Below are 60948 nucleotides of genomic sequence, written 5' to 3' on the forward strand. Positions count from 1 at the left end.
GAATAAATGGATAAAGATTAAGCAAATATATGGCAATGCATGGTTAGGAATATAAAAATTTGCTATTGAAATTTTATTGACTAATATGAACACATTTTGTAAAATAAATGCACATTATTAATAGTATTCATGTTGTGTTCCCTCGTTGTCCATTATACGGAGTATAATTGTTTTATCTAATTAAATTCGTACTAGTGTACTCCGGATTAAATAATTATTGTGTAAGACGCTCTCATACCCACTAAACTAAAAGAATAAGAGTTGCTCTCAATTTTCCTGCTCAATTAATTGACAAATGTAATGGGTCCACATAAAAATTATGACTTTTAATTTATTCAATAAAGATTACATCCACCGAACCGAATAAAATATTACGGAGTACAGTCAAATCAAATGCCATTTTTTTTAAAGTTAACTAATCCTTATTAATACAGGTTGTTCTTAATAAAAGGGTAAGGAGTAAGAATCAATAATTCTAATTTTTCCTATTAAAAATAAAAGAAAAAAGAATATATGGTAAATAGTACTTTTAATTGTTTGTAAATCGTCTTTCTAGATGTATATATACTGTTTTTAAAAATATTAGATTATGTTATTTTATAATAGTCAGCTATTATTATTTTTAATAATAAAAATAGATTCACACAAAAATAACTTAATCTTCATCTTTTTTTTTTATAACTTTACTAACATTATAATCACTACATTACAACATACTATTATAACTACAACTCATGTAAATTTTGTTAATTTTTACAAGCTCAATTAATTTAACCCTTACAAATGCCGTGCTTTAGCACGTGATTTCAACTAGGCATATAATAAAAAGAGATAACTTATTTAATTTAGCAGCATTAAATGGATAATTTTCCTTATTTACTATTGCACCACAAATAGGATTATACAACCAGTTGTACTATAAGCATTGTACAACCAAGGTATAAGAATCCGAGATTATATGTATTTTTTTTGAGCTATTTCAAAGTTCATGTTTCTAATGTGTAAATGAATGAACTCAATACTTTCTAATAAAGCTCATATTCTTTAACATAAAGGTCGGATACTTTATCACAAAGCTCAGATTTTACACCGTACAACCTATACAACTAGTTGTATAGTCCATGAATTGCTATTGCACCAACGCATGATTCCTTTTGCTTGATTAATCAACAACTACTACAATACATTGAGTTACTTGTTTGACACGAAATCGTTAAAAAACAACTACGTACTACTTTATTTAGACATCAATAAATAGCAACTCAATCTATATATAACTGGCTACATAAATAAATAATCACAAATTCATAAGTATCAATAAATTTATACTCCGTAATTGTTTTTAGTGTAAACTGAGGTATCCACCGTGGACAACATACCTTAAGTAATACTACGAGTGCACGTTGAAAGTATGAAACGATCTATGTCATTATGCGTCGTCGTTTTGGTGCTCAATGCATTAATTATATGTCAATCGAATACGACGATGATTATTGCTTATAGTGATGAAGCAATACGAATTCATGGAGGAAATTTTGCAGAAAGAATCATGAGGACGAAACCTCGCCCTTCAGGTCCATCATCTCCTATGCCTAATGTTGCCGCTCATCATTCCTCCGCTTCACGAGTCTTGCCATCGCCACCATCATCGTAGCTTATGGATGTAGCAGTTATATAATGAGGCCATTATTTAATTAATGGCTAGTGTTTAAAATAATTAGTTGTTATTCATTTTATTTTCGTATGTTTGTTAAAAGTTACTTTGATTTTACGTACATATTTTAAACCAGTAATTACGAGTATATATTACTTATTTGTAATTTAGACGAAGTATCAAAGGATCTTAATTTGTACTCTGTGAATGACAAAATAAAATCGGTCATTCAACTTTTTACGATCTACAAGGTAACCTTGAACTCGACTACTCGAGTTATTCCAAGTGTCGGAATTATTCTCACATCAACTACTCGTGTATATAGTAATTCAAACCTAGTTTTTTTTTTTTTTTTTTTTTTTTTTTTTTTTTTCATGTGTCATAGTTTCATAATCTTTGGTACATACGTACGTGCATTCCTTACGTTATCATTTAAATTTAATTTAGTTATTCATAGAATTTATTAGCAAATGAGCATATTATTATTATTATTATTATTATTATTATTATTATTATTATTATTATTATTATTATTATTATTATTATTATTATTATTATTAGGGTAATTTGATAACTTATACCTTGAATAACTCACTTTTTCAAATCTTATACCTAAGATAATTTTCTTTAAAATATTATACCTAATATAACATTTTCTTCCAAACTTGATACCAAATCTTAAAAAAATCCCTAAATTAACGATTTTGCCCTTACTAATTTGATGGTTTTTAGTAGTGGTAATCGTGGATGTGTGTTAATAGGTGAGGCAAATGATGACAATCTTTAATTAGTAAGGATAAGATTGTCAATTCAAGCTTTTTTTTCAGATTTGGTATTAAGTTTGGAAAAAAATGTTATTTTAGGTATAAGATTTTAAAGAAAGTTATCTTAGGTATAAGATTTGAAAAAGTGACTTATTCAAGGTATAAGTTATCAAATTACCCTTATTATTATTATTATTATTATTATTATTATTATTATTATTATTATTATTATAGTATAATAAGTTATTCGATTCGTCTATAGTAAAGATACAACCATCGAGTTTCATAATCGATATTAGTGGAAAAATAGTTACAAAACTAATTCGTTTGAAGCGATTCTAGCTATATGAATGGTATTCGAAAAGTTTGAAATAATCATAATAGCAATAACTATTGAAATTGAAGTCAGTGACAAGTACGAGCTAGTAGATGATAAGAAGTCATTCTCGCATGTATTATACGAAGAATAAGGCAAAACCCGTTCCCACTACTTTGCAACTAATAAACGTCGTCACCTGAAAACTTTTCTAAATGCTTGTTTCGGATGTCTTAGTGACGGAACCATGATTTAAGGTTAAGATACAGACCAGGGGCGTCTTAAAGCAAATGGAGGCCCGGTGCATCACAAAACTATGAGGCCCCAAATATAAACATACAAGTGCTTATATGTCGAAGTTTGTATTGAATTTCATTAATAAGCTTTATAAATTCAGTGGCCAAAACCGGAGGCCCGGTTCCGTCGCCCGTGGTTTCCCGTGGCCTTAGACACCCCTGATACAGACTATTAAATACGAACGAATAGCGATTATTGCCAAAATTGTCATCCATAATTCTACATTAACTATTTTAGGTGATGTTTAATTACCCTTTAAAAAAAATACTGTAATTCATCATATGGTTTACAAAAATATTGAATTGTTTATTTGTAGATTTGTAGTTACATACCGAGAAACTCGGATGCCTCCAAAATGTCGGAAGTCGTTTACCTAGACCCCTATGCAAGTGATGATTTCTATACACATATTAAAATCCTTTAAGAGTGATGATGAATGATATTGATCACATAAGTTTGAATAAAATAGTCAAAGTCGAAAGACTTTTTTTGGTTGAATTGAACAAAGGTAGAATGAATAATCTTGTACTCGTAGTCTCGTAGATTGATATTCAAGAAATTAATACGTAAAGAGTTGAAATAATCGTAGCTATATATAGGCTATAGCTACCACTGAAATAGACATGCATGCGAAGAAAAGTTGTACGTACATGCATTGTAAGGAAAACCTTGTTTCCACTACTCTTTCTAAAAGGGGATCGAGTTTCTCTAAAGACGGTCTTAACTTACAAGAAAAATGTCACTAATATAATAATAAAAAAGTCATCATTTTATAATAAATTATACTCCACAGCTAAATTTGTTATTTTCTAATAATAAACTGATTATTGTGAATTTTTATGAAAAAATGTTTACATTTTATATATCCATTTTAATTTCAGACATATACCCCCGGTCTCAAAGGCTTAAAAAAAATGGTTCCATACTTGAAAAGTCTAATATAGAGCAAATGTCCCCCAAAAACCTATTTAAATGCTTCACGTGTCCATATATTTCCTACATCATTTTTCATCTATTTTCATATTCAACACAAATTTTCGAGTAATAAATTATAAAAATCATGAAATTATTACTACCCGTTCAATTGTTGTTCCTCGTGTTAGTTTTACATGGTGTGTTGTGTGAGGTTTCTACGTCGAGATATGTACCAAAACAGTCACAAATATTCGAAAGTAATACTCCCTCTATCCTGGTCATTTGTTGTCCTTTGGTTTTGGCACAAAGACCAAGAAAAGAGGAGAGAACCAATTACTAAATGACATGTTGACCAAATTGTGTGTGAATGACCAAATTGTTCATCAAATGCATTCCTAAAATAGAAAGGACAACAAATGACTAAGACACCCCAAAATAAAAAAGGACAACAAATAACTGGGATCAAGTACGTCGTGTTAATTTTAGAAGTCTTGAAGGAAAGCCAGTTGATAAGAGATTTCAACCGCAGAAACCACCTCCACCACCAATTCGCAGTGCAACACACAAATAGTTTACGGTTTCTCCGCCGCCACCACGACCATAATACCATCTTTGAGCTACGGCTATTATTTTGTATCGGTTATATAGTAAGAATAAATGGATAAGCTTAAGCAAATTATCCATCTATACATAAATGTACATTTTTTGGATAAATTGCTTATTATTTTGACGGAGTAATACGAGAGCTTATCCAAAAAATTTTGACGGCTATTAATTAGTGATGGAAGAACTACGTAGATATGAATGGTATTCAAAAAAGTTTGAAATAAATGATAAGAAGTCATCTTTGAATGCATATATTGTACGAAGAATAAGACACAACCCGTTCGAGTGTTTCCACTATTTACAACGAATAAACGTCACCACACCAAAAAAAAAAAAAAAAAAAAAAAAACGAATAAAGGTCTCCGGAAAAACTAATGTAAATTCTTCTTTTATTTTGGTGTTTATATACTCATACTATACGTAATCGTACTAAAATACGGAATATCAATTATTTATCATATTATTGTGTGAAACAGATATCACTAACATGTACTCCGTAAATGATCTGACTCTATGTACTAAAAGGTACTCCGTAGTAGTTCTAAAAATATTAGTACTCTGTAGTATGTTTTATAAAATTCTTGTGTAAGGTCGCCTTTGTGTAAAGTCACCTCAGACAAGAATATGCGATAATTTTATTATAATTAAGTTCAAATCATGAGACTTTCTTATTTTAGCAGTCGGAGTTTGATAACATCTTACGGAGTAGCATCTTACTCTTAATTTACTCCGAAAAGTCACAATTAAAGCGAAATGATTGTGAATTTTCAAAGTGTAAAATATTTAAATCCTAAACATAGTAAATCTTAAAATTAAATTCACTTTGAACATTTATATGTGTCAGTAAAAAAAATATATCTATGCAGGATTAATGAATTATCATATAAATTTGAATTCATCAACGGTCAAACGACTTTTTCTTGTTGACCAAGTAACATTTAAGAAAGTTGAAATAATCGTAGCTACCATTGAAATACGGAGTAGCCATGCATGCATAACGAAGAAAAGTTTTACGTTTCATGAATTGCATGAAGAATAAAAGCAAACCTTGTTTCCACTATGATTTCTATGTGCATGAAAAGTCCAAAACACAACAAATGCCTCACAAAAATCTATTTAAATGCTTCTCGTGTCCATATATTTCCCACATTATCATATCTAGTCTTTTTTTTTTCCATAATCAACACAAATTCGCGAGTAACAAATAAAAAAAAAATTATGAAATTATTGCGACCCGTCCAATTGTTGTTACTCGTGTTAGTTTTACTTGGTGTGTTGTGTGAGGTTTCTACGTCGAGACATGTACCAAAACAGTCACAAATATTTGAAAGAAGTCTTGAAGGAAAGCCAATTGAAAGAAGATTTCAACCGCGGAAACCACCTCCATCACCGATTCGTAGTAAGGGACATATATGGATTAGGGCTTCTCCACCGCCACCACTTAAATACCATGTTTGAGTTATAAGCCATCTTATTTTACATGTACTTCTCCCGACTCAAGAGATTGTTTACATTTAATTAAAATACTCCTCACAAAATAATAAAAGTGTAAACATATCCTGTTGAGTCGGAAGAAGTATTATAATATAGTAAGAATAAATGGATAATATTAAGCAAAATATCCATACATAAATGATAAATGGCAATGGTTATGAGCTTGTGCATACCACAAGCTTCACCACCATGAGGTATATTGAATCATGTAGTGTTTGAGCTAATACGGTGTATTCATTATATTTCCATACGTTTGTTCTAAATTAGTTTGATTTTACGTACATATTTTAAATAAACATATGAAAATGATCAAAAGAATGAAGTGATCGAGTATATATGTAGTATCCGTATCTAATATACGTATTTAAATGCTTGTTTGGTGTTGAATTGTTGAAATGTGGAGTAATTTTTGTGATTTACTTGTTATTGTCGTTTGTTCAAAGACACGAATTATAGAGTAGACGATCTTAAACCATGAGACGGTCCATTTTTATAATAAATTATTCCTTTATTGCAAATAATATAAATGAGTTGTCTTTTTACATTATGAGAATTTCCTTCTCATAAAGTAAGACCGTTTTACGCAATAATTACTGATTCAGACAAGTTAAAACGATAAATACTCGTACATATATAGTAAGAAGTCATCCTCGCACAGTCGCATATGCATGCATTGAGACGAAGAGAGTAAATATTTAAATCTTTATTAGCTTGTAATTGTCACTATAAATAATTGACTACACGGTATTATTTAAAAAAGTCGAATTATTAACTTACACAATGATCGTATAAATTTGAATAAAAAGGTCAAAGTCAAAAGACTTTTTTTGGTTGACCAACGGTAGATTGATATTTAAGAAATTAATTAAAGTTGAAATAATCGTAGCTATAGCTACCACTGATATAAACGTGCATGCTTTAACGAAGAAAACTTGTACGTCCATGCATTGTAACGCAAACCCTGTTTCCACTACTCTTTTTAAAAGAAAATCGAATCTCTCTAAAGATGGTCTTAACTTACAAGAAAAATGTCACCAATGTTTTAATAAAAAATCATCATTTAAGATAAATTATAACTAAAATTATCACACTCTAACAATAAACTAATTGTAAATTTTCATGAAAGATGTTCAAATTTATTCGTTTTAATTTTAGACGGGTATCAGTTGTCTGAAACGAGAAGTTGTTTTAAAAGAATAGTTCCATACTTGAAAAGTCCTAGATAGAACAAATAAATATCTCTCAAAAACGACCTATATAAATGCTTCTCGTGTCCATATATTTCCTACATCATTTTTAGTCTATTTATTTTCACATTCAACACAAATTCTCGAGTAATAACAACTTAAAAAGAACCATGAAATTATTACCATCCGTCCAATTGTTGTTACTCGTGTTAGTTTTACTTGGTGTTTTGTGTGACGTTTCTACGTCGAGACATGTACCAAAACAGTCAAAAATATTCGAAAGTAATACTAATCATCAAGTTCATCGTGCTAATTTTAGAAGTATTGAAGAAAAGCCAGTTGATAAAAGACTTCACCCGGTGAAACCACCTCCATCGCCGGTTCGCAGTTCAACACGGACACAGCCGTTTAAGGCTTTTCCACCACCACCACCACCACCACCACCTCAATACCATTTATGAGCTATGGCCATCTTATTTTATACTTCGTATGTATTATATAGTAAGAATAAATAATGGATAAGATTAAGCAAATTATTCTAATGAAGAACTTTACTACGTACCATGACGTATAATGGCTAGTGCAATTTTTAAGCTCATAAGTTGTACGAGTATTTATTTTATTTTCATACGTTTGTTCAAAATTAGTTTGATTTTACGTACATATTTTAAATAAATGTATGGAAATTAAATGATATAATGAATGAAGTGAGTGTATATGCATGTTTCTACTATACGTATTAAAATGCTTGGTTATTAAAATTAACTACGGAATAATTTTTATCAGTGTTATTTATTCCGACGAACATGTTCATCTTTTTTTGACATTTTTTAGAGTGTTAGAAACTTTTCAAGATCTACAAAACAACCTTGAACTAGAGCTCAATATTGTATGAACGATCGTAAAATTATGAACTATCAAGCTCAAGCAATTTGTTGCGGATCTTGAAATAAATATTGGGGGTGGAGCCGATTAATTAATCATCTATTCCCTGAAATATACGGAGTATATAAACTTAAATGATCAAGGGGGGTTGGGCCCCTCCTAACATAACTAAGGTCCTCCACTGTAAGCAACTCACATCGAATCGTATATCCCTAGGCCTAATAATCCATATACCTATACGTTGTAAATTTGTAATTTAAATATGATGTGGTAGTTATTCCTAGCTAGAATTACAAACAATTTTTTTTTTTTTTTTTTTTTTGAAAAATACTAAACAAGTTTTTTGGTTAGTAGTCTCTCATACAACCATCGAGTTCCATAATCCATATACCTATACAAATAGAAAAGCTGTCACTCGTACAAAATAACCCCGTTTTACAATATGCTTGTGTAAGGTCGTCTTACAGACAGGTTTACACACACGCTCTTCAATACATTCGATATATGCTTGCGTAAGGTTGTTTTACACACACTCTTCAAAAAGATACATAAAAATTAAACGTAGTACGAAAACATAGAACTCAATTACTCAATTCCTCCCAGTCAATTGTTTACGAAATTAAAACATCTAAATTCCTACGAGTAAAATTCTACGAAATTGCAAAACGCATCGATTTTTCTCTTTCTTTGATTATTTCTTTTAAAATTTTCAAACTACCCGTTAACGAATTCATACTATATACGGAGTACTATATATTACTCAATATTGCATCTTGCAATTTAGGTAGCACATAAACGAATACGGACACAGACACAAACATGAAAAACACTTAGAAAAATGTAGGGCGCGTGACACATTTTTTGAATTTAATAAATTATACTCCGTATTTTATATAGTTATAAAAGTATACAACTTTATTTTTAAAAAATTACTTATATTCCAATTATGTAGAATAGCTCGCTAATTAATTAAAACATAAAAGTTAGATTTAAAAAAAAGCTCATATTTTAATATATACAAAAAATATGTCATTTATGCAAGAGAATAAGCAATGTTTAGGAACTTATAAATTTGTTTTTGAAATTTTATTCACTAATCTTTACATATTTAAAAAATAAATTATAAATGCTTAGTTATTTGATATTTTTACTTACACTAATAGACTGATATGTACAGTAGTTTGTACGTGAAGCCTTTTTTCCCCTCGTTGCCATTGTTTTACGTAAGTACATATTAATATCGTGTATTTTGGATCGGTCATATGCGTGAAGTGAACTAGTGTTTATTACCTGACGATTCTAGGATTTGGTCATAAGAGATGCAGTTTTAGCAAATTCTTTATTTTTTCAATATTGCATATATGATGATTAATAAGTTAAACTCCCTCGCTATTATCACCTCCTCGATTGTCGATATTAGGCAATTTACTTTTATAATAACCTAGGTTTGAAATCTGTCAATATCAAAATCGCTCTTATAAGTCCCTTAAACACTAAAAACGAATAGTACTCCGTATTACTATTGCACCAACTCCAAACTCCAATTGTCTCATTATTCAACAACTACTACAATATAAACTTGCCTTACTTGTCTAACACGAAATCACTAAAATCAACCATTATTACTTTTCTTCGACATTACGTAATTAATAATACTCTCTCGATAAATTCTCTATATATTAAGCATGCATCTAAACGAGTTTATAATTTTATTTCTTATTCCATAACCTTGTAATAACATATAATTTTTCCATCATCGACAACAGTTTAAAGTATGAAACGAGGCGTGTCATCATTAGGCCTCGTTGTTTTAGTGCTTAATGCAATAATTATTTGTCAATCGAAAACGACCATGATTGTTGCTTATGGTGATGAAGCGAAACGAATTCATGGAGGAGGAGATTTTATAGAAAGATTCTTGAGAAGAAGACCGCGCCGTTCAGGTCCATCAACTCCTATGCCCAATACTGCCTCTCATCATTCCCCTTTACAAACCTCGCCGCCATCTCCACCATCGTCGTATCATGTACCACATGCTTCACCACCATGACTCGATTGACCGCCTTGGTAGGTGGTAGACCGTAATTGTATTCATTTTATTTTCATACGTTTGTTTAAAATAATTAATTACTTTTTTTTTCACGTACATATTTGTCTTTATTGAAATTAAATCCATATATAATACGGAGTTAGTGAGACGATTTTTTTATTTTCGTAGTCTTTATTACGTTGTTATATAAACTAGTTTAGACCCCGTGAAATATATGCACGGAATTTATAAAATTTTAATTTTTAGTATACTCCGTATTATATATGGATTTTAAATTGATAATTCATTTATTTTTTATGTTTCTCATCACTTTATTTTAATTTGAGCAATAAAAATTAAAATTGTAATAAGTTATGAAATGAATATTTTAATAAAAGTTTTCTTTTTATCGAGAAATTAATGATATTATTTTTAAAATATTTTTACTATTAACATTTTTTTGTGCAACTTCTTATCATTAATTAAAAGTCAATGAATTTTAATGTACAATTATTTAAAAAAAAAGTATAATTTTTTTTATCATATAATAATGGAGATAAATTTATGTATAATGTGAAATAATATAGAATATTTTAAATAATAAATTTGTTAAAAGATTGTGTCATTAAAAGATTGCGAGATAATATATGCTAAAAATACTACACTTTATTTTAGGAAATATTATTTAGGCGGGAAAAAGAAGAGTTTCGCCTATTCATTTAGTAAATAGGGGATATATGAAATAATTATTCGTTCGTAGAGTAATTATTTAAATGAGCATATGATTATAGATTATAGTACTCCGTAATATAGTATAATTTTTTTTTTCATTTAGTCTCTTGTACGGAGTAAATTGCAAGAATACAACCATCGAGTTTCTTAATCCATAATAGTGGAAAAATAGTTACAAAATGTACAAATATTTTTGCATTTTGAAATGATTTTAGCAATATTAATGGTATTCAAAAGTTTGAAATGATCGTAGCTATCATTGAAATTGATGTATGTGACGAACAATTACGATTATTTACAAAGTAACCATAAGTACGAGTAGATGATAAGAAATTATCCTCGCATGAAGCTACTTACTATGTAAGTGAAATACCTAAATAATTATTTTAATTCTGGTAAATTTCGGAATTAAATTCAAACATACATTATAAGTATGTGTCACTAAATAATCATTCTTAGAATAATTGCATTTTAAGTATTCATTTTACCCGCACAAATTCTCATTTAAAACAAGTACAATTCGTATTAAATTTAAAATGGATAGTATCTGTCTTGAATTTGTGATTTACTGCATACAAATATGAATGCATCGTCAAAAGGTCAAAAGACTTTTTAATGTGTTGACCGACGATAGAATAATCGTTGATACGACATTTAAGAAAGTTGAAATAATATCGTAGATGGCTATCACAGAAATAGACATGCATACATTTACCAACCGACGCGTTGATGTATCACTGAAATAATACAGACAATATTTTCTTTCCACTAGGGTTTCTTTTTTTCTTTTTTAAAGAGGTTTCCCACTATTTGAAATTCTAAAATACAATACATACGGGGTACATCTCAATAATCTATTTATACTAGGTAGTATCCCGCGCTCCGCGCGGCCTGTTTTAATATTTTATGATTATAATTTAAGAAAAATTATATAATTCATATATAACCTTCAATATTTTCTCTTATAAATATTTTTTTCTCAAATTTAATATTTTTAGGTTTAACTTCAATGTTTCAAAATAAAATACATAAGAGTTTTAATTAAAACTAATAAGTGATAATTAATTATGCATGATCGACGTTTTATAAATAAATTTGTGACTGGTGAAATATCGTACTAACCAAAATAAAATTTATTCGAGTAATACAACAATCAACAATAAGTTCTCAAATTATATCATTTCACGATACTTTATGTGTCACATCAATTAATATTTATTCAAAATGATGTGAACATAGTTTTATGTAATTTTAAAATTCTTATGTATAACATGTGACATTTATCTATCAAACATATAGAGTTCAAACTCAACTTACTTAAATGTTTTGATTGTGTCTTGCATGTGATATGTGTCAAACATATCTATGAGAAATTCGCACCTTTTATTTTTTTAAACAATTATATATAATGATGTTTAAGAGTTTATTACCTGTAAATATAATAGGTTGAACCTTCTCAAATATTATTTTTTGATGTTTAACTTCAAAGTATTTAAAAGATAACATATAAAATATTTAACTAAAAGTAATACGGAGTATTTGGTTAGTCAGAATCAATATTTTATATTTGACTTATACATATTTAATTAAAGATATTAAAGAAAAGTGTAACGTTTTTTTTACTTTTTCATGTCGTTTATAATACTATATTACTTAATAATCATTACTTTCGTTTTGATTATTCTAATGCACTCGCGATCACTATGTACCTATCAAAATCTCATGTATTCAATTTGTCCAATATAATTTTTTTCATTCCCAGACTATAAAAACTTATCTCTTAGTAGTTTTTTAAAGAGGTGTTTTTAATATATACAATGAGTCTTCCAAATATATTTTTCTTAATGGATTTAATAGCCTAAGTTTTATAACTTTCTCAAAATGTTTTTTTACGTAAATGTATAACATTGTGAGACACTCACTTTAATCATCTCTACATATCAAAATAAATATCTCAACAAATATAATGAAAATTATACTCAATTGAAAGCATTTTTAACAACGAACGTAATTATTTACACATTAATTAGAATTTGTATCAAAATAACTTTTTAGTAAATTTAGAATCAAATCACCGTAATTATTTAATATAATTTTATAATAAAATTTATTAAACTATAATTAATATTTTGCTGAGATTTATACAACATTTATTATGTTTGTATTTAATTCAAATTTTGTAATTAATACGTGTATTTAAAATTTGAGGTTGACACACGCGCAAGATCCACAACATTTCAACCCAGTTTTATATATATATATATATATATATATATATGGTTTTCGTGTCCATATATTTCCTACATCAATCAATCATTTTCAGTCTTTTTCGCAATCAACACAAATAATTTGTGAATAACAAAAACACCATGAAATTATTATTACCCGTCCAATTGTTGGTACTCGTGTTAGTTTTACTTGGTGTGTTGTGTGACGTTTCTACGTCTAGACATGTACCAAAACAATCACAATTATTCGAAAGTAATATTGATCAAGTACATCGTGTTAATTTTAGAAGTATTAAAGAAAAGCCAATTCTAAGAAGAAATCAAGCGCCGGATCCACCTCCATCACCGAGTCATAGTGCATCACATACAGAGTCTCTTCCACCATCGCCGCCACCACCAGCACCAACACCACAACCTCAATAACATCTTTGAGCTACGACAATATTGTTTTGCACGGGGTATATATTAAGAATAAATAGCCAAGATTAAGCAAAATATCTTGCTACTCCGTATTTTATTGACTAATAATAATCTCTATGTACACATTTATAAACTAAATGCTCATATTAATACTATACAGTGTTTGTGTTCCCTCGTGTCCATTTTTTACGTAAATTCGTAGTCCCTCTGCTTTTTTATGTGTAAATTTTCGCAGTTTTTTATACTCTTTACTTTCACAAAAACCATATCTGTCAGTATTATCGTATATAAAATTTTCTATAAATAAATGGTACTCCCTCCTATTCTACATAACTTTCCCTATTTCCCTTTTCATCTATTCACAATATCTTCCCTCTTTCCTTATTTAGTAAAGTTTTATACTTATTTTAATCAACTCACCCCACAACAATACCCCACAATACACATACTTTATCTTATTTTAATCACCTTACCCCACAACAATACTTATTTTAATCACCTCACCCCACAATAATACCCCACAATACCTTCCCTCTTTCCAATTATCTCACCCCACCACAATACTTTAACTTATTTAATTCAAACACCCTTAATTTTCGTGTCATCCATGAATAGAGAAGGTTATCGGGAATAGGAGGGAGTATATTTTTATAATTTTTGAATAAATATATTTTTATAAATATTATAGTCAAATGCTTATCTCGAGAAAAGCAAAACGGTAGGTAAAAAAATCTAAGGACTTGTTTGGTTGAAATAAGGGAACTAAAGTTCCCGGGAACTTCAAGTTCACATGAATTTCCAATTCATGTGAATTCCCAAAAAGTGTTTGGTTTGCATGTGGGAAGTTAATTCATGTGGGAAGTTCCAATGACCAAGGGAGGGCTTGGTGAGTGACTTCCCACATAATGGGGGAAGTAGATTCATGTGGGAAGTTCTACTTCCCATGATTTTGGCAACCAAACAACATCATGGTTTTACACTTCCTAGGAAGTTTAAAATCTCATGATTTTAATGGGCAACCAAACAAGCCCTAAAAGAATACTAATAAATCAGGATTCGGGAGTTTATCTTGTAATGGCAGAGCCAAGATTTCCAGTTAAGGGAGGCGAAAAATCTTAGCAAGAACAAACGGATAATTTCATAAGACAAATTTGAAAAACGCTCGAAAATTTAACTAAAAATTTCGGGATTTTTCAACTTAATAAGCAGGGGCGAGCGCCCTTAATTATCTACTACGCTAAAATTGAAATTGTCTGTATATTTTGAACCGTCAATCCAACTCTAATTCCGACTAAATTAAATAATGAAACGATAAACATGATATTTATACATCCTTACTGTTCCGGGTGTAATTCCAGAGCAGATATTTGTTACCACTCGTAGCTTGTAGAATGACGTCTTTGCTTGAATCCTCCTTTGATCTCTCCTGAAACGATGAACAAACTGAGGGCTCGGCTTTTGCCGAGCGTACTCACTCCGACGCTCAAGTCAGTAAACTTAAAGGGCTAAGTATGTATTACTTGACTAAACGTGTATTGTAGAGAGATAAGGAAGATATTACCAGATGAATAGTGGTTATTAGGTTAAATTTTGTGGATCCTTTCCTCAATGAAGGTTGAGGAGTATTTATAGACTTTCACCTTTTGTCACGTAGTGGCCAAGTGGCTAGCAGGTGGAAAGACCGTTCTACCCTCGGCCGATGGACCTATGGCAGGCTGGCCGAGGGGTCTTGGATATGAGTACGCGGATATGTGTCCCGGCTGGCTAGTTGTCTGGCCGAGACCCAGGTGACAGGCCGATGGATTGCATCGGCTAGACTGTCTAAGTCGTTGACTTTGCTCAATATGTTGACTTGGTCAGCGGTGCAGAATATGCCCCATCAATTTGCCCCCAGCGTAGTCTATGCCGTGGTATGGGCTCCGATGTATGTTGAGCGTATATTCTGCGTAAGTATTTTTGCAAAATTTCTGGCATCGGCTTCTTCTGATGCATCGGCGTGGTTCTTGTTAGGCCGTACCATATCCCCCCTCCACATGGATGCGTAAAGGGCATCCGATGTGGAAAAGAATATGACGCTGGCCGAGACCGGGTGAGAGTGTCGGTTGTTTTTGATTGCCCCCGGCCGGTGCTTCCTAGCTTGGTTGATCATGTGGCCGGCGGAGAGCAGGTACCTAGGAATTTGTTGAGGGAGATGAACAGGCGAAGAGATGTGAATGGGTGTATTGAATACGCTTGGTCACTGTTGCATTGATTGACATTTAACTGTTGCAACGATTGACATTCCGTGGTTGCATGTCTGACACGTGTCTGTTCGTTGATTGGTTGACGCTTCATGGGCTGTGCCCTGATTGGTCCTTCTTCATGGGATTTTCCCTATAAATAGGGCAGTTATTCCGTGATTTTGGCCACCAAATTCATTTTCTCAAATTTTCTCCAAAATCTTCATCTTTCTAAACTTTCAAGGGCTTCCTTTTCTTCCAATCTTCAGAGTCTTTGATCCGGCGAGTGTTTTTCTTCGAGGTAAACAAATAAATTCTTTTTTTATCTTGCTAGTAATTTGTTGTGAACACGTCTTCTGCTGATGCTGGACCTAGTAAACCTGCGTCGGGGGGCCCTAGGTCTCCTTCTCCTGAAGTTGATCCTCAAATTCTGGAGGAATGGGAGGATGATGATTCCTTTGGTGATTTGGGTGATGACTTCGGTGATGATGCGGAAAGGTTTCGTCCTAATGAGGGGAGACAGTACGTCATGGATCACGGCGACGCCTGTAAGGTCCGTCTTGACCGCACTTGGACTCATAAGCTCGCCAGTTGTTCCGGCGAGACATTTTTCGAGGGCCATTTTTTCTTCGGTAGGGGATACAAAATTGTTATCCCTGAGGAGGGTCAGGCCGTCTGTTTCCCTCCACCGGGCTACACCGGCGTATACATGCGGCATTTGGAGTATGGGCTCCGGTTTCCGCTGAATAGGTACGTTATGGCCATCATTAGAGCCATGAACGTTGCCGTTGCCCAACTGCACCCGTTGGCTATGAGGACCATAATCGGCTTCGTCTGGCTTTGTCTCTTCAAGGGAGAGGCCTCAACGGTGAATTTATTCCGCCGGCTTCACCATCTCAAACCATTCTCTGGCCGCGTCGGATGATACAGTGTGCAAATGGAGCAGGGTTATGTCTCTGTTGACAAACTTTCTTCTTGCAAGGACTGGCAAGGTCGGTGGGTGTACGTTAAGGTCTTGGGATGACTATCCGCCGCCCGCTCCTTCCAAAGACCAAGTTAATTTGCGGTGCGAGACTAAGGCGGAGCACGACGGATGGGTCACCGGAAGAAGCTCAAGATGGATGCCAGCAAAGTCCCTCTTAAGGAGGATGAGAGGTCAGCAATGAGGCTCTTTGAGGTGGACAAGAGTGGGGGTGCCGAAAAGATGGATTCCCCCGACGCAGATCATTCTTCAGGATGAGCCGCTCTGCCATGTCGGCCTCATACCGGCCCTAGCCCGGGGTGAGTGGGGTCGGTGTGAGGCCCATCACCGCTCTCAATGTTCTTGTTTCTCGAACTTCGATTTATTTCCTCTACTTAACTCTTGCTTTGTTTCTTTCGGCAGAGACCACTTTGGACCGGACACTCGAGGATATCCTCCGGAGAATGGGGCTGCACAAAGATAAAACCGTTGCTAACTTGCATCCCAAGGCTCTAGCTCATGACCGCAGGACGTCGCCGAATGATCTTATGGAACAACGGCTGAAGGGTTTGAGCATGGAGGAGGCCCAGGCGAAGGTTGTTAGCGGCGTAGTGCGTCGGACGCGGAAAACGAAGTCTTCGGCGGTGACGGCGTCGACACCGGTTCCACCTCCCATCCCCCCTAAGAAAAAGACGGTGGAGATTGTTGATATTCCTGATGAGGGGGACTCTGACAAGGAAGAACCTCCCCTCGTCCGTAAGAGGAAAGAGACAGCCTCTACCGCTGGCAGGGAAGTGCCTCCTCCGGCCAAGAAGGCCAAGCATGGTACCCATCTATCCTGTGGCTCAAATTTAGGCGGGTCATTAGGTGCTCCTGATGACAGGCTTTCTGATATGTCGATACATGTTGATACTAATGCCTTTATTAAATTTTTGTAGACCAGCCGCTGTCGGCTTTCGCTCTTATTGGGCAGCAAGTGGAGGCTGGTGATCAAGGCGTCGCCGTTAACTCTTCATCCCAGAAGGCTTCCCTCTCCCGGTGCAGTCGGTAATCAAAGTGTCACCTTGTCCCTTCATCCCGAAGGCTTCCGTCTCCCAGCTTATAGAGGAAGGCACGAAGCTGATTAAGGAGCTGGCGAGGTGGAACGTGATTACCGGTGCTCGTATCATAGAGCAGGAGAAAGCCGTGGCTCAAGCTGTTTTTGAGCGTAATGCCACTAAGCAGGTGGCTGCGTCGGCGAAGCTGGATCTCCTCAATGAGCAGAGGCTTAGGGGAGATGCTGAGAAGGCGCTCTTGGCCGAGAGAAAACTCAGGGAGGACGCTGAAAAGGAGGTCCTTGCTGAGAGAGTCAAGGCCGAGGCTGCGGCAGCCGAAGCTGCGAAGATGCTGGAGAAGTGTAACCTTGTTCAGAGGCATGCCGACCTCTATCTCCAGCAGAGGAACGAATCCAGGGACCTGTTTAAGGCCCAGGCGGAGGTGATTCGGAGCAAAGAGGCCATCATCAGGCAGAAGGAGGAGGACATTGAGATGCTCCAAACCGTCATGCTTCCCAACATGTGCGCTGAATTCCGGGATATGGCCGAAGAAGCTGCTAGGGAAGTGATCGGGGAGCTTTTCCCTCTTGATGGTTCCTTTCCGTGGGGCCAATTTGACGAGCTGCTTGATGATAAGCTCGAAGCTAAGGAGAAAGCCGTGGCGGAGAAGGCCAAGGAGGCGGTGAAGGCGAAGATGGAGAAGGAGGCGGCCGCGGAGAAAGCGACTCTTCGAGAAGGCTAAGGCGCGCCAAGGAGGAAGCCGAGAGGATGAGGCGGTGATGCCGCCGAGGCCAAGGCCGAGGTCTTGAAGCCGAGGCCGCTAGGAAAAGCCGCTTTGGGTTGCCTATTGAAGAAGATGCGGCACAGCGCCGCCGATGGCAAGCAAGAACGGGCATAGGGAGACGGGCGGTTGTCACCAGGCTCACCCGGCGTCTCGGATAGCTTCAGCTCCTCACACACTACCATGTGCTGCTTGATGAGAACAAGTTTACAGCAGATCTGTTTCAGCTGTTCGGGAGCCAATTATTAAGCCTTTCCTCCCTGCCATCTTTTGGCGCTTCAATTGATATATTTGTAACTTTTGCTTTTCTTTCCTTGTATTTTGTACAACTTTGGTAGGTTGTGTTTTGGCTTATCCCAATGGGGACGGCCGTCGTCTGCATTCTTTTCACCTGTAACCTGTTATTATTAATAAGAGTTCGTTTCTTTTGCCTTCGGCATGGCCGAGGCCTTTACCTTCTTTCTTTTACTTGCGCTTTTAAAAGTTGAGCGTCTCAACTGTATTTAGCGTTTCCACTTTGCCTCTGGCTTGGCCGAGGTCTTTTCTCGTTTTTGTCTGAGTTGCCCTCTTACGTTATTAATTGAGCGTCTCTTTTTTGTTTTCGCCTCGGCTTGGCCGAGGCAGTTTAGAGTGTGTATCTCAACTGTGTTTAACGCTTCTAAGGTATTTTGAATATTTTTGCGAGTATCAACTGTGCTGGCCGCGACTGTCGCGGTGTCTGCTTTCTGGGGGTGATTGCCGCTCTTGTCGGGATGACAGTGTGAGCCGGCGTCTGCTTCTGGATAGCGTGTTACGCGGCGTCTACCACTTGGAGTGACTGCGACGGCGCCACACCTCTGGGGGTGAATGCCGTAACGTCTACTACTTGGGGTGATCGCCACGGCGCTACATTTCTTGATGGAGACTGCCGCTCTTGTCGGGATGACAGTGTGAGCCGGCGTCTGCTTCTGGATAGCGTGTTACGCGGCGTCTACCACTTGGAGTGACTGCGACGGCGCCACACCTCTGGGGGTGACTGCCGTAACGTCTACTACTTGGGGTGACTGCCACAGCGCTACATTTCTTGATGGAGACTGCCGCTCTTGTCGGGATGACAGTGTGAGCCGGCGTCTGCTTCTGGATAGCATGTTACGCGGCGTCTACCACTTGGAGTGACTGCGACGGCGCCACGCCTCTGGGGGTGACTGCCGTAACGTCTACTACTTGGGGTGACTGCCATAGCGCTACATTTCTTGATGGAGACTGCCGCTCTTGTCGGGATGACAGTGTGAGCCGGCGTCTTCTTCTTCATAACGACCGCCGCTCTTGTCGGTATGACAGTGTGAGCCGGCGTCGGCTTCTTGGTAGAGACTGCCGCTCTTGTCGACATGACAGTGTGAGCCGGCGTCTGTTTCTTCATAACGACCGCCGCTCTTGTCGGTATGACAGTGTGAGCCGGCGTCGGCTTCTTGGTAGAGACTGCCGCTCTTGTCGACATGACAGTGTGAGCCGGCGTCTGTTTCTTCATAACTAGTGACTATGGGGAAAAAGAACGTTTTGTTGGGAGACTCGGTCGATTTTACATTAGATATAAAAATGCGTCGGGGTGTCCACAGCTATTTCGGACACCTCCGCCGCTATACAGGGTCTACTAGTTCCCTAATGCCTTTTTAGAGGCGCTCCTTCCCTGTCAGCCGTTAGTCACGTCCATGAGGTCGCCCTCCTGTTGCAGGGATGAGCTTTTCCCCCTCTCTGATTGCTTTGCCACTTTGAGGGATTGCATGTTGCATCCTCTGGCAGATATCTGAACGTTGACCACCTCGTCCTTCTCGTCCTTGGAGACGAGTTTATGCGCTTCCCCCCGGTCCGAGACATACATCAGTGTCAGGGCCCGGATGGACATTACCGCGTCGGCCTCGCTCAGAGTGACTCGGCCTATGAGGACGTTGTAGGCGGACGAGCCGTCAATGACGACGAACTCAGCTAGGACATTCTTAGCCGCATTCCCCTCGCCGAGCATCACTGGCAATCTGATTGAACCCAGGGGTACCAGGCCAGCCCCGGAGAAGCTGTACAGTGGACTGGTGCAGGGGCTCAAGTCCTTGACTTTCAGGCCGAGGCTAAGGAAGCACTCCCTGAACATGATGTTTGTGTAGGCGCCTGTGTCAATCGGGCACCTCTTCACCAGGTGGTTGGATATGTCCAAGTTGACTACAAGCGGGTCGCTGTGAGGGGCGATGACTCCCTCGTAGTCCTTCCTCCCAATAGTCATATCGGGAATGTCGGGGCGATCGTTTGTGTTGGGCACAAAGTTGATGGCCCGATATGACTCGTTTAGGTGCCGTTTGTGCCCATGAGCTGACCCGCCGTTCTCGTTTCCCCCGATGACCACATGGATCACTCCTATCCGTTGAAAGACGGATTTCTTATCTGAGCCGCTGGCGTCAGTCTTTTGGCCTTTGGCCACATACTTGTCGAGGCTTCCCTTCCGGATTAGCTCTTCAATGGCATTCTTGAGATGCGGCGGTTGTCGATGAGGTGGCGGTGCAACCGTGGTACTCACGATCGCTCGTGTCGCCGTCTCCTTTTGGCTTGGGAGGCCGTTCCCACTTCTGGCCCTCGTTTCTGCTCAGGGCGAAGACCTCGGCGGCCGATGCGACCAGAGGGGTTTTATCATGGTAATGTCTTTGGTAAAACGTTCCCGAACTCCCCCCGGCGCCCGTCGAGAGTCTGTTTCTGGCAGATCTATCGACCGTGACTGTTATTGTCACGGCGTTTCTCATCGGACCGTGACCCGTTATTGTCACGGCGTCTCTCATCCGGGTTGTCATCCCGGCGGTTTTTCTTTTCGAGGGCTCGGCCGCCTTGGGGCCTACCCGGTCTTGTGATAATCTTCCACCTTGATGGCCTGGTCGGCCATCTTCCTAGCGGCGTCTAGGCCCAAACCCCCGTACTTGATGAGCTCGTTTTTTAAGTCTCCCCTTGGGAGGCCTTTCATCAGTGCGAAAGCCGCCAGTTCGGGGTTGATCTTCCGAATCTGCTGAACCTTGCCATCGAACCTCTTCACATAGCTTCGTAGAGACTCGCCCTCCTCCTGTTTGATAGTTAGAAGGTCCGACGTCTCCACGGCCCTCCTTTTGTTGCAAGAGTACTGGGCTATGAAGGCGTCCTTTAGGTCGGCGAAACAGTATACCGAGCCGTCGGGAAGCCCCTTATACCAATTTTGAGCCATCCCATGCAGAGTTGTTGGGAAGACTCGGCACCAGACCTCATCGGGCTGCTCCCATACCGACATGTAAGACTCGAAAGCCTTGGCGTGGTCGGTCGGGTCACTATCTCCTTTATATGTGAACGCCGGCAACTTCAGCTTAGTTGGCACGGCGGTGTCAAGGACGTAAGCGCTGAGGGGCTGTCTGACCACGTGTCGAATGACACGCGGCGATCGGCTCCTCGCATTCCTAGTCCGGCTCCTCTCCTCGTAGCGGGAAGGACTCCTTCTCCGGCTCGGGCTTCTTCTCCGACTCTGCTGAGTCGGGCTTCTCTGGCTCCCCCGGTCTGCACCTTGTCGGTGCTGCGGCGACGTTGTCCTCTCGTGAGTACGGGGAGGGCTCAGGTCCACCACTAGCACTCTGGGCTCCTCCGGCGTCTTGGCAGGGTCGGCCTCTCCTAGTGCTCCGTTCAAATTTCTGGGAGTCACGTTCCGGGCCGTGGTCTCCTGGACGGTTACCGCCGCTCTCGTCGGCGTGATAGTGTGAGCTGGCGTACTCCCAATTAAGTCCAGGAGCATCTTCAGTTTTGCTGTGTCAACCACATGTCCCATGATGGTGACCTGGTTTGACGGCGTGGCGTGTCTGGTATTATCGGCATTCCGAATTCCGGTTGGATTACTCCGCCGGTGGAGGGCTGCACGACTCCAGAATTGTGAAAAGTATCATCTTGGCAGAGTGCGGTTTCGTCGGTCACTACTACCTCTTGTTGTTTCGACATCTTCTTAGCTTTTTGGGTGGGTTTTTTGTGTTGTTTTTCTTTTTGTTGTTTGGGAATGAATATGACTAGCTTCTAGTGTCTTTCCCCACAGACGGCGCCAATTGTTCCGGGTGTAATTCCAGAGCAGATATTTGTTACCACTCGTAGCTTGTAGAATGACGTCTTTGCTTGAATCCTCCTTTGATCTCTCCTGAAACGATGAACAAACTGAGGGCTCGGCTTTTGCCGAGCGTACTCACTCCGACGCTCAAGTCAGTAAACTTAAAGGGCTAAGTATGTATTACTTGACTAAACGTGTATTGTAGAGAGATAAGGAAGATATTACCAGATGAATAGTGGTTATTAGGTTAAATTTTGTGGATCCTTTCCTCAATGAAGGTTGAGGAGTATTTATAGACTTTCACCTTTTGTCACGTAGTGGCCAAATGGCTAGCAGGTGGAAAGACCGTTCTACCCTCGGCCGATGGACCTATGGCAGGCTGGCCGAGGGGTCTTGGATATGAGTACGCGGATATGTGTCCCGGCTGGCTAGTTGTCTGGCCGAGACCCAGGTGACAGGCCGATGGATTGCATCGGCTAGACTGTCTAAGTCGTTGACTTTGCTCAATATGTTGACTTGGTCAGCGGTGCAGAATATGCCCCATCACTTACATTCCAAGAAAGTTAGGTATGTTATGACATATGTAGTGATTAAATTATAATTAAAGACGTCTACTAAAAGCCAGTTGTTCTGCACTACACTAACTACAACTCCACAACAACTTTCATAGTATTTCATATGCATAAAATAAATAATTCAAGTCCCTCAAAAAACATAAATCACAATTTATTCTTCTTAAAACTCATAAAAATCTTGTAAATTAAATTTCTTAGCAAGAATGAAATTACAAAGAAAATATAATAATACAATTTCCTTAACAATAATAATAATTGTATTTATACTACAAGTAAATTTATTACTTGAAGTTGTAATGGGAAGAGCCTTGAGAGATTCTCAAGTATCTCAAGCATACGATAATTATAAGATTGATAAAATAAAGTTTGAGTTACGAAAGCTAGCTGATGAACAAGTACAAAGACGTAAACCACCAACAACACGGCCATCACCGCCACTACGTAACAACCCACCGCATTGGTTTAAGGCTTCTCCACCTCCGCCTCCTCCTCCAAGTTGTCGTCCTCCTCCTCCTCCTCCTCCTCCGCCTCCTCGTTGCCCAGAGCACAACTCGCAAATACGCCCACCACCTCCTTATTGAGTATATATAATATATCGATATGTAGTGAATATCGGTGCGTACGAATAATCAGATAGACGTTAGTTTCTTAATTTGTACTCGTACGTACTTGTTTGTGTTGATTCATTGCATTATCAAGATGTCAAATAAATTGTTCTACTGCCAGATTTAATGATTTTTTTTTTTATTATTATAGGTGTATAAAAAAATTGTTCTACTGCCTTAGAGTTAGAGGTGTATATTATACTACCTCCAATCCAATCCAAACTACCCATTTGAATTTTCACGATCTACGAGATGACACTTTGACTAAGTTTTTCTTCATTTATATACTCCCTCGTATTCTCCATTTTCTTCCCCCTTTCCTAAAACGGATTATTCAAGTTTTCTTCCCTTTTCCTTTTTTGAAAACTTGTAATCTTATTTTATTCATTACTCTCTCCTATCACCAAACCCCACTCAACTCACAATTTCTTATTTAATTCCTAATTATTCATTTCTTTTTCCTATCACCAAACCCCACCCAACTCACAATTTCTTATTTTATTCATTCCTCTCTCCTATCGCCAAACCCTACCAACTCACAATTCATACTTTATTCCCCTCCTTAATTCTTGTGCCCCCAACAAAGGGGAAGAATATGGAGAATAAGAGGGAGTAATTTTTTTTGTCAAAATTATAATTTTCCGAAACCTCTTTTTATAACAAACATAAATATGTCAATTTTATGTATAAATTTTAAAAATTTGATTATATATAATCGATATCAAAATTTAACAAGGTTGACTTTAAAAAGTGAATGGGTAGTTTTGTTTGAATTGGAGAGAGTATTATATAATAACGGTCTTACATGACATCAACCCGTTGTTTTGTACGTAAGCATGCATGATGCATGCTTGCAAATTCTTTTACAAATTCTCAAAGACAATTCTTTTTAATAAAACTCTTACGATAAATACATTCTCTCTATGCAATTTAACGGTTTTATTTATGTAAGACCAACTCAAGTCATTGAAAGTGATGGGGCATATTCTGCACCGCTGACCAAGTCAACATATTGAGCAAGGTCAAAGATATCCACAAAGAAAGTCAACGACAGATACCTAGCCGATGCAACCCATCGGCTGTCACACTGGTCTCTACTGGCAACCCGCCGGCAAATGGGCACATATCCGCGTACTCATATCCAAGACCCCTCGTCCGGCCTGCCATAGGTCCATCGGCCGAGGGTAGAACGGTCTTTCCACCTGCTAGCAACTTGGCCACTTGGCCACTACGTGACAAAAGGTGAAAGTCTATAAATACTCCTCAACTTTCATTGAGGAAAGGATCCAGAATTTAACCTAATAATCACTATTCATCTGGTAATATCTTCCTTATCTCTCTACAATACACATTTAGCCAAGTAACAAGGACTTATCCCTCTAAGTTAACTGACTTGAGCGTCGGAGTGAGTACGCTCGGCCAAAGCCGAGCCCTCAGTTTGTTCATCGTTTCAGGAGACCGCAAGGAGAATTCAAGCAAGGACGTCATTCTACAAGCTACGAGTGGTAACGAATATCTGCTCTGGAATTACACCCGGAACAGAAAGATTATTCTAATGACGGATTTTGTCCTTTGTCCCTTGTGTTAGATGAAATTGCATTGAACGGTTCACTATTTTTGAGGTCAAAGACGAGATAAATTGGGTTATTGTCCATATATATAAATATAAAAATATTGTATAAGTTCAACGCGGTAATGGTCAATTCATTTGGTCATAATATAAATTTGTCGTGACTTTAGTACAGCACATTTCCACGTAAATAATCGGACCATATCCTTATGATAATTAAGAACTTTGGTATGCACCCAATTTCGTCGAAACTTTGAAACTAATAAACAATCGTCACTAATGACGAAATAATTACTCCGTAGTTGACTTCAGTGCATCATTAGATAGTAAGTAAGTGGATTAAAATGATCATACAAGATTCAATTGTCCACCAAAGACATTCATATAATAAAAAGACAAATAAATGACTAAAACACGTTAAAATAGACAAACAAATAACTGGAACAGAGGTAATAATCAATAAGGGGTAAAAAATAACAAGTAAACGATAATGTTGAAGTCCCTACATACCCATGCATGTACGTGTTACGTGTTAATTAGGGTAAATTTCATATCGATAGTTTGGACCTTACTTATTTATTGACCAACCTAATTTAATTAAATGACTATTGTTGCAGTAAATGTATTATACAACTGATTGTATATACAACTTATTCAGTGTTGTGGAGCTTTGTCACAAAGTTATCGAGTTCTATTAACAAAATTATCGAGCTATGGTACAAAGTTGTTGAGCTTAACGGAATAATTATTATGCTCAATAACTTTGTAAAATAGTTCAATAACTTGTAAAATAACTCAACAACTTTGTGTGAGAGCTCAATAACTATGACGCAGTTGTATAACGCTATGCTATTAGCCTATTATAGAACTGATTGTAGGATAGTATTTGTGCTATTATTGTGCCATCTACCATTATTGTTCTTACTTAAAATAGTCCACCAAGAGTCCACTATTTTTTTTTTTTTTTTTTTTGGTACATACCAAGAGTCCACTATGACATGCTCGATTTATACACCACTTTGGATCACTCGATAATAATTAACAACTTGTTCATAATTTGTCATTTTAATTTCTACTTAATTCTACCGTTGACCCTTTTATTTTCATTGTTTTTTTTGTTAGGCAATTGGCCTCTTCGCCATCCTTATATATTTACACGTACAATAGTTCACATTTCTTGACCAAAAATGTAAAAATTTCACATACATACTACTAAAGAAATTAATAAACCATGAAGGTAATTGCTATTCTAATCATAATACTCCTTGTATTTGTAGGAAAAAATGAAATTGGTCATGCAAAAATTACAAGAAAAGAGCTAAGAACATTATGCATACCTCCCAAATATCAAAAAGATTTAGAAGGCGACCTTAAACCGCGGTACAACACGTTCGGAATAACAAGGTGGTCACCTTGCTACACCGTTAGACCACCGGTGTATAGTCGAGCAACTCACCAGGGCGGTACTCCTCCTCCCGGGCAGTGGCCACCATAACATATAGTGCTAGTGCCTCTTTTATGTAAACTCTAAATTTTTTATATTTACTTACTTAACTTTTGTTTCTACGCCATCTTGAAATTACGTACTCACTATGTCCCGGTTATTTGTTGTCCTAATCCATTTTGGGTATCTCAGTTAATTGTTATCCTTTTTATTTTAAGATTAAGTCAATCAAAATTCCGATTGGATAAATTTGAATTTCAGATCATATATACAACTAATACAAGTTATGCGATTTCTACTACATTGCAGTAACGACAATGATATCAGTGAGGATCCTCTGTTCCACTTTTGTGTCCCATTGTGTGTGTCACACCACTTACATTTTGACACATCGCTTGTGGCAAAATAAAATATTACAATATATACATTATTTTTTTGAGGTGTTAGAAGCTAAGTGGTGTGGCACACTTAATGAGACACCAAATGGGACAGATGATCCTCAATGCAATTGATATATGGTTGGAAAGTCATACATTAAAGGCATATATGCAGTGAATGTGACTCCTACTTGACAAAAAATATTATTTTAAATAATTTGATTACATTTTACATACATTATTCACAAATAAAAACACAATTTGCTAATATATAGATTTTAAAACTTTTGAAAAAAAAAATAATGAAGTCTAGTTCATTAATAATCCTTGCCGTTTTTGCAATCTACGTATTTTTTATGATCAATGCAACTACGTCGATAAATCTAGAAGAAGCAATTCATGCACATTATTTTTCAGCAAGAAGCTTGAGAGTTAAGCAACATCTAAGACCACCTCCTCCGAATCGAAACCCTAGCCAGTCGCCGATGCTGCCGCCATTTCCGCCCTTCATTTCACCACCACCGCCACCGCCACCTTATGGTTTCCTACGATCACCGCCACCACCGCCTTGCTAGTGAGTAGCCAGTTGCCGGTACTCATTACTCTTATGTAAGACAATTATTTTTTTTTTGAAACATTATGTAAGACAAATATTGTAAGACAATTATTGTATTAAGTACGAGTACCATTTTGGGTATTTCAGTTAATTGTTTTTTTTATTTTTATTTTAGGAATGTCTTTGATGGACAATTTAATGCTCAACATTCAATTTAATCCTCTTGTCATCTAATAATTACGAGTCATGTGGTTTTAAATTTAACGTGATAACATTGGATCAATCAAGATTCCAATAGGATAAATTTGAATTTTAGATCATATGCTCCACAAGTTATTGCGATTTCGAGTCACTTTGTCGTAACGATCGACAATGATATATGGTTGGAAAGTCGTACATTAAAGGCTTGTGCAGTAAATGTTAATCCTACTTGACAAAAAAAAAATATCATTTTAAATATTGTTATTTTTATCAACATAATTTGCTGATAAATTTTACAAATTTCGAAGAATAATGAAGTCTAGTTCATTGATAATCCTTACTCTTTTTGCAATCCATGCAATTTTTATTATGATCAATGCTACTACGTCGGTAAACGTAGAAGAAGCAATTCATGCACGTGATTTTTCAACGAGATTCTTGAGAGCTAAGCCACATCCGACACCACCTCCTCCCATGTCGAACCCTAGTCAGTCGCCTGAGCCCATCATGGCACAACCGCCACCACCACCACCTAACCGCCATCCTCCTTATGGTTTCCCACCACCATCACCACCACCACCACCTTACTAGTGACCAGCCATCAGTTACCGGTATTCATTACTCTTATGCAAGACAGTTGTATTTAGTACGAGTAGTACTATTATTTAGTACTCTGTACATGTTACTTCGATTCTTCACTTTTAGCCCTATACCCACCCGTGTCAACAAGACACGATATGGATATGGTATGGATTTTAAGTCTTTATTTGTCAATTGCTTATTTCCATTATGGAGTACTATGGAGTAATCAATCATTTGTAATTAATTTAGAAGTGTATTTTTCTCTGAAAATGTGTCCACTAAATTTCTTGTTTTAGGATCACAAAAACTCTGGAGAGACGGTCTTTCAATAGCGTTATTTAGAGACCTCTCAAATGATGGAGTGGGGGCCCACTAAATTTCTTTTTTTCTTATTATGTCTCCCACTAAATTAGTGGGAGACGTTTTTTCATAAGATCTACTTGTTTTAGGATAGGGTACCCGTTTCTCAAAATTTCTTAGTTATTTACTTATTGTTGCTTGCCTAATTTTGTTTATTTAGCCACCTTCAAGTTACGTACTTAAGTTGGTCGACCTCTTATCAGTTAATTTAAGTGCTAAATAATGTATTCATATTCGCCCATGTAATTTTATTTTATTTTACTTTGTTACAATCTATATATGTTCAACGAACTACATTAAGAAGTACAAGTAGAATAACATGGAGTAATAAATCGTCAAATTACTCAAGATTTGAACTTTCGAGTATTCCCTTTGTCCCAGTAAATACTTTATATTTGCTTTACTTCTATTTTGTAAGCGGGAATAAAGCAAATATAAAAATTAATTGAGACGAAAAGTACATTTTGTTCATAACAAAAAAACTTGAATTCCGGAATCAAAAGTCTAACATTACACCTAGCAAGAGATCGATTTATTGAATATCTTATTATTATTGTCGTCTACTTGTTAATCTTTGACTTGTTCATGAATACCAATTGATTCACAATTGGCAAATGAAGTTTTAACTCATAACCATCAAATTTTTATTCATAAAAGAAAACTAATTTACACCAATTCTTAACTTAAAATAGCTCTCACGTACTCTCGATTAAAATAGAGGTGATAATAAAAGGATGTTATAAGACACCTTTAAATTAAGACGTCTTAAGCAAAACCAATCGAAAAACTAAATAGGAGAAGCAAATTCACAAAATAGAGGATTAGATTCCAAAACCTTCATCTCATCTTCCCCTATAAACAACCAAACTTGAATCCCAACCCCATTATTATTTAATATGAATACTCTGAACTATGGGGGTGCTGCTCAAAATACTCCGAACTTTATTTTAACCACCAATAAAACAAACTAATACCCCCTTCACTTTGAACAAAATATGTATTTTTTTAACTTGTTGTAGTAGGTAATTTTTTTTTTGGCTGGCTCACTCTTTTCCCTTTTATTAGTCTCCGTTTTCATCTTCTTAATTTATCCCTTCTTTCTTCCTTATACAATCTTCATCTTCTTCTTTTGCCCATTTTCTTTTCAAAATTTCTCTCTTTTCTATAATATCTCTTAAGTACTCATATAATTGGTGTTCTAAATAAATCCCAACTAAGTGTTCTAAAATCAACTTGGTATAAAAACCTTTGAATTTCCTCGTAGAAACCTTTGAATTCATTTCCAAATTCCTACCTCTCAATTTCTATTCACTCACTAAAACCCATATTATCCAACTTGGGGCACTTTAACGCCATATTCTTAACTTCCTACTCCTCACAGCAATGCGTCTACCACATCCGATAATTTTTTTAAATCAAACGCTACCCATCTGCTACGACTTTGGCAGATTACATGAATTATAACAAAAAAAAATTAATGATGTGGAATTGTATACCGTATAGGTATTACGAAAATGGGTGTGAAAATTCTGCATTTGGACCGACATGAATTGCCTCATTGCATGTGTCTCTCCATTCAACAGTGGAGTTAATTTTCCAGAATCCAAGATCCCCAAATTAATTTGGGGTAAATGTTAATTTTGGTTTGGGAGGTTGTGGGGGTAGTGTCGTTAGAAAATTTTTTTCGAAGAATTCAAGATAACTCGCGTAGCCCAGAAAAATAATAACACTAAATCCCCAATTACAACCCTAATTCCTCAGTTTCAGACCCTAATTCCAATTCCACTGGTAAATTTGCCGATGTTTTACCGAAGATTCTTCGACTTTCTCTTCAAACCCACTCGTTTCCCCTTTACCAGACTTCATCTTCTTCCTTTACCATTATTACTTCCCTTGTAATCATCCACCAGATTGTACTCGAGTAAGAGAAGATGAATTTAAGAAGTGATCAATGAGGCGGTGTTGGTGAGGATCATCAATGGCGTGTTGGAGACGGTTGACAGAATGATAGCTTTAATGGGGATTAGAAGTAAAGGCAGGAGAAGTAAATAAAGTTAGGAGAGAAAAGAAAAAAAAAAAAAGAGGTTAAAAGAGTGAAAAAAGAAAGTTCACCTGTTTAGCAAGTAGCCGGTCGATCTAGTGTAATATAAGCGAATGTGAGAATTGTTGGTTTTATTGGTAGTTAAAATAGACTTGAGAGTATTTTGAGCAACACCCTCATAGTTAAGAGTATTCTTATTAAATAACCCTTATTATTATTATTATTATTATTATTATTATTATTATTATTATTATTATTATTATTATTATTATTATTATTATTATTATTATTATTATTATTATTATTATCATCATCATCGTCGTTATAATCAACCAACACAATAGAGTTCTTAAGTGAATAATGCAACATACCAAATGGAATAATTCTACTAGGTTTTCCAAACCCAAAATCAACCTCACTTAATCCAAGCTTACACCAACTTGTTACCCTATATGACCCTCCCTCCTCCTTCCCTACCTCCCCCCATTCCGGCTTCTCTACCGCCACCGCCTCCGGTCCCACCACCTGCATTTCCTCTGCTTTTGACTTTGCTTTTGACTTTGCCGCGTGGATCTCTGCTACCAGTTGCGGTAACGCAACAGTAGCATTGTCATCCACGCGGGCATGCACGCTAGTCACTAGATTACCCATAGCCCCCCTCGGTAGAGGGGGGCTGGTTTTCTGACGTATGTTTACGCCGAATATTATCACGCTCGGATTGCTGACAGCTGTCGCCGCTGCAGCGGCGACAGCATGCAGCCACGTGAATCCCACCACCGCTTCGAATCCGCTTGGGTGAGGTACCGCATCACTTCTGCCTAAGGATTTTAGTTTTTTTATAGTCCGCGTGTCGAACACGAAGCTCTTCGCGACCAATGCCGGCCCTGTAGGGCCGGCATGATCTAAGTACTTACGGTGGCGCTGTGTTTTCTCAGGCCAAGGCGTAATCGGGGGAAACGCGGTGACAGTGACGTGAAAATCCGGTTGGATGACGTCATTTTGTCGCGATGTAGCGACCGCGGCCCAGTGAGTCAAAAAGGTGGCAGCAGAGGCGGCGTCGAGAAGCTTGTGGACCAAGTAACAACCGATAACGACACCGCCGCATTGGAAAACATTAACTTGAAATGCTAGAGGTACAACCTCGGAAATGGGACGTCCATAAGACTTTAAGTCATTAGGAGGTAGACACTTAGATAGCTGAATAAGCTTATCATGAGACCGACTCATAATAACACTGTTCAGACCAAAGTGGACTCTGGTAACACTAAATGGGACACCTTGATCTTCACACGACACGGTGTCAGAGTCACGGAACCGGCCCGCTAGTGGGTAGAATTGGGTGAGGGTGTCACTTAAGGAGGCCTTAAGTGTGTTTATTATCAGGTCAATTTGACCATTATTATTATTATTATTATTATTATTATTATTACTAGTTTTAAACCCGTGTTTTTTGCAAATATTATTATTGGTGTATAGAAGAAGTAATGGTAGATGTAAAGAAGGGAAAGTTTGATCTAAGGATGATAAATGGAATATTTTGTGATCAAATGGTGTAGGAATTGATGGTTTTATGATTTCTCTTGATATAATTTCTATTTTAATTTCCTCCATTTTTGAAGTTTTTTTTTTTTTTTACAATTTAATTTGATTGCTTTGGATTGCAAATGCTAGAACAAGTGGAGAGATACTCTTGAGCTTTGTTAAGAGTCCCTCGTGTTCCTCGCGTTCCTCCATCTTTTTTTTTATCAATTGTATATTTCCTCCGTCTCGGTAATTTGTTGCCTATTTTATTTTGAGGTGAATATATTTGATGACCAATTTGATCATTCACACTCAATTTGATCCACCTGTCATCTTATAATGAGACCCCTCTTTTTTCATTCATGTTTGTGCCAAACCAAAGGACAATAATTAACCGGTACGGAAGGATTAGAATTTATAAATTGCATGTACTCAAGGTACTAACGGGCCATTCGATAATCCATAAATCTAAGGGCTCGAAAAGCCCAATTAAGCTCTAAGCCTTATCTAGTCCATTTGGGTTGGGACTGGGCTCACATAATAGGCCCATGCATGTGACTATTCCCGGCCCAAAAAAAGGGTTGTTTTTTGGGTCTCTAACCAACCCAAGCCCGCATGAGTAGGTCTGAGCAAAAAATCCGATTATCCAATCCGATCCGAATTTTTGGATATCCGATCCAAAAGTTAAGTTTGGTTTGGATATCTGATCCGAAATCTTTGGTTTTGGTTTGGATATGTATATTAGAATTAAAACATTTGGGTATCCGATCCGATCCGAAACTATAGTTTTCTAGTATAATTTTGAGAAAATAAAATTTTCTTTGATACAACAACTTAATTAATGTTTAAAATATTAGAGAAATATCTAAGTGCAACTTTAATTTTATGTCGAGAACATTGAAGTAAGAATACTAAATAAAATCATCATGTAAGACTATGAATATAATCGTGTTTCAAACATAATTTTAAAGTAAATTCAAAAGTATGGATATCAGATGGATATCCGCATCCGATCCGATTATTTTGGATACCCGAACATTGGATATCCGAAACATTTGGTTTGGATGTTGGATATCTAACTTCAGGATTTCTAATATGGATATCCGATCCAAACTAGCAATTTTGATCGAATACCCGATCTGTACTCTGCCCTACCGTCTTAAAAAAATCCGTTTTGAAAACTTCGTATAAAAAAGTAAAGAAATGACTTAAACCTTCCTCCTCAAATCACAACTAGGGATGTCAATTTCACCCGCATCCATCAAAACCCGATCCACCCGATCCTAAAAGATGGATGAAAACCCGATTTAAATGGATGGTGGATGGATGACGGATGAAACGGATGTGGATGACGGATGGGTTGGATGAAGAAATTCCACCCGCCATCCACCCGCCATCCATCCATCACCCGATTTTATTATTTTTTATTTAATTTTTATTACATATAACACATTATTAAGATATAAAATATTTAAATTTTCATTTTTTTCTACTCTCAATATAAATATTTTGTAAGCCTACCCACTAGAAAGTTAAACTAAATTAATTATCTAACTTTATTTTTGTAGAGAAAAAAAAATCATCATTTTTTTAAACTTGAAATTATAAATGCACAACACCCGTTTATCACCCGATCCACCCGTTTCATCCATGGATGATGGATGGATGGATGACGGATGATATGTTTCACGGATGACGGACGGGTTGGATGAGATTTTAAAAAGACGGATGGATGACGGATGAGGCTTCACCCGACCCGAACCCAATCCATTGACATCCCTAATCACAACCATTCCTTCACTCCCCAAAAAGCTAATTTATGTCTCACTTTTTAACAAATCATATTTTAGTACACTAGTTGGTTGCACGGCGCGCGATGCGCGCCGTCCCCCAAGTTATTTTAATCGGTTACGTTTCAAATGCGTAGTAGCGAATCTTAATTTGGTTTGGTTTTCTATACATTTTGAGTGGCGATCACAATGAAAGTCTTGTCATTATAATTTTGTGGTTGTTCAAATCGCTTGCAAACAAGATCACATTCGTAAATATTTCTTATCTAACTTTGTTAGGAACATGAATATACGATCTGGCTCAGTTGTTTGTACATGTTGAGTGTCGATCACAATGAAACTCTTGTTGTTATATAATTTTAATTGTTGAATCAATTGCAAACAAAATGATAACCATTCGTAAATAATTTGTATTTAACTTTGTTGTGAGCATGAATATCTGAATATAACTACACTTTTTGCTTAGATGGTTAATTGTTAAAGAAACAATTATATGGAATACATAAGACATTAGTATTATATTGTACTTTGCGAAGTAACGTAAACATCACATCTCCTCCTCCCCTTTCTCCTCATGCTAATCGTTCTTCTCTCTTTAGCCCTCCTTACTCCTCCTTTTCCTTCTCCTTTTCCCTAACCTTCCTCATCCTTTACTTCATTATCCTCTTTATCTCTCTTTTTTCTCTTCAACGTCGTCGCATCCTAAATCATCTTCTCTTCTTCAGCCTCGCAATCCTCCTTCCCTTCCCCTTTCTCCTTCCTTATACCTTCTATGTTTCCCTATCCTCCTCTTATGTATTCTTTATTTCCCCTTCTCCTCCACTTACTCTCATATTACTTCTCCCATTTTTCCAAGTCCTCCTCCTCCATATCTTTCACTTTCTCCTTCCATTTCCTTCCTCTTTCCCTTTTCTCTTATTGTCTGCATCCTTTCATTTTCCCCTCTCTACCTCCTCTTCTTTGTCCTTACTCTCTTTCTCGACCTTCATCCCTTTCCCCTTTCTCCTCCTTTATACCTTCCAATTTCCCTCCTCCTCCACTCCTCCAATTTTTCCTCGTACTACTCATCCCCTCCCTTCCACTTATCGTTCACATTCTTCCATTTCCCTCTCCTTGCCTCTTATTACTTCCCGTTGTCCTCTTCGTTGACCTTCATCCCTTTCCCCTCTCCCAATTTGTATTCTATGACTTCTCCTTCTCTTCTACTATTTGTCCTACTCCCCTTATCTCTTCCACTGACGTATTTGCAAACCTAAATGACATATAATGTCTAAAATCCAAGTTCATTTACTTTTCGAAATCGACAGTCTGTCATGAAATCCTTAAATGTAGTGTGTATAACCATCACATGAATGAAGTACATTTAACCTCAGCCGAAAGTTTTTTACAATTAGTGTTTTTTTTTGCGATTTTACGATCAATTTTTAATTAGATTTAAGAATGTGAACTTTTGTGTTTTTAACATCAATTTTTAATTGCGCTTGTCCAAAGTATTCATTTCCATCCGAGTCTAATCATTGTTAATTGTTTTTGGCAAAATTGTTTAACTTTTAATTTGTAACGATGAATTATTTATGTGTTTTTACTATTTAGCTTGATTAGATAATGATTGTGATCAGTCTATCTATTCTCAACACAAATGAAAATAAAGTCCTAAAAGTTTAATAAATTATATTTTTTGGTCTAACTTTTTTTAAATTTCAACATTTTTTCATTATAATCACCCCCCTCCCCTCTCTCTCTCTCCCTCTCTCTCTCTCTCTAATGTTCTCGCGTCCTCAACCACCTCCTCTCCTCATCCCCTTTTTCCTCATAGTACTCTCCTTCTCCCCCCACCTCATCCTACTCCTCTTTCTCTTTCCCTCCTTCCTATTCCTTTGCCTGCTTCCGCTCCTTCGTCTTCCTCTTTCTCTCCAACGTCGTTGCATTCTATACCGCCTATCTATTTCATCTTCATGGTCCTCTTCCTTCCCTTTTCCCTTGCTCCTCCCCTATAGTTTAGTACTGTACATAATGTTTATCCCCTATGGTTTTCGGCAGGTACTCTGGTACATAGGCTTCACCAAGTTGCATCTCATTGTGAACTTATCGTTGTCCTATATAAATCAGTATCTCACTCATGATTATCGGGTTCTATATTTTGTCACTTGTGGGTATATTTGGAAGTAAGAAATGGCGTTCACAAAGTACTTTTATCTTAAGCGTCGACCTGTTCACTCTTAAGGCAAGTGCAATTGAAGAATTTCTTATAAAGTTTTTCCTTTGTCACGTCATGTTTTTACAATCTCAAGAATTAAACATTTTTTGTTACAATGCAAGAATTTATTTGATTTTTTTTCCATAAAACCAATATTAATTATTTAATGAAATTAATTGGTTAATTTACTTAATGGGGCCAAAAATATTGTTTTTTTTTTCAAAGAACTTAATTCTTAATATCAAACCAAGTTTGTTCATTTAAGAATAAACTTTTCTTTACAATTGGACGAACTTTATTTTAGTGCTTTCTTTTGACAACCTAATTGCTAAGAACCTACATTTAAATTGCTCTTAATAATTTTGGTGATTTGTGAACCGTTGGTGATTATACAAAGTTTGACATTTGGTAGAAAAGATGTTAGGGTAGTTACTTATAATATACGCGAGGCACTCTGATTTTTATATTAACATGGTTTTAGTTTTTAAACGTAGCGAACTCACGAAAGTCACTACAAAAACAACGCGTATTTGAGATTAATTTTTGGGAACCATTTCTTAGGGTTACATTCAACCAAAAAAATTATTTGGACTGTAGAGTATTGATGCAAGTAAAAGGTTAGATCCACAATTATCGAGCATGTGGTCGTTTCGTTCCATTCCATTTGGGCTATAGAGTATTGATGTATGCTTGGTATTTAACATACGGTAGTTCATTACTCTTACAAATTCTCAGAGCACATAGCAATATGATCCGTTCCAATCCGTTTGGACTATAGATTATTGATGTATGTTTGGTGTCCAACATAGTGGTTCATTACTCCCAAAAATTTTAAGAGCACGTAGCAATCTTTGAGCCGGAGTCTTGTAGTTTATAGATAGTAACCATCATGAGATTTAATCAACACACTTTAACACGATTAAACCATCAAAACTACTTGCTCCATTGACTATTCCATATGCACAAAATTTAATAAGATTCACCACAATGGGTTCATCAAACTCACCGAGTTCACACTGGCAAAGAATGTAATCAAAACACGAGACATGAATAATGATATAGGACGAGGTCAAACTCAATGTTACATGGAACTAATAAGCTACTCGAGAAAGAATCAATCAACAGCTTGAGACTCTTATTCCTTTCAGTCCTCGCGGATGTCAAATGTGTAGTTAATCTCCAAGAAGCATTTGTTGACATAATGAACAAACCTGTATAAAACAAACTTCATTTCAATTGTTAGAGCTTGATTGACTTACTACAAAACTTGGTACAAAATGGTAATTATACTTAGCAAGCTATTGTAAACAAAAGTATGAAAGACCAAATCTTAAAATCCAAATCTTACAATCTAATTCCGTCGTGGTTCTGACAAAAGTATGAAACAAAATAGTAATTATACTCCATAAGTAGTTTCTCAGCATAAGCTTATATGGTTTTTTATTACCTACTTTTGCAAATGTTGCCATGTTAGCTACTTAGCCCCATCGAGTACATGATATCTATGAGACATTCACTTGAGTCTTATGTTCTGTAATTCTAACATGTGTTCCCTTCCTCCCTCCCTCCCTCTCTCGCTTGTTCACATATTCACCCATTTCCTCTCCCTCTCCCTTTCCCTCTCACTCTCCTTTCTTGTGAAACTACTGTAAAAGTGTGAAGGAGAACATACAATCAGGTCACCCGAATCCTAGTGATGATCCCTCTCAAATCTCACCCCACCGCCTTTTAGTTATACTGCAAGGTCAAGGGTTCAACTCTAGGTCGTTCAAGCTTCTCGAACCTCCTTTTAGTGCCAGAGTCTTGAAGATATGTAAAACAATTTTAAATAGAAAAAACTTGTTTTTTGAGTTATACAAGTAAACCAATTATTAAATAACCTTTGATAATGACTAAATCCGGTTGATACCATGATCATGTATTGGCTTAATAAAGATCCAAATAAGATTAACTTGATATAAAAGGTACTACAAAGTTAGATTTCAAATACAAAATAAATAGGTCTAATGTCACCAAAACATGCAATTATCGCTCTGAACTTGGAAAGACAAGATGGAATGAAGTCGAGTTACATGACCTAATAACGACTACTATTGAACTCGAATTGATCCGACCCGAATAAGTCTTCTTACGAAATGTGATTGACACAATAAACCCAAATCTCAGATACGCCCTAAACCACATTGACCCTAACCATGACTTAGTGACCCCAATTGCCATCTCTACTCCATTCTAGTCCAATTTTATAAAAACTCTAGAATGAACCACACACACTAAAAAGTGCCTGAAAATTAGAAAAAGGACATTAAACCACCTAGCAAAAGGTATGCTTGAGTTTGCAGGACATTTTGCTTAAGTTCGCTAGCGTTTTGCGGAGGAAGTAGATGTCCCCACCAAAGGCGGTATATTAAGAGTCATTTATGTGTAGTTCCGAAACAAATGAAATATACAAAGAAGATAATGGCGTGAGATACGAAAAATAATGACTCATATCTAAATTGACCGTAGCGACTTGTATGCATACCTTCATTATGAGCTTCTTGACTCTTCTTGACATATTCTGTTGTGAAAGCTTCCTACTTTCCTGATCCTGGTTCTAGCAAAGGATAGAGAGAGAAATTAAAAAATCATAATGATAAAAGAGCACTACCTAAGCATTACTTGGGTTTACTAAACCAGAGAATATTGAGTCTTTGCCTCCTCTGTTGCTCCGACTATATGTACGTGCAGAAAATAAATACTCAATAAATAGGAAAGAAAAAGAGGAATACCTCTCAAGATATGATGTATCCCCCGAAAAAGAACACCTGCAACTACATCCATGGCAATTCCAAGAGTCTTAAAATGCAAACAAAAGTGGGCCCGCCCTTCCGACCCTAGCATCAAGAAGTAAGACGAACCTGGAATGTTGAAACAAACACAGTCTGAAAAAACGAACAATATACTTATGTTTCAAAACTAATTGCAGCATTAAAAGGGATAAAACACAGGTAAAGGAGTAATTCAACCTAAAACTAACTTAATAGGGAACTGATTATCCTAGCTGGTTTAAAGCGGATGGGGTCATACAAGGTTCGGGTTTTGTCAGGCCAATATCACTCTTTTAATTTGGTCATATCTTAATTGTTAGTAATCTTTGACAAAATAGATACTTTGTGATTGACTTACTAAGTACAAAAATGCTAGAAGCCTCATTTTTGGGACTTAAGCTTCAAGCACTTAACGTGAATACACTCATGATTGGATAACGACAATGAATCAGCAGATGACGACAACAAACAGTTCCGCTGGTTAGTTTGCAAAAACTACTCCCCGAGAATAAACAGTAAAAATAGCCAAAAAGAGTGAGCTCATCAGAATAACCCAGCTTGATGCCATCACACAATTAACAGTAAGAAAGAAACCACCAATAATTCACTTTGACTACTCTCTGAGAAGGACATGCACTGATGCACTCATATGCTGATTGGGGGTTTAATGTAGCCGGAACAGCTAAAGATGGTGGACCTCAATAAAGAGTCGCAACACTGTGGACTTGCTTCATTTCATCTTTTACAGTAGGATAATCCACCGATGAAATGAAGCCTAACAATGACCTTAGTGATTATAACTATATTGTTATGAAATGAAACAATCTAGTTATAATCATACTGAATATGAAGCCTAGTTAAACTCGCCTCAATCTCGGCATAATCCAAATACCATAGTCCTCACCTCCCTCTCCTCCTTAATGTCTTGCAATGACAACAAAACATGTTTCATTGACACTGTATTAGACCCACCACACCGATTCATAACAAATGGTTGATACAAAGGGAGCAAAGCTGTACCTTTTCTCTTTTCATGATCAAATTTGTTGCTACTTGTTTTTCAGCTTAAGTTACTCTGGTGGTGTAACAATGGTGGGATGATAGGTCTTGGATCTTGAAGAATGAGGTGGCCACAAACACTGGTGAAGAAGAGCATAATAATGAAGTGCTGCGTTTTAGGTTTAATTGGGAGTTTTTGCTGTGTTTTCATTCCTCTACCCAACGCCCTGTCAATTCAAGCCATAACTTCTCTCATCCCCCAAGCTTATGTGTCCCCTCTCATTCTCTTTTCTATTTTCTCAACCAAACACGCACCTCACCTTTTCCCTTTACTTAACAATACGTATATTGTACTAATGTATTTCTTCATCTCATAACAACCTAAACGAATGCACCAAAAATGTCTAAAAAGATCCCAAGATTAAAGCTTTATTACATGACGGTAAAACAAAGAGCAACCAGTGGTTCTACTCTTCACGAATTGAATTTGTATTGGACAATGGAAAAAGCAAAACCTTAAGAACTTCATTAACACACACTAATTAACAATTAAACCCCATCCAGCCAAAATTCTCAAGAATCACAGTTCAAACAATGCTTTGCAAGATCACAATAATAAAAGAACAATCAAGTGAAATAGTTTATTAATCTGAAAACCATGGAAACAAATTTGAGTGATTGAATTGGGATGTGGGGAGGGAGAGGTTACCTGTCCTGGAGTGAATAATTGGGGGAAAATGAAAATGGTGTGAGGAGGAAAGCAGATACAGGAAAGAAGAGAAAGATGATCTGAAAGGCGGAAGATTAATGTCGTACCCTAAACGAAAAATTCTTATGTCCTCCAGGAGTACGTACTCCTTAGACTTAAAATTAATCCACCAAATGAAATATTATAATAACTTAGGTGTAAGGAGTATGGTACTCCCGGAGGACACAAGAATTTTTCTTAATGTTAAAAGGAAGAAAAATGAGATAAACAATGCAAGGACATACTTTTCGAGTTAGCGGAAAGAGATTTAGATTTGCAGAGATCAAAGCAATCAGCAGCGCGAGGACTACCCATACCGGGAGTTTCCTGTCCGACCTCATTGCAGAAATTCCATGACTCAAATGCAACCCTTAATGAATCCCTCCTCATACACGGGTCTCCGACAGCAGACACTGATTCCCCATTCGCAATCGAGTCAGACAAGGCAGAATTCATCACCAGCAATACCAATGCTAATACACCCAGTCCAACTCCATCCTCCATAACCAGTAACAAATAAGACAGAAGAAATAAACCAACAGTATGATAATGCTTTTTCTTTTGGAAAATGTGAGTAAAATATAAACTTTGGTTTGTATTTAAGTGTAAGCAGTAAAGAGTAAGTGAATAAAGTGATGCCTGACAACTGGGAAATTGTAACCACTTGCTTCAAACAGAAAGGTGCAGGTCCCGCCATTTAATGGTCATCTGTTTCCTGCTATGCTGGCTTTATCTTCTACTTGACAGTTTGCGGTTTGTTTCCCGCCCTTGATTTTGTTTCTGTCGCATTTGTCGTCGTCCCGGCTGTACGATGAAAGCAATGTACTTCATCATATCCATTTTCAGTTGAAAATAGATGATGTAACCAATTAAAAATAAACAAACATTAATGAAAATAGATGATGTAACCTTGTGATCCCTTCCCTTGGTTTGCCTGTCGAATGTTAAAGAAGAAGTGTACGGAGCTCTCGATGCATTTATTGCTTGGGAATTAGAATTCCCTCTTATTACACTGAAGATTAGTAGGGATAAAACACTTACAGGATTAGCAAGACCAATTCCAGCAGCAGCCGACTAAAAACAAACCCGATCTTCGATACTATTGATAGTGATGATCTCGCTTGCCCAACCATACTATCACCTAAGTTGTTTATATAGTGTCTTCGAAAACATCTATGCGCAATAACCGAGATCGAAAAAGTATTGCAGAACTGAAGTGGAGTGTGAGAGATGAGATCAAATTAGGGTTTGATTTTGTAGATTATTTGATGGAGATGGAGGGTCGATGAGTTGAGTGAGAAGTGAAGGTGAGATGAGAATGTGTGGATATGATGAAGTTGAAGTTGTGGTTGTGGGTGTGAGAGAAAGGGCAACAGTGAAGGGATGATGACTTTTTGATGCTGCACATTTCAAACAGTGGAACCAGCCTAACAATTGCCAACCATAAAACAGAAAAGAAGAAGGCTGAAGACCTACAAACAACAAAGCCCAAAGAAGTTTTTGTACGAATAGAAATGCACCAACCCAGACAAACCAATAACATATCCAAATGCAATATCCGACACAAACACAACCCAAAGCAATAAACTATCAATAAAATTCAACTATTCACTTTACTATTTCTTACAATAGTAACCTCCCTTATCCTCTTTTATATAAGGGGAGGATAAAGATGAAGCCCATTGAGTCTAGGTTCCGTTCATGTAAATCCAAGTGGACCCATCTTGCCGCTTTCTTACTCCCTTTTGTTCAACCAAGGAGTAGTATAAAACTTCAAACTTTATTAAAAAAAATCTCAAAAATATTTGGATCCACTCAAAGAAATCTAGAGATCATATTTTGTGCTTAATGATATTTTTGTCACTAAATTTATGTACATATATATCGATGTAATAAAACGGGCACACGTTAGAGAAACCGATATACGGGTTATTGTTTTTTTAGGGGGAACCTTGGTCCTTGGTGGGTCTACCTTTGAAAGGTAAGGTTTTGAATTCTTACTAGTTAGTCAATTTTTTTTTGCAAGTTGTTAGCTCATATGAAATGGGATTTTTTTTGTTGGGTCATATGTTAATGGGTAGTAATCAAGTTTTGATCTTTTGATTGGTTGGTTGGTGAAATTTTGAAGCAACTTTAATTTTGTGCTAAAAGTTGTGTAAAGTTGGTTGATTTGATTGTATAAAGTTGTAAAGTATTGAATATTGAATACTATTTGCCTAATAATTGTTGAAGGATTCCTTGATTGGGTTTTTTGGTCAGATTTGATTTTGGATCAATAAAGGGTTTTGATCATGGTTTTAGGTGATTAGGGTTAGTTGGTGTTTGTTGAATTGAGGGTTGGTTTCCAAATTTCGGGTTTCGAGGGTTTCGGAGTAAGGATGCAAAAAGGGTGTTTGAACTGTTGAGCTGTTGAGAAGTTTATTTTTTCAAATTTAGGGTTTCTAGGGTTTCGGGGTTAAGGATGCAAAAGGGGTGTTTGAGTTGTTGAGAAGTTTGATTTGTTGGTGCAATGTTGAAGGTGGTGTATATTGGGTTGTTGGTGTGTGTTTTGCAGCTTTCTGTGTATTCTATGGTAAGTGCATACTCACATTGTAGTTGTGATGATGAGGGTTTTTGGAGTATGTATATTATTATGGAATGCCAAAAGGTGAGCGATTTCTTGATCGCCATTGCGTACTTCTCTATACCGTTAGAGCTGATTTACTTCATTAGTTGCTCTAATCTTCCCTTCAAATGGGTTTTAGTTCAGTTCATTGCGTTTATTGTGCTTTGTGGAATGACCCATTTGCTCAACGGCTGGACGTATTATGGTCCTCACTCGTTTCAGCTTATGATGTCACTTACGATTTTTAAGTTTCTCACGGCTTTAGTTTCGTGTGCCACTGCAATAACCCTTTTGACCTTGATCCCGCTTTTGTTAAAATTGAAAGTTAGAGAGGTTTTTTTGACGCAAAATGTGTTGGAACTAGACCAAGAGGTTGGATTGATGAAGAAAAAGAAGGAAGCTAGTTGGCACGTTCGGATGCTCACTCGTCAAATTAGGAAGTCGCTTGATAAATTAACTATACTCAATACTACCTTGGTTGAGCTTTCCAAGACTTTAGACCTTCAGAATTGTGCTGTTTGGATGCCAAGCAATAACAAAAGTGCGATGATCTTAACCCATGAGCTGAAATCAAGTCCCTCAAATGTCTTTGTGACTAGTATTCCTATGGATGATCCCGATGTACGGGAGATCTATAGTAGCGAGAATGTAACTATTTTAAAGCAAGATTCAGGACTAGGATTGGCAAGCAGTGGTGGTTTAGGGGACCCTGGTCCTGTGGCAGCAATCCGGATGCCGCTCCTTAAGGTCTCAAATTTTAAAGGTGGAACCCCTGAACTTGTCCATCCGTTATATGCCATCCTGGTATTGGTCCTTCCGAACTTCAATTCTAGAGTGTGGAGTAATCATGAGTTGGAAATAGTAGAAGTGGTTGCTGATCAAGTGGCTGTAGCTCTTTCCCACGCTAATGTTCTTGAAGAGTCTCAGTACATGAGGGAAAAACTACATGAGCAGAACCGTCTTTTGCAACAGGCGAAGAAGGATGCGCTCATGGCAAATGAAGCTAGAGATGCATTTCAAAAGGTGATGAGCCGTGGAATGAGGAGGCCAATGCACTCAATTCTCGGCCTTCTGTCGATGTTTGAAGAAAATATCACCTCCGAGCAAAAGATCCTTGTAAACACCATGATGAGAAGTAGCAATGTTTTATCGACTTTAATAACTGATGTAATGGAGATTTCATCTAAAGATAATGGAAGATTCCAATTAGAGATGAAACCGTTCGGTCTGCATTCCATGATTAAGGAAGCTTCTTGCTTGGGTAAATGCCTGTTTGTGTATCAAGGTTTTACTTTTTCTCCGGATGTTCAAAGTAGTTTACCTGCCCAGGTGATTGGTGATGAGCGACGAACTTTCCAGGTTTTACTGCACATGGTTGGATATTTACTGTATGTTTCTGGTGGAAGAGGCGCTGTAATATTTCGAGTTTACTCTGAGAATGGTAGTGAGGGGAGAAATGATAAGTGGGGGATGTGGAGATCTGGAGTCTCCAATGATTATATTAATATAAAGTTCGAGTTCGATATACGTGGGAGTTGTCCTTCAGATGCTGTCAGGAGAACCCTAAATGGTGGAAATAAGGAAGTGTTGAGCTTCAGCATGTGTAAACGGCTAGCGCAGGTTAGTGCTAACATACACTAGATTTCTTTTGTTCACTCTGTTACTTGCATTAGTTTCTTCTATTAACTTGTATGTGGTACTGTGGTAGCTATAAATTCCTGGAAGATTACGGCCTTAGATTCGATCTAAATAACATTCACAGTTAGGAACTCGATGAAATATCGATGTTCTTGAAAGATCATTTTAATGAGATGTTTATGTAACTATTCTTTGTTCTTGTAGGCTTCAAGCCTATTTGGATACTATTGTAGGAGTGTAGGAGGGGAGGGAATGAAGGCATGACGTTTTCCTTCGAAATGTTCCTATGTTGGAAGTCTTGGAACGATTACAATTTAGCTTGTTGTACAAGGGAAATGGATCCCTCTTACTGCCCTCCCTCTGTTTTCCTCCAACCCAACTAACTATTCATACATGGGATTTTGTACCTTTTCCCTCCGAATCCCTCCATTCAGATAAGGGGTTACAAATTAGAATACTGTACGACTTTATTAGGTCTGCAACTATCAGGTTTACCTATGTTACTCTCGCTTGTATGTTGAATTGTCGTGTCCGACACATGTTGAATTGTCGGATACGGTTATTTTCCGTGAATTTTTCAATCTTTTGGTCTAAAATGAAGTGCCATGTCACGGTTATTGTGAATTTTTGAATCTTTTGGTCTAAAATGAAGTGTCGTCGTATCGGACACGCGATGCGTGAGCAATGTGAAGTGTCGGAGTAACGTAAGTTTTAACGAGTGAACTCATATTTGTCATTTTTAGTTTTTAGCTGTCTGGTATAGGACCATGCAAAATTTGTACTGTAAGAAAATGTAATGAACTTGCTATGATCATGATGATAGGCTCTAACATGCTCTTAAATGTCAGATATTGCGACGATGGGTCCGGTCCATCGTGTCATTTTCTAATTGTGGCTATTAATGCTTTTGTTTCAAATTAGTCATTTTCTGGATGGGGTCAATTCGGATTTAGGTCTACTTGGTTTCAGTTCAGTTTGGGTTGGTGCAGTTTTGCGAGGTCTTATTCTGAGCGAGTTCATAGATTATTATAAGCAACTCTATACATGTTCTATTTTCCTTCACGGAACTGAATACATGTCTCTCTGGTTGACTGAAAAGAGGTTTTACCATGCAGATGATGCAGGGTGACATCTGGATAACCCTAAACCCGTATGGCTTACCTCAAAGCATGAATCTTCTCCTTCGGTTTCAACAACTCCAACATCTTCCCGAGTCAGAAAATTTGCCTAAAGTAGAGCAAATGCACACGCACTCCCTTTTCAAAGGCTTAAGAGTCCTCATAGCAGATGACGATAATGTGAATAGGACGGTAACCAAGAAACTGCTCGAGAAGTTAGGCTGTGAAGTGGGGTCCGCTTCTTCCGGCTATGAGTGCCTAAGTACCTTAGCACCCTCAGTAAACTACTACCGAGTTGTTTTCCTCGACCTTCACATGCCAGAAATGGACGGTTATGAAGTGGCCAAGAGAATCCGGAAATTACACAGTCGGAATGGCCCACTCATTATCGCCTTCACTGCGAGCGCCGAGGATAATATTTGGGAGAAGTGCTTGCAAATCGGGATGAACGGGTTGATTCGGAAACCCGTGGTTTTACAGGGTGTAATCGACGAGCTGCAGCGGGTCCTGCTATGACCGGAACCGGGAATCGGCATGTCTGTAATTGGGTTTCAGCCCTTATGTAGCATTAGGAAAGGTCAATTGTTGTATCTTTAGGATTGGAAGAGGATGTAAGAGCTTTGTAACAACATTTGCTGTATGACTCATGTTTTTAGACATGAAAATTGATAGTCTAGGTATACTTGTACTACTAGAATAATTTAAGATAATGACATTAAGCAAATTGCTTCATGTCCGATGAGACCGTCTCTCACGAGTTTTTGTGTACCATTCTCTAGTTTTGTAACATAAGCATCAATAATGAAATATATTTTCATTTTTAGATTCGATTAATTTAACATGATCCAAGTTTGAACTATGTTTCGCTTCAGTGATCTAATTTCGTAGGCAACGCTTCATTTTAGTCTGGAAGCGAGTTTTTTTATTACACCCTTCCCAAACTCGAAAAAAACTCAAATCGGTTCAGATTAGACCGTTGTGCTAAGCCATTTAATCAGCTAAAATAGTCCGTCAACTACTACAAAATCGTAAATTTCTGAGTTGACGGACTATTTTAGCGATAAAAGTCCGGGTTTTTTTTTCTCAAAAAAATGAGTAGATAATTATCAAATACGGGTTCATGATCAAATTAATTATCGTTCTGTGATCTACCCAAAACGGGTAAATTATACAAAGTCACAAACTTGTACAAGGTTAAAGTCGCCATTTCTTGTGACGGTTTTCTCTAAAAAGCCGCCACCGGAAATGACGACTTTCGAGTTTCGGCATCTCCTAAAACCCCAATTAAAACCAACACAACATGACACCACCCAGAAAACGAGATGAACAAAGGAGCAGAAGAATATCACTCTGCAGACTTTGAATGGCATGAATTGGAAGCTGATATTCTCAACAACCCTTCTTTCTCTTTCCATCTTTCTCCCTTTCAACCTCCTTCTTCTTCTTCTTCTTCTTCTTCTTCTTCTTCTTCTTCTTCAGATTCTCAAGCATGGTCCCTTTTTCACTCTCGTCATTCCACTGGCAAATTCTTCAAGGTACTGCTGTTTTTTTCTCTATATATCTACTGTCAGTTTAGCGAGTCATTTTGCTTTATTTCGTCGTATGTATGAATAGTCTAGTCTTCTGAATCAATTGGGTATGTGGAAATAGTTTTTGGACCCATTGACTTATAAAGTTCATACCTTTTGATAGAATGCATACCCCAAAAGATCACATTTTTCGCACCGTCTTTAGTGAGCCATTTTGCTTTATTTCGTCTTATGGAAAGTCTAATCTTTTGAATGAATTGGGTATGATGGAAATAGTGTCTGAACTTTGGACCTATTGCCTTATAAAGTTCATACCTTTTGATGGAATGTAAATCCCCATTATACCTCTGGTTACGAAAAGATCACATTTTTTTTCGAACCGCCTTATGATCACATTGTTCAGTGTTGTGCAGGAATCAGGATTACTGATTTGTAATTCTGGGATTTGTTTATTTTATTAGAATCAGTGTTTGTTATTGGCTTTTAAAGTTTGCCCCTTTGTAATGATGGGGTATTTTGCTTGGTGAAGGATTGAATGTGTCAACCATATAGTTATTGGATTTTCTTAGCTGAAGGATAAGTACGACAGCATTACGCTAGTGCGTTAAATAAAGATCCTATATGATCGTGTTACATAAGCCAATATGTAGTCATTCTATCTCGATTCTTCCCATGTCCTAAAACAATCTTTAGATTGCGAATGGCGTCTTTGAGCTTTGAGGCTTATCCGCTTATAGCTAAGGCCTCTTTTGAGAATGTGAAGTTGACTTTTTAGAAGTGTCTGTGATTGAAGACGATGAGCAAGTTCTCTAAATGAGGGTAGTGCGAGAATTTAGGCGCATCACAAATCAAAATTAAGCCAACTTTATTAACTAGTGGTCAGTGATGATGTGTATTGATGTTTCTACTTAGCTTATTCTATATGGTGTCTATGTGTATAGGTATGAAATGGTCCTTGCTGTATTAACATGATAATTCGTCTACAGGCCAACAGGGATACGATTGTTGTCCCTGCTGAAGGTTTTTTCAATTCTCCATCACCCCTTTGTTTCGATGCAAAATGTGAATAGTCTTTGAATTGCCGACGAATTCTTTCTGTTTTTATTATGCTGACATTTAGAGGTAATATGTTATCTGTTTGCTAAAATACTACTCTGTACTTGTTTGCATCCAGGAAAGAAGGTATTTATTAAAAGAATTTCCTGAGCTTCTTTCTTGTACCGACTATTCCAATATTTTAGAGGTTGGATGTGGCAATGGAAGCACAATTCTTCCTATATTGCGGTGAGGATAGCTAACCTGTACTGGTGTGTCTTACTCTTGCATCTTTCCGTCATCTATCTTAAGTGTTGAGTCTTCGTTTTGTTTTTCAGCATGAAGGAGAAAATCAATGTGTACGCTTGTGATTGTAGCTCGGAGGCTCTAGATAGAGCGAAGGATAATTTAGTAGATGCTGATGTAGTTTGTTTGGCAGAACGTTTCCATCCTTTCTGCTGTGATTTCTCTTCAACTGAGTTCCCAAACTGGTTGGCATGTCGGTCATGTCGGAACATGCGCTTTAAAAAGTTGCTCAGTTCTGACTTTGGTAGGAACATTGACATCTCTATCTAATTCTTTGTACTCATTATTTTTTAACATTCGTTCATCTGTTTTATTATAAACTGTAAATTTATTTAATACAGAAGTCACTGAAAAGGAAGGAGCTTTGCGAAGTTTACCATTCATGAAAGACGGTTCCTGCTGTATTGGTGGGATGGATTTCATCACAATGGTATGACCTACGGTAACTAATTTCAGTTCCAAAAATTTCCACATTGTTTCGTTTATATTCTGCTAACCAAAATCGTAAATACTTTGTTTATGGAGTTAAAATGACTTCTTATCAGATGGTATATCTTTGGTTAGGTATTTACGCTATCTGCCGTGCCACCTGAAAGGATGACGAAAGCAATCAAGGAATGCTTTTCGGTGCTAAAGCCGGGTGGTCTTCTCCTTTTCAGAGATTACGGTACTGGCTGTTAATACTTAATAGGAGTCCCATATTAACCAGTCCGTTTTTCTTCAGACGGCTGTTTCTCGTCTGAAATAAGACGGGTAACATGTCATCATTTTATAATTAAATGTTGTTATTTTCTGATAACATGTTACCATTATTTTTCACATCATTTTCAGGGTAAAAAATGACACCTCTAGTAATCACATTTTGTGGATTAAATGGTTACATTTTCTTAAAAAATGGCAACATTTTATCCGTCTTATTTCAGACGGGAAAACAGCCCGTCTGAAATAAGAATTTGCGCATATTAACTGTTTTGGAAGCGGGCTGGTTTCAGTTTCCTTCTTCAGTGGAAGCGGTATAGCTTATGCCATTTATTGATTTTACTCAGGTCTTTATGACATGACCATGCTCAGATTTAATCCCGAGAAAAGGGTGGGATTCCGACATTATATCCGAGATGACGGAACATATTCTTATTTCTTTGATTTGGATGCTACGAGAGACCTTTTTGTTGGTGTCGGCTTCACTGAGGTACTCCACTGGTTTTTTTTATATCAGATTGGACATGTAACCTAAGATATACTCCATATTCGTTTCCTTGATCTTTGTGAATCGTGCTGTCATAGAATTAAGAAGAGAATAAAATCGATCAAAAGTGCTAACCCGACCCATACCAACCCGAATAACCTGTTTGCCAGCTCTAAAATTGAAAAGCGTAACTATAATGCACATTTTTATCGAGAACTCATTTTGTTTAATTCAGCTTGGCCGATAATTATTTGCATATGATGCAGCTAGAGCTGGAATATTGCTGTGTGAAGTCAGTCAACCGAAAGAAGGGAAAGAGCATGAGGCGGGTATGGGTTCACGGCAAGTTTCAAAAGCCACTGTGATTTTTTGCCTGGTACCTCGGCTCAAAGGCATTCTCCACGCTTCCTGCGCTCATGTTTTTCAGCTAGCATTAGTAGAACTGAAAAGCAGCAATGTTTTTCAAAGAATTAGTCAAGACGATACATCATAATTTCCCAGTCTCAGTCGAGCAAGGTGCGCCTTCTGAGGAGGTCCGTTAAGAAGTGTGATTTTGAAGCTCTTGCACGATATACAATAGGGAATTCCGATTCTTTCCTCGTCTTCTGTCTGTTATATGATGAGAAATCCTTCTTTTATATGTACTTGCATTCTAGATCAAAATGTAAACTTTTATTCTAGTTTTCGGCTTTGTTTCATTTGGAAAAGACTTGTATATGTTGATCTTAAGGGTTCTGCAAATTGCAGGGTAAGGAGGGGTTAAATTTACGCAGCCTTATCCTTGTCCCAGACTGTCAGCAACACCAAAGAGGTTGTTTGTGAACTGATAACTTTAAAAATGATATGAGATGCCTAAACTACGCGAAGACTCAAATTTCACCGAATATGTGGCCTAACGTGAATGACCGTCTTAACCCGACTCATATCTAACCCAAGCCTAAAAAAAGAACTCTAGAAAACAATTAGTCTTGCTGAAGACGGGTCGGAGCAAGTGACGGATAATGCCACTCACAAAACGAATAGGGGGGACAAGGTGGGGGCACCCTCATGTGCTTCCCTCTCTCCTCTATTTGGGTCATTTGTGAGGGAAAATGGTATCCGTCATTCCAAAGTGACGGATACGTGCCGTCACAAATGAGATTTTGTGCTAGAATTATGTAATTGTATCTACACCAATTGGATGAGACATAAAAAGAAGTGTAAGTCTTGCTTGCGACGGGTCGCGGGTTGCGACGGGTAGTTTGTGAGAGGAAATGGGTAGAGGGGACAAAGGAGGGTCCACCCATGTGCTTCCCCCACTCAAGGCAAATGGGTAATTTGTGAGGGGATATGGTATCCGTCTCTTATTTGTGACGGATACCTTCCGTCACAAATAAGAATTTGTGTAAAAAGAAAGAGCAGATAGACATAGATAAAAGGGACCATTAAAAGGGAGAGATGGCAAGAGTCTAGATAAGAGTAGAACAAGAACAATGACACCAACAGACAAGATTAAAGCAAGAAGGATCACTGAAATTGGTAGTAGACACATATTACACTTCCACGTGGGTACCCTTAGCCTATTGGATTCCTTCAATCATCAACTAATTTAATCTCAATAATAATGGAATATTTAATATGGTGTTATATGGACTACTTTTAGTAAATCAATGTAGTTAATTAATAAATTAATAAAATTATTATGAACGGTTGGTCTTGCTTTAGACAGGGCATTATGATCTGAAGTAATAAAACGAGATTTTATAATCATTTTACAGTTAAATGTAACTACTATTGAAAAACAAATTATCATTCATTAACTGTATCATTGTGGTTATATTTAACCATAAAATGGTTACATATGCTCGGCTTTTGACAAAAAGTAGTCGTATGAAATAAAAATTTATGTATTACGAAATCATACTTCTCCGTTCTCTTCATTTGTTTACATTTTACCCTGGACTCCTTCCATACCACATCAATGATAACATTGACTTTTTCACACTTGTCGAGACACGTTTTACCGCGTGAATATCTTTAGTTATACAATATTAAAAATTATAAAAATTTAATTCTTATAACATTCATGACGATAAATGATAAATCAAACAAGATCTCACATGACTGTATTTTGTCTTATAGATTAAGAATAATATCGAAAAGATTCCCTACGACCATAAATAGTGCCAAGATTCTCAATATTACCATTAGTGTGGTATGGAGCGAGTATTTATTTTGTGAGTATATTCTAATTTGCTATACTAAAAGCAAATTTAATGAATTGATTTATTTTTAATATTTAAACAAAAGACATGGTAGCACTTGTATTGACAATACCGGATGACATAGATATAATAGTATTAGAAAACTATGTCTAGAAGTCTCTATAAAACATTACTATACTCAAATATTTAAACCAAACCCCTTTGCTACAATCCTACAAACAAACCATTTACACCCACCATTTTACATCTCACACAATCCTAGGTGCTACTAATCAACATATTCCTACACATAATAATCATAATCATATATTCATATATAAATTCACACAATAATCCTTAATTATTATAACTACAACTAATTATTAAAACTAAAAAGTGTAAGAAAAACACAAGAAAGTGAGTAAAGATGATGCTAGTTTCAGTAATGGCAGAGATGTTAGAAGAGTATACAGCAGTGATTAGTAGAGTAATTGAGCATATCTTCAATGATGCTCCTTTACCACGTAGAGTTCGATTCCTGATCTTGCGAAATTTACCATTTCCTTCTTTTCCTCCTCATCCTTCTCTTCTGCCTTCTCCTCCTGCTTTTCTGGCTCTCCCTCGATGCTAATGGGATTCAAACTCAAGTCATGAAATGTTTCGTTTGACTTTACCAGTTAAGCTAGCTGATATGACTGTTGTACAGTTTTCATTGTAGCTTTAATCTCTCCTCTTTTTTTTTAATGTACAACTTTTCTTGTTATTTGGCGGGATTTAAACTCAAGTCATACGTGACTTTACTGATTAAGCTAGTTGAGGTGACTGTTGTACAGTTTTCCCATTTGTAACTTTAATTTTTCTCTTATTTGTAATGTTGTAACTTTTCTTAATTTTTCCCATTTTACCTTCTTGCCAACCTCATTCTCTTGTACAATCATTAGACAATTGTATTTTTAACTTTTGTTTGTAACATGCAGCGGTGGAGCGAGGGGACTGGCAGAGTAGCTGCTCGCCCTCACTGAAAAATGAAAAATTCAAACTTTTTAGTTAAATTTTCAAGCTTTTTAGCATTTTACTTATCGGATTATTCGTTTGTACCCACCGGAATTCTTCCCTCTCTCTAACTGTAAATCCTGGTTTTGCCACCGATAGCATTGCTTGTAATCTGTTCCCGAGTGAATGTGAGTTTTCAGATGACGGGTCACGTGTCGCTAGAATACGTGTTCTTACGAAATTTCGCGTTCTTATTAGTGCTAATTTAACAATTAATATTTAAAAATTGCAATTCACATTAACATTAATGTCAAAACTATTATATATAAAGCTTCAAGTATCATGATCTATTTAGATATTTTTTTTTTTTGGCAGCATCTATTTAGATTAAGTAGACCTTATTTTGGACCCTTATTTTAGGTGATGAGAAGAACGATCAACAAATTATGAAGTTAAATCAAATCCCCGGCTTTTTTTTATAACGAGGGGATTTGCAGCCGTTATTCTTTTACCATGCCATACTTCCAAGTCCAATTACTCTTTACGTATATACGTATATTTTAACCAACTGAGCCAACCCATATATGAACGTAAATTATAACGAGTGCTTATGCCAAGAGGTGCAACCAGACTGATTACCGACATGTCGATTTTGCAGAATGTTAGTAATGTCTTATTAATGGAAGAAAAGGACACAATAATAGTGATGTTTTGAGAGAGTACTGTCAAAAGATGCTAATTTACAGGTTTGATAAGGGAAGGAATATTGTTATTTTCTATCGAAACTGTCTCTATTATTCCAGGTGCACCTAATGTTAGAGATAGTTTGTCAAATCATAATTATGAATTATGATCAATTTCAATTAATTAATAATTCAAACATTATCCTTTCAAATTATTCAACTTATGTAAACAAACAAATATTCATTATCGAAACAAATTGCTCTCCGAAAGCAACAATCTTATATCTTACTACAGTTGTTCCTGTCTCTTCCATTTTCGTGTCAAGTCATGTGTCCCACTACTTTTATCTTCTGATACATCATCATTTTACGGGATATTTAACAAAAAAAACCTCCAGATTTACAGTAATTTTTCACAAAGTACAGACCGAGACAGTTCACCACACAGTGTGTTGCTTATTCAGCTCCAAGTCATCAATAGGATTAGGCTCGGAAATTCATAAACGATGGTCGTCAAGCGGTGAACTCCGGAGGGTGATGTCTTCAAGCTTGTGCATTGATTCTTCCATATCGCATTTGGGGGTTGAGTTTTGAGGCCTATCTTCCAGAGTCTCTTCCGAAGTCCCAACAACAGAAGAACTCTTATATTGCTCTAACTGCCATTATCAGTACATTTTCAGTATGTATGTATTCAACGGTCGACTAATCAGGCAGTGGAAATATATGATAAGAAATGCCGAGTAGAAAATCGTACCTGTCTAGAAGTCTCTTGATGGACTGCCAGAAGTTCATCATACTTGGATTGCAGTTCGGACATATCTGCTTGAAGCTTCTCGTACTCAGCCAAGCTCGGACCACCCAGTTTCTGTTGTACAAATCTGTACAGTTGAATCATGTAGTTTGAGTTATAAGCATTTTTTATCGAGATTCATTCAAACAGAAGCGGAACTTCTTAACTTCAGATCATGTGTTTTAAGGTTTAAGCATTCCCGTTGTTGTCAAACTCAAAACATCACTTATGTCTTACAGAATACACTCACTCCAATTATTTAGAGTTGCGGAATTTACCCTTTTCAAATGACAGCATTTTCCTTACGCCATAACGTGTAAAAAGCAGTGGACTAGTTATATGAGACTTACTCGACAGCTGAGGCTGGCTTGTGGTTTTGCTCATACAATGCAACTAGAACTACAAAAGTAACGGCATAGAAGGTTATCATAACAGATTACTGAGCAAGAACATCAAAACCGTTTTCACTTCGAAAGGATCATATGTAGAAATGAGAAACCTTTAGTTAAAGCATCCACGATGCCGCTTGACTCCAAGTACTTCCTGAAAGCTTCCTTTTTAGCTTCTTTCTCCTGAAAAATAGCATATAGAGAGGGATGTGAATAAGTATAAGTTAGCCAGCTTAGCGCTTGCAAATAAAGCTCGAGTACGTGGGCTACAAGTAAACTGAAGAGAGAAAAATCACTTGGTCGGATAGCTAAAGAATTATACTCTGTATCATCCATTTTGATGACTACTGACTTAAGCCAGGAAAACTTGAGGACTCAATGGACATGATTATCCGAGGAACCCAACATCACTCAACATAAGCAAACCATGAGATGCCACCAAGAACAATAATTATCACTATTAGTATGGGCACCTCATATGCACAAACATGATCAATGCCATAGCAAAGCTTACATTCAAACAACAACAACAACATTACCCCAGTGCCTCAATGGCTCCCTCAAATTGCGGGGTAAGGGGGGTCGGATGTACGCAACCTTACCCTTGTGTTAGCAACACAAAGAGGCTGTTTCCAATGACCCAAGATGAAAATTGCGTCGAGAACTGCATCGAAAGACCGCTGCTTCGCAAAAGAAAGAAGCGCAACCACTTTAGGGAGCCATTTTGATTTATTCCACTATAATCCATAACCAAAGAGTAATGAGTCTTTGGCTTACATTCAAAAAGCTCGGGATTTTATCTCCCCCGTAAAGGCAAACCAAGAGATGCCACCAAGAAATCAACAATGAAACAAACCAATTCTTCCGAGTTCCGATCAACAAATTTTCACATCACTAGAGTTTCTACGAGGGCAATTGATAACTTCAAAAAAAAATACAAGAGCGGTTGTTATTGTGGATACTCTACTAATACTGGGCTTATTGGGAGTCTAATGCTGAGAAAAACATGTCTGCTTAAAGATCTAACTCATACTTGGTATGTTTTCTGCTTTCTTCTTACCAACCTATAGGCTGATGCACTACAAAACATGAACTTTCTTATAGGCGCACATACATTGACAAGCCATACGCACATTGGATATTGACATAATCACGTATGTATGATCTCATTCCAATTTTATTGCCACTGTCCCCTAAACATGAACAAGCTCATGCACACATACCATGTTATTAAATCTAGATTTGAGACATGATACAGGAACTGGACATTCTACAATGAATGTGGCCAATACCGCCTCAAAATGCCGTCACAGTAACATTCTAAATTTTGACATCTTGGCCATGATTCATTTTCTTAGAAAATTCAGAAACAGATTCTAAACGACGAATTGTACACAAGACAAGACAAACCCTTTCACCCTATATGTAAACGAGGAGCAGACAACCACTAAGACTAGTCTCCCATTTGATTCTAAATTCCTACTGGCACATTCTATCATGTATCTCTAAAGAGTGGATACATTGAATACAACAACATACCCCGGTGCTTCAATGGCTCCCCTAAATTGAGGGGAAGGAGAGGGGCCGGATGTACACACCCCTACCCCACTATTAGCAACATAGAGAGTCTGTTTCCGAATAACCCAAGATGAAAGTAGGTACATTGATAAAATAGGTCAATTTAAACTCACATATATATTGAGATAACATTGTCCTCCCTCTTTCAAGTCTTTGAAACAAAGAATTCTTATCAAAACCCAAAATGCAATAAGATTAGTATCTTCTAAATCTCACTGTAAAACTGAAAATTCATGAACACTAACATGATTATGTTCCAAAATCATACAAAATCAAGGCTTATAACATTCAGTTGGTCTCGCTTAAGGCCCGTCTTAACTTAAGACCTCTCACAAGTCACAACCCCCCCTTTTATTTCCACCTCTATTTTAATCGGATGTGAGAGCCGTCTTAAGTTAATTAAACAAGAAATGGTGTATAGCATTCTGGGTACTAATTAAGTTCATCAAAGACCTAAAAACTAACCAATTTGGGCATTTGGGCACTAAATCATTACACAAAAATTAATCAAATTTAAACACATTATACAACAATAACATCATGAACTAAGAAAAGATATCAACTTTTACCCAATTACTAATTTAATTAAATTGGGTATCTTTGAAAGTTTTACTAGATTCACAATAAATAAACACAATGCATAAAATGATGATATAAATCACATAAAATTAAAATGCAGATGAAATAATGTGAGATCTTAGTAAACTGACCATCATTCTATGATAATTCAATGCAGTGTACAAATGATGAGTGAAATGTGAATAGTGTGAGTGTGTGACTTATGCATAATGGAGGGAGAGTACTTACTTGGTCAATTAAAGTCAAACACTCCCCCGTATCGTTAGTAAGTCTTTCTTAAAACCGTCTAAATTGTTAAATGGATTCAAAAATATATCATTAGTACTAATTGATTTTTATCTAATCAGATATATATGAGTTGCTTTACATATGTTTCATGTTTAAAATCGTCTTATGATATGGCAACTTATCAAAGTTACCGGATTGCTAATAGTCTTTTCCGTTAGGGGTATGTGGTAATGTACTCTTTTCGTCCAGTCAATTATTATTTTTTCTATTGATTTGGTATAAAGATCAAGGAAATGCTTAAAAATACGGATGTATCAACCATGGCTGAGTGAGTAGGTGTAATATATGGTAGACTTGGCGAGTAAATTTCTAGGGTAGGGTAAAAAAGAGGTATTCGTGTATTGGTTGGGTACTTCAAATGGCTCGAGTCGGAATGGTGGTGTGGTGGGGCCGTAAAGGGTAGTAACTAGCTGGTAAGGAGTGGCCTTCGATACTGGGTGGCCTTGGATTGAGGTGGGGATACGGTGGGTTATATAAATGTATGACCGCTGATCATTTAAAAAAAAATAGAATAAATGAATAAATAACTGAAACGAGCTAAAATTTAATAGGTAAATTATTGACCGAAAATAGTAGGGTAAACATTAATCCATCCATCTCCATAATGCAATACTAGCTAGCTTGACGTTGATGCAACACTCATTTGCATCTAGCAAGACTTTCGAACTATAATATATCATCAATTCACACTAAGTCAAATGATTATTAATCAAGCAAACATTTGTTAAACTAATAATGTCATACTCACTTAGCCATAATATTATAGCACGTGAAACGTTCACCCAAAATTCCAAGTCAAAGCAACATAGTAGAGCTTAAGACGCTTCATAATCTTTTTTATTGTAACGACTATTTTAATTGGGTGTAAAAATCGTTTAAATTAACTATCTTAAGTAAGAATTCATGCTTAGAGTTCATGTTACCTTTATGGACTCTATAAATTGAATACATTCTATGACATATTGCCATATTAAAGTATAAACTCCATTTGTTTAATAATGCATCAATTAAATGATCATACTAAAATTTCCCACTTGTTAATCTCATTCTTTTTCTTCCTAAATATTAGCCTTGGGGAAGAACTATGCAATCCACAAGACAAAATTGCCCTTCTACAATTTAAGAAGCAATTAGGGAATTCCTCATGGTTTAGTACATGGAATTCGAGCACAGACTGTTGTACGGATTGGACGGTAGATTTGTACCCGTACATCATCGTGAATTGTGATGATAACGGTCGTGTAATCGAGCTCACAATTGACGCTGCTGATGACATCTCCACCAAAATTCCGGCAGCATTAGGTAACTTAACCTCCCTCGAAACACTCAAGTTGTACAACTTGCCTCATCTACATGGTCACATCCCCGGCTCGTCTATTTGCAAGCTCAAAAACCTAGTTTCACTAACAATTGCGTTCACTAACATGACCGGTCCAATTCCAAGTTGTTTAGGTCAACTCGAGAGACTAACGTACATTGATCTCTCGAGCATTGGCCTCACCGGGAAAATCCCCCCATCCTTAGTCCAACTTCCAAATCTCGAACAAATTAACTTAGGATACAACAACCTACGTGGACTAATTCCTGAATTTCCACCCCAAAACAAAGCCATTTTCATTATACGTCTAATGAACAACAAACTATCTGGTCGAATTCCAACCTCTCTAGGGCTCCTATCAAACCTAACCGAACTTAGCCTCGTGAATAACCAACTCAAGGGTCCACTCTTAGCCTCACTTGGACTAGTGTCAAGCCTACGCTGGCTCGACTTATCTAACAACCAACTTACCGGTCCAATTCCAGATACCTTTGGCTCATTAACAGATTCAATAGCTCTATTGTTGCACGGTAACAACCTAACGGGAACATTACCAGAGTCTCTAGGCCAACTTAACCCACAATGGTTAGATCTCTCCAACAATAGGCTCACCGGGGACGCTTCGCTTTTATTCGGTTGGGACAAAGATTGGGTTGAAAGAATTTTTATTAACAACAACCGATTCGAGTTCAATTTATCAAATGTGATTTTACCCGACTCTATGACCATGTATCATAGGTATAGTTTTTTTAATATAAGTCACAATAATATATATGGTACATTGCCTCAAGATTTGGGTAAGGTAAGGTTTGTTGATGTGAGTTATAATCAACTTTGTGGCACAATTCCAAGTGGGTGTGATCAATTTGGTGCTAGCTCCTTTGAGCATAATAAATGCCTTTGTGGATCACCATTAATTGCTTGTAACTAAGCATTTGGTTTGCCTTCATCCCTTCATTATATTGAAATTTGAAACTAGTGAAGGACAAACTTCATTCATACTTTCGGTGTATCATATTACTGTACGTCCTAAACAATGAGAATATAACTTTTATATTTCACTTGAATTATGTTTTGTTATTCACGGGGAGTATTATCGATTCCAACTTTCTCATTTATTAGGGAGTACGGATAATGTAGTACACCAATTGTACCAAAGAATTTCGATTTACAATAGGTGCATGGGTCCTTTTTTATTTTATCAAAAATGATAAAGACTACTATTAAAGTAGTTCTTTTAACAAATCACACATTGTAAATTTAATATGGTCGTATTTCTATATATGATAAAGTAACATCTAAATTAAATTTGACATTAAACAAAATTAAACTTAAGAAAATATAAACCGATAAATAACACATTTTTTTATTGGTTAATTGAAACAACAGTATTAAATAACTAAGTTTGTTATTAACTATAGTACTTAGTTATTTAATTATCTCATTTCTTAACCATGAGATTAAAATTACAATTTCAAGTTTTCAACCCAAGAAAATAGAGCAAACTTTTAAGTCAACCATCGAAGTCAAATAATTTTATAACATTATTTTCATATGCTAGATCGAAACTTAATTACGTAAACCATAATACCATATACTAACGTATAGTCAAAGTCAAGTAAACGGATCAACGAGGTGTAACTCTAATCTAAGTCGTACACTCATACTTATCGCCATTCCGATGCATGTTGCTTTCGGAGTTGATTACGGACCCACTACACCCATGGATTATGCTTTCAAGTTTCAACAATTCAAGTAATACTAGA

At 36.9% G+C, this 60948-nt stretch overlaps 5 protein-coding genes across 10 annotated transcripts; 3 read left to right on the plus strand and 2 right to left on the minus strand.

The window, feature by feature from the left end:
- Window positions 1-37334: 37334 nt before the first annotated feature.
- On the minus strand, window positions 37335-42354 carry LOC141619680 (uncharacterized). 5 transcript variants are annotated; one of them, XM_074436698.1, is made up of 6 exons: window positions 41874-42348; window positions 41210-41768; window positions 40926-41005; window positions 39179-39307; window positions 38932-39003; window positions 37335-37618 (listed from the first exon to the last, which is right to left on the minus strand). In XM_074436698.1, the coding sequence occupies exons 2-4, from the start codon at window positions 41466-41468 to the stop codon at window positions 39290-39292; spliced, it is 357 nt and encodes a 118-aa protein (XP_074292799.1). In that variant the 5' UTR covers window positions 41469-41768; window positions 41874-42348; the 3' UTR covers window positions 37335-37618; window positions 38932-39003; window positions 39179-39289. The 5 variants fall into 5 exon arrangements, 4 of the variants coding, with proteins under 4 accessions (XP_074292799.1, XP_074292798.1, XP_074292796.1 ...); XR_012531781.1 differs by lacking the exon at window positions 40926-41005 and having other exon boundaries at window positions 42006-42354; XM_074436697.1 differs by lacking the exon at window positions 40926-41005 and having other exon boundaries at window positions 37336-37618; window positions 38932-38997; window positions 41874-42349.
- Window positions 42355-42729: 375 nt separating this feature from the next.
- Window positions 42730-47159, plus strand: LOC141619682 (protein EIN4). Its single transcript, XM_074436699.1, has 3 exons — window positions 42730-42945; window positions 43224-45189; window positions 46323-47159. Exons 2-3 carry the CDS (start codon window positions 43474-43476, stop codon window positions 46839-46841), a joined length of 2235 nt encoding a protein of 744 aa, XP_074292800.1. The 5' UTR covers window positions 42730-42945; window positions 43224-43473; the 3' UTR covers window positions 46842-47159.
- Window positions 47160-47448: 289 nt separating this feature from the next.
- Window positions 47449-51152, plus strand: LOC141619683 (uncharacterized). 2 transcript variants are annotated; one of them, XM_074436700.1, is made up of 7 exons: window positions 47449-47860; window positions 49029-49138; window positions 49228-49439; window positions 49537-49625; window positions 49760-49862; window positions 50242-50384; window positions 50648-51152. In XM_074436700.1, the coding sequence occupies exons 1-7, from the start codon at window positions 47648-47650 to the stop codon at window positions 50744-50746; spliced, it is 969 nt and encodes a 322-aa protein (XP_074292801.1). In that variant the 5' UTR covers window positions 47449-47647; the 3' UTR covers window positions 50747-51152. The 2 variants fall into 2 exon arrangements, with proteins under 2 accessions (XP_074292801.1, XP_074292802.1); XM_074436701.1 differs by having other exon boundaries at window positions 49540-49625.
- A 1542-nt stretch (window positions 51153-52694) lies between these two features.
- On the plus strand, window positions 52695-53531 carry LOC141622725 (uncharacterized). The gene has a single exon (XM_074438727.1). The coding sequence runs from the start codon at window positions 52992-52994 to the stop codon at window positions 53193-53195; it is 204 nt and encodes a 67-aa protein (XP_074294828.1). The 5' UTR covers window positions 52695-52991; the 3' UTR covers window positions 53196-53531.
- Window positions 53532-54409: 878 nt separating this feature from the next.
- Window positions 54410-57786, minus strand: LOC141619687 (uncharacterized). The gene is made up of 5 exons (XM_074436707.1): window positions 57708-57786; window positions 55530-55602; window positions 55381-55429; window positions 54995-55118; window positions 54410-54896 (listed from the first exon to the last, which is right to left on the minus strand). Exons 1-5 carry the CDS (start codon window positions 57711-57713, stop codon window positions 54738-54740), a joined length of 411 nt encoding a protein of 136 aa, XP_074292808.1. The 5' UTR covers window positions 57714-57786; the 3' UTR covers window positions 54410-54737.
- Window positions 57787-60948: the final 3162 nt, after the last annotated feature.

This window comes from Silene latifolia, chromosome X (assembly GCF_048544455.1).
Source record: "Silene latifolia isolate original U9 population chromosome X, ASM4854445v1, whole genome shotgun sequence".
NCBI classification, from domain to species: domain Eukaryota; kingdom Viridiplantae; phylum Streptophyta; class Magnoliopsida; order Caryophyllales; family Caryophyllaceae; genus Silene; species Silene latifolia.

Coding starts and splice junctions, on each gene's coding strand:
- LOC141619680 (XM_074436695.1), bottom strand. CDS start 41,468: ATGGAGGATGGAGTTGGACTGGGTGTATTAGCATTGGTATTGCTGGTG. Junction 39,308..41,209: donor TCTTTCCGCTAACTCGAAAA/GTATGTCCTTGC, acceptor TCAACATTCCAG/GTTCGTCTTACTTCTTGATG. Junction 39,004..39,178: donor GATACATCATATCTTGAGAG/GTATTCCTCTTT, acceptor ATCCTTTGCTAG/AACCAGGATCAGGAAAGTAG.
- LOC141622725 (XM_074438727.1), top strand. CDS start 52,992: ATGATGCTAGTTTCAGTAATGGCAGAGATGTTAGAAGAGTATACAGCA.
- LOC141619682 (XM_074436699.1), top strand. CDS start 43,474: ATGTTGAAGGTGGTGTATATTGGGTTGTTGGTGTGTGTTTTGCAGCTT. Junction 45,190..46,322: donor TGTGTAAACGGCTAGCGCAG/GTTAGTGCTAAC, acceptor TTTACCATGCAG/ATGATGCAGGGTGACATCTG.
- LOC141619687 (XM_074436707.1), bottom strand. Junction 55,430..55,529: donor CGTGGATGCTTTAACTAAAG/GTTTCTCATTTC, acceptor TTACTTTTGTAG/TTCTAGTTGCATTGTATGAG. Junction 55,119..55,380: donor AAGCCAGCCTCAGCTGTCGA/GTAAGTCTCATA, acceptor TCAACTGTACAG/ATTTGTACAACAGAAACTGG.
- LOC141619683 (XM_074436700.1), top strand. CDS start 47,648: ATGAACAAAGGAGCAGAAGAATATCACTCTGCAGACTTTGAATGGCAT. Junction 49,139..49,227: donor ACAATTCTTCCTATATTGCG/GTGAGGATAGCT, acceptor TTTGTTTTTCAG/CATGAAGGAGAAAATCAATG. Junction 49,863..50,241: donor TCTCCTTTTCAGAGATTACG/GTACTGGCTGTT, acceptor GATTTTACTCAG/GTCTTTATGACATGACCATG.